The sequence below is a fragment of the Gossypium arboreum genome, chromosome 11, assembly GCF_025698485.1.
Source record: "Gossypium arboreum isolate Shixiya-1 chromosome 11, ASM2569848v2, whole genome shotgun sequence".
Taxonomy (NCBI): Eukaryota; Viridiplantae; Streptophyta; class Magnoliopsida; order Malvales; family Malvaceae; genus Gossypium; species Gossypium arboreum.
The window spans coordinates 18,052,569-18,111,550 of NC_069080.1; the positions used below are offsets into that span (position 1 = coordinate 18,052,569).

Consider the following 58,982-nt stretch of genomic DNA (forward strand, 5'->3'; position numbering starts at 1 on the left):
ATTAGGATCAAATTGATAGAATAAATAAGTATTGGGGACTAAATGTGTTATCAGACAAGATAGAAAAAGGCTTTCTCGTTATCAATTGAATAGTGGGTGACCAAAATAGAAATGAATTCAAACGTTAGTATCTAAATTAAGAATTGTTAAAGTTAAATGACCAAAACAAAAATGCGGTCATAATTAAATGACTATTTATATAGTTTAGCCTTAAATAATTCACCTTTTAACTCTCCTTAAAAAATAAACTATAATAAAAAATCAAACAAACAAAATTTAAAATAACATTAGTATCGAATTAAACTATGTTTGATCATAAAATATTAATTCTTAGACGAAATATGATGCCTACATGACATTAGTGTTTTTATTATTAATTAATATAGATCTTACTACGCATCGTATTTTAGTGAGCATGACCTTTCCAGTACTTTTGAATGCAATGGTGGAATTAGAATGTTAATTTTGGGGGTTAAGTTAAAATTAAACGTGCTATGTAACAATCAATTTAAATATATAAACAATCGATTTAAAATAAAAAGAAGAGCCACTTATAAACATATAAACAACCTGATTAAACACACAAAGGGGAAAATTGTAAAATTTTTAAAATTTAAGGAGCCTACTTATATTTTTGAAAAAATCATAATATATCTATAAAGGAATAAATTGCTAAAACTTTAAATCTTGGGGGGTCATGACCCCCTAGCCTCTATTAGGCTCCGTCATTGCTCGAATGGAAACCATATCCTTCCGGTAATCATTTTTTTCCCTAATTTTTTTCATAAATAATTACCGCATGAATGAAGGAAAGTTCACCCGATTGACAAGTTTGATGCAGAATAAACGGAAGTAACTTTGGGATCATTTGACGAGAGAGATTAAATTAGGAACAAAACTGGAATCCTATTCCCAGGAAAAAAGATGTAAATCAAAAAAGGAAAAGGTAAATATGTTCCTCAATTTTCCATCAAACGAAACAGAATTAGCGCGTTTGTGGAGCCAAAACGAACAATTCGTTAAAGCCAAAATACAAGTCCTTGCTTTGCTTTGGGTATGCTTAATGTTTTCTTCATTATACAGTCTTAGCACAAATTTGCATAACCTGTGGAGCTTGATGAACAAAGGGTCAAATAGAAGACAGATGTAGCCCCATCATTTATGACACTCTAAAACTAGATGCTGGGGGCCTAATTCATGTGCCGATTTTAATGCTTGGACTGCTGCATTTGAATATGATTCAGAAAAAAACACAGATTGGTGGGGTTGGGGGGAGCTTTTGCAATATTCATGGGGGGATCACTATGCCAACTTCTCCCATTCTTTTTGCACTATTAACTGCCCCATCACAGTTTAATAAACTCCTTGAGCTGCCGCTTTCCAGCTCACTGCCTTTGTCTTGTACTAGGTGATTATGCTACTACAAATCTTGTTGTTTTGAGTAATAAAATGTTTTAAGGTCTCAGGTCTTGATTTCGAATATTATAAATATTGAGAGAATTTGTTACTTATATGAGATTTAATTTTATTCAGGTTTAAATTTAATTGAAAAATTTTAAGGTTTTGTATATCAATAGATGATCATTACTCTCTAAAGTTATTTAAACCATATTATATTAACTAGTTAAACTAATTGGATGGAGAACTGGTCGAAGTATTGGTCGGAAAAAAGATCTAAGAACTAATACGGATAGATTGAATCGAGAGGTTGAACTAAATATTTAATATTTAATATTTGATAATTTATTTAATTGAATGGATTATATTAATAAATTGATGATTTCACCAATTCACCTCCATAAAGGAAAGTGATTGTGCTGCCTTGTATCTAGTTACAGAGAAATGATTAAAGATTGCAGGAAAGGTTAATAATTTAATATTTTTATATGTTTGTTTAGGAAAAATAATTTGATAGATTTTCACTTTTGAAAAACATAATTTATTTTTCAAAAAAGATAAAAATTTACTTAAATAAAGTTAAATATTATTATTTTTGAAATGAATTTTATTTTAAAATATTTAAATATTAATATCAAATATTATAATTTTTATATTATTAAACATACATATTTATTTTAAATATAATAATTATTAATATAATTAATGTATTCTGTTATTATTATTATTATTATTTTAACAAGGCTTGATACATTATTTGACACTTGAATTTGACATTTTTTAATGTGATACTTGTGTTTTTTATCTAATGCGGTACATGTATTTAGTGAAAATTATATATTATTTGAGTTTGAGGGTCGATTTGATGAAAATTATCATTAAATTATATTAGCAATTAACATTCATTAAATCAACCCTAAAACTAGACAAAAGTCACAACCAAGTTAAATACAAATTAAATAAATTCATAATTAACACAAATTTATTCTATTAATAAAATCATGAAATTTAAAATCTAATAATATTATCAATTATTTTCATAAAATCAATCTTAAAATCTGAATTAAAAACTAAAAAATTAATATTATTATCTTTTGGTATCAAAATGTATCATTGTTGCCAAATACAAGTACCGCATTAAAAAACACAAATATCATATTAAAAATGTCAAACTCAATACCGAATGACATATTAAGTTTTTAATATTACAATTTTATTGTAACAATAAATTTTAACATTAATAATAATTTTAAAATTTAAGTAATATTCTTGAAAAATTTTACATTAATATTTCAATAATAAATATGTATTACTATATATAAATAAAATATGAATACTTTAATAATATAAATATGTATTTTTCTAAAATCATGTTTATTTTTATTTATCAATTTTAGTTCTAATGTTTCATTATCCTCCCACGTATGTATAATATATATAATTTTAAATTAAATTTTAAATAGGTATTGATTATTATTAAATTTATATAAAATATTTTTAAATTATAAATTATCATCTTATTATAAAATAAAAATTGGTTCGAAAGGAAAAATGACTTCGTAATATTTTGAAACAAACATAATTTATGTTGTGTTTATTTCATTAACAATAAATTTAAAAAATGATTTTAGGAAAATTTTTAAACAACGGAAAATCATTAAAACACTGCAAAATTAACATTTTTAGAAAATAATCCGTCTCCAAAAATCATTTCCAAGTAACTTTTTCAGTGAAACAAACATAACTTGTTATATTTTATTTGAACTATAAAAGTCTAATATTTGATGTAACTAAAGGTTATCAGTAATCACCTAAAATTTTTAATCAAATTTTATTTCTGAAAATTTGGAATTTAGGTGGAAGGTTCTTTTATGAAAATCAGGCGATGTCTGAGATTTGCGAATTTTAAAGGGGTAAAATCACGAATGTTTAAAATTTTGTGGGTTCTTATAGAAATATCCGAACTTTCAAGGCTTCTAAGGTAAAGCCAAAATAAAAGAAAATTTGCAAAAGCACGAACCGGTCTGGGAATCGGGCAGAGACAGAGTGGGAAGACGAAGGGAAGGAAAGTGCAAAATAAAATAAAACATAAAAAAAACGAAGCTAAAAGTAGCCGAAAACACAATTTCTTGTATTCCTTCCTTTAAGCTCTCTATTTTTCTTGTTTCAAAGTCCCGAATAATAATAATTGTGTATTATTCTCTGTATTTTTGCTAAAAATTATTTGAGAATTGACTCCTTAACCTCCACTTGTTTGTGTCTTGTTACTTTTATTTTTCCTTTATGTCTCCTCAGATCTGAACTTTTTCAGAAATATTTTTAAGGGCGAAATCGATTTGGCAAAACCAGCGACGAAAATTGGAAATAAGCGGCTGGTCGGATCCAAGAATCAGGATTGAAAATGGATGATTTACCAGGTTTATTTGCGAAAGATTTTGGGATCAAACCCCAAGGTAAAGCAGCCCCTATGGCACCTCCTCGAAACTCTTCTTCGGGTCCGAATTACGGGTACCGATCTGATTTTACCCGATCTTCATCCGCCAACGTTAAATCGTCATCCAATTCCATTTTCGATGATCAAGATCGCGACGGCGTATTTGTGTTTGACGACGTCTACGGTGGACCCCCGAAGTACTCATCCGAGTCTCGAGCCACAACCGCGCAAACCTCGTCTTTTGATTATGATTCCTTTTTTAAGGACCCGAAGCCGCCGGTTTATGACAAGCCTGTTTACGATGACGATATTTTCGATGGATTGCCTGGGATCAAGAGCTCTTCGACGACATCGGCCGCTAAGTACGATGACGTATTCTCGATCTCGGGGTCTCCGCCTCGTCCCAAGAATAAGTCGCCAAACAACTCTCCGTTTGATGACCTGCTTGGGAATCTCGGGGGGAAAGAACCGGAGATGAAGGTTAAGAGTGAGAGAGTGAAATCGGAGAAAGATGCGCCTCTGTTTGATGATTTGCTTTCTGGTTTTGGCCGGAGTAGCTCTCCTACACCCGCGAGGTATTTCCGGTTTTTAAGTCTCATTTAGAAATGAATGAACATTACAACACTTTGTTTTTTGCTGTGGTGTTGTACTTGCATTCTTTGGCGGACAGCTTAATTTTGGTATTTGTGCTGGTTTTTCATATAGAAAGGTATTGACAAACAAATGCTTCTGAGGTTCTGAGATTTGGTTGCCGTTTTGGCAGCTTAGTTTTTGGCATACATAGGGGGCAATGTATTAATGAAATGGGCATGTACAATTAAAGAATTTTTTTAGTTTCAGTTGGTTAGGATTAGTGCTTGTTTTCTGTTACTTAAACTTCAATCGAGGTTATGTTTACTGGTTTGATGTGTTCTAAATATTGGCAAGTTAATAAATTGCACGTTGGTGTGATTAAGTTGTGTGGTGTTTGATAATTGACTAAAGAAGGGAACTTTTTTTGCAAATATTGACTTAAACGAGTTGGCTAGTCAATTGTTTGTTTAAAATATGTTCTATACTAGATACTTTCCTGTGATCTAGTAGTGGGATTTTCTGTAGAATGACTGAAGAAGGCTATTTTCTCTCAAATATTGACTTAGACGAGCTGGAGATTCTAGGTTTATTTATCAATTAATGTCTCTTATTTGTCTGGCTTCTAAACTGCATAGCCTTAGCTTTTCCCTGAATTATTTAGTTCCATGTAACCAACACTGCTGGCGTTGATCAAGACTGAATTATCTGATGTAAATGTTGATCTCATGGAATTTGCGTTGCTGTAAAATGTTGCTACACTGTGAATATGTAATGAATACAAAAGAAATAATATGTGGATTTTTCTCAGCTGGGGAAGATATGTACTTTGGTTCAGTTGCATATTCAAGGGAGCATTACATTTGGGGTAGCAACTACTGTAGAAATCTTCATCTAGGATGAGGAGGGCTAGCCAAAAGCTGTTTTTGGGATTCCAAATTGCCTTACATTGAACATGCATATTGAATAGGGCATATTGAGCTCATCACTCTCACTCATCACTTTTATCCACCGTAGAAATCTACATCTAGGATGAGGAGGGCTAGCCAAAAGCTGTTTTTGGATTTCAAATTACATTACATTAAACATGCATATGTAATGGGACGTGTTGAGCTCATCACTCTCAGCCATTTCCACCAAAGAAAAGCTGTACCCTCCTTACTATGTATCAGCTGTGAAATGAATATATATGCAATCCTTCAATTCCTATATGCTAATGTTGTAGACAGAGTCAAGAGGGCAATTAACATATAAAAGTCATCGACCCATAGCTTCTTCGGATGACTGAGTCTAGTCAATTGTGATGCTTACTAATACCTGAGTCTTGATATTGGCAATTAACATATAAAAAGTGATCAATGCATATTCATACTTTCCTGATGTATTGTAACTAATCAGATTCAAAGATTTTTTTTTTTTTTTGAAGCAACTTGAGTTGTTTCAGTGTGTGATACCAGGTTCATACTTGCATGAATATGACATCTTATGAGAGGTATAACATGAATGCAAATGTAGCTCTATTAATCCTCGTTTGGTCATCTACCTCTGCGAATATCTTTTGTTGGTTGAGGAATGCTTGTCATCCTCTGTTTATTTCTATTTTCTCTTTTAAAGTGGAAAAATTCCTAGATTCAATTCAATGGTTAGGTAACCTTCTTTTGGTTATTGAATGTTGTTGTAAATAAGCTAGGACAATATGTACTGCTAGAAACTCTGAGATTGGCTTATGGGTATGATAACCTCTCTCTCTCTCTTGGATTTGAACACCGTAGTTAGAAACATGGCCATATCTTTTCCTATAAACTTCAGTACATATCAATATTGTCATTCATGGTGTTTTTACTTGTAAATATTTTATCTGTATCCAGACTTGGAAGAGGTAAAGAGACCAAAGATACAAAACCTTATTGTCCTTACACTTGTGGTTCTGGGCTAGATATGTTTATGGTACATTTGGACTCTAAACACTTTGTTTGAAGCTTGAGATCATGTTTCTTTCTTCACAGTTCTATATTTGTCCAATGCATTCTTATTAGTCTCTTCTTCTTATGGTACTTGGCTTTACCATGCAAAAGTTAGCTGATATCATGCTACATCCTTTGGACAGATCAACTTCAGATGCTGGTCAGTCCCAGAATCCACCTTCAAATTCAAGTAAGACTGGGTCCAATTTGATGGAAGACCCTTTTGTTGTCTTAGGATCAACATCAGACCCTGCAGCTGCATCCTCAGGGTTGTTTATGGACCCCTCAGAAGTAATAAGTAAACCTAACGGGTCTGGGAAGTCAAGAGTGGAGAGTTCATCTGGTAGTGGGGGAGTGTTTGATGATATAGATCCTCTTGATGGTATTGGAAAATATGTACCTCCAATGTCATCCGAGGTCAATAAGAGGGGGAAGGATAGGAGCCCTTTAAGAACTGCAAGTGGACCACAATCTGCTGCTAGTAAAGAGCCAAACGATGAAGATTTGGGGAGCTATACAAAGAAGAAGATGCCTTCTATGGAGGAGTTTCCAGGATCTCATGAACCTGTGTTTGACATGCCCAGTATGCCAACTAATTTTCATAGCTCTGTTGGTCGAGCTACTAGCCCTCCTGCTTACTCGAATGTTGGTTCTAATGATACTAGTTCCCAGGTAAATTCAACTCCAAGATCTGAGAACTTCGACACATTTGATGATGTGTGGCTCACTGTATCAGAGATTCCCCTCTTTACACAACCTACTAGTGCCCCACCCCCTTCAAGACCACCACCTCCAAGGCCACCACGGGTTTCAAAGCCAATGCCAGGCTCATTTTCTTCCACTAATGCAAAAAAGGTCAATGAGTTTTCTTCTTTCCCAAATTCAACTCAGTACTCACACAGCTCTCAATCAGCTTATGCTGCAGCAAGTAGCTCTGTTACCTCTCAAATTGATGAACTTGAAGATTTTGCAATGGGTAAGGCCCAGAATAACTTTGAACGGGCTGAAGGTTTTCCCAGTGATGATTTTGAGACCAGTTCTGCTGCTGCTGCTTCTGCTGCAGCCATGAAAGAGGCAATGGATAGGGCTGAGGCTAAATTTAGGCATGCTAAGGAAATGAGGGAGAGAGAGAATCTGAAGGCTGCTAGAAATAAAGAAGCTGGTCATATGGATAGAGATGAGAGAGCTATGCAAGATGCTTTGAATAGAGAAGTTAGAGAAAAGCAAGAGAGGCTGGAGCGTGAGAGGCAACAAAGGGAAAGAGAAGAGGAAGAGAGAGAGCAAAGGAGGCGTGAAGTAGAGAGGGAAAGGGAGGAGAAGGAGAGAGAACAAAGAAGGCTTGAGAAAGAGAGGGAGCGAATTAGGCAGATGGAGAGGGAAAGGGAAAGGGCCAGACAAGCTGTTGAAAGGGCTACTAGAGAAGCACGGGAAAGAGCAGCAGTTGAAGCTCGTGCAAGAGCTGAAAGGGCAGCTGTTGAAAAGGCAGCCACTGAAGCCCGAGAACGTGCAGAAAGGGCTGCAGTGCAGAGAGCACAGGCTGAAGCCCGCGAAAGGGCAGCAGCTGAGGCAAGAGAAAGAGCAGAACGAGCTGCTGCAGAAGCAAGAGAGAGGACTGCTGCAACAAAAGCTGAAGCTGAAGCAAGGCTTAGAGCTGAAAGAGCTGCTGCCGAGAGGGCTGCTGCTGAGGCTCGAGAAAGAGCAGCTGCTTCTGCAAGGGCGAGCCAGCAAAAGAATGACGATGATCTTGAATCATTCTTTATGGGTTCTCGAGCAAGCAGTGCACCAAGGCCAAGAGCTAACTCATCAGTGAGAATCTAAGGCTGCCATGCTGTGTTCATCTTCTGATTCATGCTATAGTGTCAGATTGTCTGATTTCTAACCTGAGCTGTTGCTCATGCAGGATCCCCTGTTTGATGGACAAAACAAGGGAGGGCCTGAAGTATCATCTTGCATGAGGAAAGCTTCTTCAACTGCAAACATTGTTGATGACCTCAGTTCTATTTTTGGAGGTACTTGTGAATTATAGATATAATGATCTTTGCAATTTGTAATATATGGTCTTCTCCATAGTTGCATTTGACTAAGCTGCTTTGCTGCTAAAGCTGCTGCATCTTCGTCTGGAGTGTTCCAAGAGGTTGATGGTGAAACTGAAGAAAGGAGAAGAGCCAGGTTGGAACGCCACCAAAGAACTCAGGAGCGTGCGGTATGTGCTCCATTGCTCCATGTTACATGTTTAATTTATCTTTTCTCTCCTTTACATTTTCTACTGCTTGCTGGCCTTGGTTTACCATTGAGTTTGAATTCCAGGCGAAAGCATTGGCTGAGAAAAATCAGCGTGACCTTCAAGTTCAAAGGGAACAAGCTGAGAGACATGTAAGTGGTTTAGGTTTTTTTTTTTTTTTTAATTGAAATCCAACAGTAAAGGACTCTTGCTTTGGCCCTAGCCTTTTATCATACACACATTGCATGATGGCATAACATTTTATGAGTTGCAAGTGTTGTTTAGGTCTGAGGTTGCTTGTGCTTTACTCTAGTCTATGTTCAGTTAGTGTTAAAGTTAACTTGTATAATTGACTCTGGAATAGTTTACTCAGTTTTTTTACTAATACTAATGTATAAAACTTCATCAATACTTTTTGTCTCAACTTTGTAATTCTGGTATCGTCAGTGAGATGAGTTAGGCTGGGGATTTAATATCTTATATGAACATAAAATTGTGCTGACTTGCCCAACAAGCATTGCACTCAAATGATATGTTAATTTGGGTTTGGTTGGCTTAAGTGATTGAATGTGTTATTGCACATAATGTGTTGAAAGAAATAGTTACTGTCTGGAAAGCATTATGCTGCTTTAATATGTTATGTTTAAATGAGTGGGTTTATATTTGTGTGTGCATTTTCCTAGTAAGGTCCTTTATTAATCACTGTCTAATATTGATCTGTGTTGGTATTTCAGAGAATTGCTGAAACACTAGATGTTGAAATCAAAAGATGGGCTGCTGGGAAAGAGGGAAATTTGCGTGCTCTGCTGTCAACTCTGCAATATGTGTGTTATTACTACCATTCATCTTGTTTGTGCTTTCTTGCATAATATTTTATGTAGGAACAAACTATTTGATTTTCTGTGCTTATTTTTTATTTTATAGGGTGCTTGTTGGTTGTTCTCATTTTATTGCTTAAATACTCAGTCTGATATTTTACTTTTGAGATCTTTTGTGCATGTGGTGGATGACTTAAAAGGCAAATTATGATATATGTGTTGGAGGAAGACTGAGTAAGATGAATTCAAACATAAGAAAGAACTTGTGGTCGAACTCTAAGCCTCCCCTGATGACCTACTTTTTAAGCTGCCAAACTCTTTACTTACTGTGTACTGCTGTTACATTAAATGGATACACTGTACATGTGATGCTGATTTTAAGTAGAACTCAAAACTGAAAAGGAGATTGGACTGGCAATTTCAAGTGTCCAGATGCAATTTTTGTTATCTTTACTGTCTGATTTAGCTGTGGATGTTTAGAATTAAGGTAGTGAAGCATAAGAGTATGTTTTCGAAGCTTCTTCCCTTCATGATGCTTACTGTCTGACTTTTGCAGTTCTGTTCTTCTAGTCAAGAAACTATTCTTGTGCCTGGCATGCAACTCTCTTTTGAGCATTAAACTTTCTCAAACCCCTTTAGAAAGATTTAGTGTAGGTGGATCTCAAACTTGTTTTGAGCATCTAATACTCAAACTTGCAGAATGCATGGGCATCCTTTGCAAAACTATTCATCGTGCTGCTTACCTTTTGGTTAGATTTTGGTATCCTAGAAGTTGGATAAACATCTTGTTAAATCTTTCATCTCACAATTGATGGTCTTTTCGGATAATAATGCAGACTATACATGTAATAGTATTTAAGAAGGCAATGTGGATTCCAGCATACCATCTTTAGTTCTTTCATTTTCTTCTCGTCTTGCTAGCAGTTGCATAACAATTTGAATTCACAAGTTCTTGGACATGCAAATAATTATTTTGAGGATATGTTTAGTGTTTGTAGCAATTGAATTGCTTGAGAATGAGATTTATTTTCTTGCATTTATTTGCCTATTTGTCCATTCATCTTAAGCTTTAATTGTGCTCCAACTTCTAAATTATTGTGATGTGGGCAGTGCTTTAATTTTGAAAATGTATGGTGGTGGGATCTTTTAAAAAGTTCAGGGAAAATGTGATGTTATTGTTTTAACTAATTCGTCTTGTGAACCTGTTCTTTTGTGATTAGGTTCTTTGGCCTGAATGTGGCTGGCAGCCTGTTTCTTTGACAGATTTAATCACCGCTGCCGCAGTTAAAAAGGTTTACAGAAAGGCAACTCTTTGCATCCATCCTGATAAAGTCCAGCAAAAAGGTGCCAATCTTCAGCAGAAATATGTTGCAGAGAAGGTGTTTGACTTGCTCAAGGTACTTTATAAATGTTTTGCCTCAAGTTCTTTATGGTTGATGTGCTATTTTGCTATTAGAGCCTCAATTGTACCCATTTCTATATTTATTTCACTTTTTCTTAGATGGGAAAATTTGCTGTTTGTGTATCACTATATCAATGCCCTACTACCGCATTTCTTTCCATCTTGCTTTCAGTCTCATTCTATTTTGTTTCTCTATGGTAAATAGGAAGCATGGAATAAGTTCAATTCAGAGGAGCTTTTCTGAGTTCAAATCGTTGATTATATAGCTAAAGAAATTCGTCGTTTGACAAACTAGGCATTGGAGTTGAATGAAAACACGACTGTCCAGCAACTATAATTCGCTTAGCTGCTGCTGTTGCCTGCTTTGGTTTGATGATTCATTAAGTCAGCTGTTAAAGAGTGGCACATGATGCTAGCTCTCGCTTCAAAGGCTTGTGAGGTACGTATGTGAAGAGTGAAGTACACTCTTCTTTTGTTCTGATGTATGTACATTAAAAAATCTTCATCCAGCTAATGCGCGTGGAAATTTGGAATCACCGGGTTAGTGTAGATTAATATTCATCAAATTGGTCAGAATGATATGCACAAGTTGAGGGGATTTTTGTGTTAATTCTTTTTTATAATATTGTTTTGTTTGTGTTTCCGTTTCCCCCATTTCCCCACCTTTTGTGGCAAATACAGTATGTCCTTTTCATATAAAAAGAATAGTACAAGATATGTATGATTGTTGAGAGATGGATACTCCGAGGTGGATGATTCAATATAATTTCATTTGTTTCTTCTATGACACGGTACTTATTTCTTTTCTTGCTAATAAAATTGATCGTATTTACCTCTTTTCTTTTTTTTCTATACAAGTAGAATGTGACTGAAACTATTTGCATTTAGTGTAGAGGATTATTCCATAGTGTCATGATTGATGGGTTTCAGGTTTTCAGCATTTGTAACTATATTTCCGAAGTTTTTGTTTTGTTGTTTTTGGATGTGGAATTGTTTCATTTGTAGCCAGCTAGGATCAGAATATTCATTCATTGATATTCCAGTTTGTCATTTCATCACTACCCAGTCTGGGTATTAATGATTGAAAAGGAAAAGACCATCCAGATAAAACAGAAGCGCGACAAAAGCAATATAATATTAAATGAAACGTTTTAGACAAAACATGCTTGATGCTTCTATGATATAAGCTCTGCTGCGTCAAATTCATATTGAATGAATATAAACACGAAAACGTAAGTTTTTAGGCATTATAACTATATGGAGCAGATAGAAGGTTGAAAGCTGAAATTTTTTTTATTAAACTTAGGGTACCTTAAGTTACGAAACTAATAGTTTATTAAATTAAAAAATTTAAAGTAAACTCTCCCAATAAATATATTTTTCAAGGAACTTTGTTTTCGGAGAACAGAAAAACTGAATATAAATGAAAGGCCTAGACGGTGGGCCTAAAAGGCCTTAAGTGTTTGCGTTTTTTGGGCTTGGGACTGAACATCTACGGATCCAGATAGATAGTTGGAGAGAGAGCAAAAGGAGTTTTTTTTTAATGAAAGCTTACGGTAAAAATAAATAATTTACCCCCCAAAAGATGGTAAAACCCTGCAGTCTCTCAGCTCTGAGCTCTCAGCCCAACCTTCTTGCTTCTTTTTCAATTCATCTCTATCGCATTCCCTGAATTAAAAGTAAGTCTTTTCTCCTCCATATATTCCTTAATGTCAGCTTTAATGAATGCAATTTTATGTTTATTATCTACAATTCTACTGGATAACCAACTTGGAAGTTGGAAGTGTCGGCATGGATTTTCTTTGAAGTCCTTTATTTAGAAAAGACTCCATGCACGTCTACTTCAATAACATGTTGGATGAGTGTCTGAAAAGGGTACATACCTAAGATGAAGGTTTGAAGTAAAATAGCTTGTTACCATTTGAATTTTACTATTCACGTTAAACTTCGATATGGATAAGCTTACTCATTATTACTATATTTATGTTCTAAAGAGTCTCGTCTTGCTGATCAAGAGACAAGAGTGCGAAAGAGGAGCAGCCAAAAGGAGAAAGGTATCGAGAATCCTTTCTAGATGATCATCTCCAGTTCCTACCTCTTTTATTTTGTTATTTGTTGTGTATAGGGTTCTTTGTTCTCTACACATACCTTTAGTCAATTCTAAGAAACAGCTTAAGTTTTCAGTCATTACTGAAAGTGATTTATTTTATGCTTGATATGTGCCTCTTCCAAAAACCAAATAGATCAAGAGGTTGTTAAAAATAGTTTTTTTTTTTTTCAAATTACTCTAACTATCTTCTAATTTTTTTCCCATTAAATAAATTTTTATTTCCATGTTTTTCTTTTTGTAGGATAAAGAACTTGTTGATGAGGATAGAGAGTCTTGCACAGTTGAATTAAGTGATCATATTGTGGTGATGATTTCCTTAATGATAAAGTTGAAGGTGACACAGCGGTTTCCTTGATGATGATACGTGCCTCTTCCAAGGAAAAAGATCAAGTAGATGAAGTGGCTGCCAAAATTTCTATTTCCCAGTCTTCTTATCATTCCAAGAAGAAAGGTGATGATGATGATGAAGTTGAAGCTGACACAGTTGTTTCTGTGGAGAAAAAAGTTGATTTTCTTGGCTTTTCCATTCTTTCTAAACATGCGAACTACTTGAAAATTATTTACCAGAAAGAAGGTGATTTTTGGGAGACCTTTGCATCTTTCAGAGTTCAGAAATAATTTCTTTTATGTTGGATGCATTAGGAAGAGCTTTGGTGATAGCTGATGGTCTAGCATTTCTTCAGAAAAGCAACGTTCATGGATGATGGCATGAAAGCTGGATTTAGACTTGATTGTATCGATTTCTGCACATCTAAAGCTCCAACTTTTCTTTTTATGGAAGCAAACAAAACCCAATTGAAAACAGAGATGAAAGAAGTTACCCAGAAGATTGCCTCTTCGCAAAAAGAGTTGGAGCTGAAGGAGGATGGTGAAACAGAGTTAAAGAAGCAGTTTGAAGCTATTTCTGAATTCAGCAGTAATAGTTCTTCTCCATTAAGCTGTATAGTTGATTAAAAGTATTTATATTTGTTTCTCTCTCTTTTCTAATTATATGAATGCATTTCTTCATTCAATAAGGAATAATCATGTTTTCATTAGTAAAAGAAATTCTCAAGGACCTCCAACTGCAACAGATAGACCTCTATTTGTTTAATTTTAAAGTTGTTCGTGTTTGGTCATTAAAATTTTTAATTTATCTTTATTAGATTTAAATAATTAAAGGTAAAAATTTCTTTTAGTTAAAATAGTAAAAAAGTTTTATATTCATGATGTTGTTGGTTTAAATCTTTTATATTTATAAAAAAATTAATTAAAGGTATTTAAGATAAAATCCTATCAATGAATTGTATGTTACGAAATCTTAAAAATTATGATTATTTGAATCGAATTCACTAGATGAATTAAATTGAGAATTGATTATAATATTGATTAAAAATTTAAAATCAATTAAATCATAAATAGATTTAACTAAATTAAAAATTAATTAAATTATTTTTTAAATATTTAATAATTTATTTAATTGAATCCTCTAAACTGATTTTGGGATGGGTAGGGATCCAGATCTGAAAACGTTTATAAATGGAAGGCGTAGGAGGTGGGCTTTGGTACGGGCCTAAGAGGCCTCAGCTGTTGGTGGTAGTTGAGCTTGGAACTGAACAATCCACGGAGCCAGATAGTTGGAGAGAGAGTGCGAAAGGAAAAGATATTTTTTTTAATGAGCGTAAAAAAAAAAAAATCAACCCCAAAACATATGAGCAAAATTAATATTATCTTTTTAAAAGAGAAAAAGATGATAAAACCCAAAACCCTACTGGCTTATTCTAAAATCTCTGGCAGTCTCTCAGCTGAGCTCTCAACGCAACCTTCACTATTTATTGCTTCTTCTTCTTCAATTCATCTCTATCTCTCTCTCTATCGCATTTCCTGCACACTAAGTAAGTCTTTCCTTCTTATGTTCCCTAATGTCAACTTTAAGGAATGTAATTTTATGTTCAGTATCTACAATTCTACCCACTTGGGCTGTTGCACTTCACTGTTTTCTCTTCTATCTTTGGTTCTTTTGAGAGGAACTCAAATACTGGGGAGTTTCTTTGCTATATTCAATAATTGGAAAGCTAATTTTTTTCCCGGGAAATTGGTACTTCTTTTTTTTCCTAAATTTTTTCTGATGATGGTGACATCGAAAATCTTCTGTTTGTTCTTTTACATGGTTTTTTTTTTATGGTGGTAATACTCATTTTCTGTCACGGCTGGTGGAGTCCTTTAATCCTTTTCTACTCTTATTTTGGTCTTTTTTTTTTCTGTTTTTGAATGATTATTCTTTCAATTTTCTTTTTGGATTTAGCAGTATGTTTACCTCGACTCCAGTGTTCTGCTTTTTGGAATTTGAATTGAGTTAGGAGAATCAGTTTGAAGGCTAGGAGACGGTAGAATAAAATGAAGAGGAAGTCGCAATTTCAACTTATAGAACTTGAGTACATCTATAAAGGTATTTGTGGCTCTGGAGGTTTTCTCTTTTACCATTAAAGATTAAAAATTATGTTCATCGGATTATTGTTTACTTAGGTTTTTCCAATCTAGAAATTTCAGATTGTTTATTAAAAGTATATTGGGATTTAAGCTAAACCTTTTAGTAATGTCTGACTTGGCTTTTAATTTAAATTTTCATCCATGATTTTAGCTGACTGATATTATTACTCATCCCTATGCCTTTTTTTTATTTTATTTTATTTTAATGTGGAGCAGATAATAAATATCCTACGCAGAAGGAGATAGAAGGTTATGCTGCTTCTTTAGGACTAACTCTCAAACAGGTTCAGCAATGGTTTGCCTCTAAGAGGAAAAGGGATAAAGGAACTATATTACCTATCCATTCTATGACAAGCCTCTCTGCTTCTACAAAAAGGAACGCTGCTGCCATTTCTGTTGCTAGAAAGAATCAGAAAAGCACCTCTTCAGTCGGAGCAAATGGGTTTGGCAAGAAAAAGAAGAAGATGCTTCTTCCTCAGGATTTTTTATCTCCACAGTACATTCTAAGCAAGGTATTCCGCAAGGATGGTCCTCCACTTGGTGTGGAATTTGACTCTCTTCCTTCCCAAGCTTTCCACTGCAAAGGTACACTACTGGAAGCTTGTAACCTTTTCGCTGTAGTGGTTATTTGATGCTATTTAAAGGTGGTTGTTATTCATTTGGTGCCTTAATTTTGTGGTTTTGCTGAGTCAAAATTATGCTGGAAACCTCATTCTGTTTCTGGTGCTTTTCTATTGAGAATTTTCAAGGTTGCCATTTTGCTAAGATAGAAAATGTAATTTTCCTTGCTAATGTCATACATTAACCGGTGAAATACAGCCCTAACTAGTTAATATTTTAAATTGATTCTTTCTTATTGTTTCTGTTATAATCTTAATCTATATATTTTAGACTTGGGAGTAAGTGTGAGGCATTGGTTTTTTTTAATCCAACATGGGTGTGTTTTTAAATTTTTTTGAAGTCCTTTATTTAAAAGGTAAAGACTCCATACACATGTCTAATTCAGTAACATGTTGGCGAGTGTCTAACAAGGGCACTTGACCTAAAATGAAGGTTTGAAATAACATAGCTGGTTACCATTCGAATTTTACTTTTCCAGTACTCATGGCTATTCAAACTGTACTTTGACACAAATAAGCTTATTCATTATTGCTATATTTAGGTTCTACAGAGTCTTACCCTGCTGATGAAGAGTGCCAAAGAGCAGCAGCCAAAAAGAGGAAGGTATCAAGAATGTTTTCATGGTGTTCATCTCCAGTTCCTACCTCTTCTATTTTCTTATTTGTTTTACTTTGTTTCTTGTATTTAAGGTTTTTGAGCTTGCCAGCATAGACCATCAGAACAATAGTACTGAGAGTGCTTCAGTGAAGAAACACGGTATGGGAAAAGGTTTGATGACAGTTTGGAGGGTTGTGAACCCTGAGGGTGGAGATATTCCTACTGGCATTGATATTTCTAATCGACAAATTGTTGCTCCTTCTCAAACTAGTCCTGTAGTGCGAAGGCAACCGCCTCGGAACAAAAGACGGCAGCCATTAGTATCTCAAATGGTCAGTTATTAATTTTTTCAATCCCAAGGTTTTATGTTGACTTCTTTCTTTTAATCTTCTTTGGAAGCCTTTTGTTTTTACATTATTCCCTGAAAACCCAGGCGTTATGCTTGTTGATTGATCATTTTCTTGATTTTTCTTAATGGTTTTATGTTGGAAATTTGCTGACTACAACTTGCCATTCAGAAGCAGAGAAGTTTGGAAAAGAAGTTACAGGAAAAGAAAAGGGCCTCCATTAAAAGGAGAGAGGTACTTATAGTCATTTCTATCACTTTTTTTGTGTTTCATTCTCAACTTCTCTGTAACTTCTGTGTTAATGTTGACTTGCCTTTTTTGTGCTAGGTGCAATCTAACAAAAATGACAATCAGAGGCAGCCACGCAATGAAAAATGTGAACTTGCTTTGGATGGAACTATTTCTAATGAACGTCTTGATCAACTTGCAATGTTAGTTGATGATGAAGAATTGGAGTTGAGGGAGTTACAAGCTGGACCAAATCCATTACAATGTGCGGATCATCTTGGTACAAGCGGATTGCTTGGTTGTTCCCTTTGCAAAGGTTGGGTGGCTTAGTATTTTTTGATTTTAAGAATGCGTGAGCAATTTTTTAAATCTTTTTTGTGGCATTTATATGATGTGCGTATAGAAGGTAATTTTCTTTCTGGAGTTCTATTAAAGAATCTCTATATGGTTTCCCAGATTTGCTGGCTAAGTTTCCACCAGGTTCAGTTAAGATGAAGCAACCATTCAGTATGCAACCCTGGGATTCATCTCCAGAAACTGTCAAAAAACTGTTTAAGGTGCCTGCCACGCCTTATGTTCATTAATGATGTTCATTTAGTATTATGGAAAAAAGCCCTTTTATCATGCATGGTATTTGCTCTGCATCATCTTTTTCCCTTTGTTCTCATCCTCTAAATCTTGCTGAAGAAATTTTAATCTTAAAGCATGCTTCCAGTGGCTGTTGTCTTGCCCTTTTTGTGGACTTCTAGTGGTGGCAGTATGTTATGAGTCATCTGTTCCTTTATTTTTCTGAAGTATCTTGCTTAACTATTGTTTGAAATTCTTTTGCAGGTTTTCCATTTCTTGTATACCTATTCGGTAACACTTGACACATGCTCATTTACACTTGATGAGTTTGCTCAAGCATTCCATGATAAGGTTATCTCTCATCTAAGATTGTACCATATACATTGAAATGCTTGGCTTATATTTATTCCCTTTTTTTGTCCTTCTATACATGTATCCATCTCAGGATTCCTTGTTACTTGGGAAAATTCATGTGGCCCTTCTCAAGCTTCTTTTGTCTGATGTTGAAGTGGAGTTGAGTGGTGCAGTTTTACCTCATTTTAGCTTGTCTTGCAAGTTCCTTGCTCTACTTCACTCGGTGAGTAATGACCATGCAGGTTTATGTAAATGCATGCTTGAATATGCGTCTGTTTGCTTGCAATGGTTGTGCTGTGGGGGATATTATCCTCTGTTTTGTTTTACTAACATGTCATATTACTTTGGTGGTCTTGCTGGTTGCTCAGGTATGAATAGGATAAGCAAACCTTCTTGAACATTATAGATTTTTTCTTGTTGACGTATATAATGTTATTTAGAATGCTTTTGAAAAGAATTTCAAATTGGTAGACCAAAAAAGAAGGCCAGATTTGATTATTTTATTACTACAAAATAGATCCACTGAAAACGAAGCACTTGTCAGACAAGATCCATTTTTCAAGATTTTGTTGCTTGAGTTATATTTCGCTTAAATAGGACTTTCTGGTATTGATCAAGATTGAGATGACGACACATTGCTTCCATTTCTCTGTTTATTAAAAGATAATCTGCTAAAATGACGTGTATTCAATGACTTGGCTGGGGCCTGGTATTCTGATCTTGTTCCTTCATATGTGATAGGCTGATAGCTTTAACCTTAACACAGCTTAAATGAATCATCGAACGAGTTCCTGAGCATGTTTAAGTGGAAATGTTTGTATTAGCAAATTACATGCATGTGCAATAGGAAGAAAAAAAATTAATAAATAAGGGAAGAGGCATGTGCACCATGGTCTTGAAATGCTTCCTAAAGTAGTATATTGATATATCAGTTGGGTCTTTTTAAAGCTTTTTTGGAAAGTTGATAACCTTTCTGGAAAAACCCTTGGATGTTGAGGTATTGAATTGTCAGAGGATATTGGAGCTCTATGTCCTTGCTAAAGAAATGGATGTTATTTCTTTCCTTTTTAACTTATAAGGTGGAGAACCAAGAATTTGTGGTTGAGTTCTGGAAGACATCCTTGAACCCTCTGACATGGACAGAAATACTGCGCCAAGTTTTAGTTGCAGCTGGCTTTGGTTCGAAACAAGGTCTATTACGCAGGGAAGCCCTTAATAAGGTATGAGCACATTGTTTTTATGAATTATCAAACTCCTTTGAAGTTCCTCTACGATCCAAAGATCCACGGTTATATTTGAAATATGTCATTTTATATTTAATCTTCTTTCCTAAAATACAGGAAATGAGCCTCATGGTGAGATTTGGCCTGCGCCCCGGCAGTTTAAAGAGTGAGCTGTTTAAAATTTTGTCAGAAAGAGGAAATAATGGGCTAAAAGTTTCGGACTTGGCGCTGTCTTTGCCGGTGAGATTAGGACCTATATGTGTACATTTTATAAAATGAAAAGGTTCTGTTGCAGAAGCCAACTAAGTTGAAACCCTCATTTTAGTCATTATTATGACCTTGTTTCAGCTATCAATATTTTATTTTATTTTTTCTCTTTTGAAGGTTACTGAATTGAATCTCACTAGCACGACTGAGGAACTCGAAGAATTAATATGTTCAACTCTTTCAAGTGATATTACTTTATTTGAAAAGATATCACCATCTGCATATCGTCTGCGCTGTAGTTCTGTTGCAAAGGACGGCAACAATTGTCATTCTGATACTGAGGATTCTGGAAGTGTTGATGATGACTCTGATGACAGCAGTGATGATTCTGACCATGACTCAGGAAATTACTATCAAAGGAAATTCAAACATAATAACCACCATAAAGGTAGAAATAACATGCTGACTGTCCACACTGAAATTGATGAAAGCCATCCAGGAGAGGTGTGGTTGCTAGGACTTATGGAAGGTGAATATTCTGATTTGAGCATTGAAGAGAAGTTGAATGCATTAGTGGCTTTGATTGATCTTCTTAGCGATGGTTCCAGTATCAGAATGGAGGTAAACAATTTTCACCTGTCCAAATTGACTCCCGCTCCTCCTTTGTCACCTCTTCACCCACTTAAAATTGAAATAAATAAATAACAATAATAAAAGAAAGAAAGTTTGAAGAATATCCTCTCCTGCTGTTTTGTTTGGTATGTTGCTTTGATGGCCACTCAATTTTTTTAATGGATCTCTTTTTCTCTTTTTCTTGAGGACCATGATCTGTACAATGATTATTTTGGATATTTTATGTCAAGTATAAACTACTGACTATTTAGAGTGTTGTAGGTATTTAAATAAAATCATGAAGAGTCTTTTATATTTTAGTCTTTGCCTTGCCATGTTCCATCCTTGTGTAGCTGAAATGTTTCTTATCCTGCTATGAAGTTATGAATCTTCAGTAGTTCCATATCTGGTAGTTTCTCATTTTACTCTTTTTCCAGAATCCTGGTAAAGCCATTGTTGAATATGTTCCCAGCATCCCTCACTATGGTTCTGGAGCAAAAATTAAGAGGTCATCATCAAACCGACAGAATTTTCCTAGGCCATCTTGGGTCTATGGTGGACAAAGGAATGGTGTACAAGTATCACACACATCATCAGACTCTCGCCCAGTTGATTCATCAGCAATTACAAAGTCTTTTGAAAAAGAGAGATGTTCCAGCAGTGGACAGGATGCAAAACAAACTGAAGTAGGAGTGTATATACACCCAATGCAATCTATCTTTTTGGGCTCTGATCGCAGGTACAATAGATATTGGCTTTTCTTGGGCCCTTGTAATGCATATGACCCTGGACATAGGAGGATTTACTTTGAATCTTCGGAAGATGGTCATTGGGAAGTTATAGACACCGAAGAGGTAACCCTATTAGGTTGCTATAATGCATGTCCCTTTCTTCATTTGCATTAATATTGGTTAAAAATTGTCTTCTCATTTCTTTATTGAGATATCTTCTCATCATAGAGTGCGGATTACTCTTTACCTAAATGTCGATACTTAACCTGAAAGAAAATTTGGAGTTCTTTTCAGTTTTCCTTCAGACGGTAAGTGATTGTTCTTGTGTGAACAAAACTTTTTACTGTTATTATTTGTTTGTCCTTATCGTGGTGCAGGCATTGCGGGCCTTATTGGCAGTTTTGGATGACAGGGGTAAACGTGAAGCTCTTCTTATTGAATCGTTAGAGAAGCGGGAAACTTCACTATGTCAAGAAATGTCAAGTAGACATTTACATGATGCAGAAATCAGGAACACACCATCTTATTCACCTGAAATGGATGCAGTCAGAGAAGATAGTTGTTCTCCAGTTTCTGATGTTGACAACCTCAGCTTGACGGTGGCCATGAATGAATCTTTAACCTCATGCTGTGCTATAGTTCTTCAGGCTGGAAAGAAGGGAGAGGAACAAAATCGAATGTGGAGACGTCTTCAAGAATTTGATGTGTGGATATGGGATTACTTTTACTTGAACCTTAATGCTGTAAAGCACAACAAGCGTTCTTATCTTGATTCTCTTACCAGATGTGAAAGTTGTCATGATTTGTACTGGAGAGATGAGAAGCACTGTAGGATTTGCCATACCACATTTGAGATTGATTTTGATCTAGAAGAAAGATACGCCATCCATGTGGCTACATGCAGAGAGAAAGGAGACAATAGTACTTTTCCTAAATTCAAAGTCCTTCCATCACAGTTGCAATCATTGAAAGCTGCAGTCCATGCAATTGAGGTGCACTTTGTTTCTTTATTGCCTTTTGGATTGCTACCTTACTTTCTGTATATAAAAAAATTATATCGTATATTACATTTTCATATGAAAACAAAGAACATAGGCAGGATCCCGTACATCCGTACTAGCGGACATAGCATGCATATGCTTCATTTTTCTTTTACCATCTCTTTTTGCCAAGGACTGTTGGTCAGGCACAGGCCTTTTGTGTCAAGGTTTTATCTTTTATTTGAAAGGCAATGGGCACATAAAACTCATACCTCAGTATCTCATTGGTTTTTTTAGTCTCTATATATTTTATTAGTTGTGCTTCAAATATTCAAAAAATGACAATGCTAACTCTCTTCACAAGAGATAAAATGGGCAATGAAGTCCCTGCACAACTTTTTGTGGAAGATGGAGGGTTAAGGAAACATAGCTTGTAGAGGATTATGATTTATAGTGCATTATGATGATACTTGATCTTTGAATCACATTCAAGCTATGTAAGGAGCAAATTGTTCAATGTTTATTAATAGATTATGCATTTTACATGTGGCTTTGCGGGAAATCTGTTGTATCTTTTCCTTCTTTAGCAGTACTTCGGTATTGTGTATAATTCATTTATATATGTAAAATATTTAGAAAGAGAACAAACTTCATGCAATTATTTTTATTTAATCATTGTTTATATTTTCTTTCTTTCCTTTTGTGCAGTCATTTATGCCTAAAGATGCTTTAGTTGGCGCTTGGACAAAGTCTGCTCACAGGTTGTGGGTCAAACGGTTACGACGGACATCGTCTTTGTCTGAGCTTTTGCAGGTAGTCCTTTGTTGTTACATGGTTCGAGTTCTTGAAGTATGGTGATAAAATTTTTGTGATGAGGCTAATTGTAAATCATTGTCATTTTTGGAACTGGACTATTTGCAGGTTATTGCTGATTTTGTTGCAGCAATTAATGAGAATTGGTTGAATCAATGCCATATTGAGCAAGGGGGTTGTACTGTTATTGAAGAAATCATAGTATTCTTTCCAACTATGCCCCAAACATCATCTGCACTTGCACTCTGGTTGGTGAAGTTGGATGAGTTTATTGCATCATATTTGAAGAAGATTCATTCTGGAACGGAACTGGAAAATGGGACCAGATCAGGTATATTCCTTTATCTACAAGTTTTCTTTACATGTGCAGTCTTCTGGTTATCAAAGTTGAGCATCCTGTTTCTTTCTCTTCACTATATGAATTGTTCTGTTTACAGGATGAAGATTCATTTATGATATGTAGAAGGTGATTGTTGTGCATTTTAATTTCTTAACTATGAGTAGTTGATATTTAAGTTTGTGATAATCACGCTAGATCTTTCTTTATACTAGTTTTGTTGGTGATGGCATTTCTTAGTAAGCAGAGAATATTTCTAAAGTTTAGGTTTTAGCTTCAGTGACATTTTCAAGAATTAACCTTGAAGCTTCGTTCTAGCTGCTAGTTAGTTCTCCTGCAATTTCTTCGAGTTTTCTTGATGATGGATTGAAAAAGATACAAAACATTGCAAAATTTGTTTGTTCTCAAATGTTCGTATTTATTCCGTTCTTTGCAAGTGATGACTGCTGCGTTGTGTTTAATTTTTGTATCTTAAGACTGATTATCAGGATAGCATGGCTCTGAATGGAATTGAGGCTGGTTATTTTGAGCTATATAGATCTAGTTGCCTTATTTACTCTTCTTTTCAACAGTGTGCGGAGAGGTTACCTGCTAGGATGACTAGTTAGATCAGGTAGCTTTGTTGATTTTTAGGTAGCTTTGTTGATTTTTACTTGAACAACATTGTGAAGTTGATTGTTCGGGCAATTATCATCTTCGAAATCGACGGCAAGGATTTACATTAGTTAAAAAAACAAACCTATTTGTCATTCACCATTTGAGCTTTGCATCATTTTTTTTTCCAGTTGTCCATTTGGGTAAGTGGAAAAATACAGTAGTGCTTTTTTCGTAGTTATCCTCGGATATCCACAAGCTAAGATAGGGAAGTAGAAAAGAAACATGCATAGGTTGGACATGCAGAATTTTTGTGATTTCCATTGCTTGTACTTGCCCTTTCATTCCAGATCAATTTGCTGATCCTCGTTTGTATTATATTCTAGAGTTAATATGTTTTTATCTCTCTTTGGCATATTTCAGATAGAAGAGCAGCAAAAGAATAAAAACCCAGCTATTTTCAGGGCTCATACAAATGGGGAGCACATTTGATTATACAAAGCATTTGACTTTCTTATTTTCTCTTTGCTCTTCTAATTACTTAACCAGCCCGACTATTCATCATTGGGAGCTTTCTTTGATGCGTTAGGAGTTTAATTTCAAAGGACGAGAGCAGAATAGCGTATGAGACTGTACAGAACCAAGTTTTGACAAGATTTTGAATGTTCCTCAATCAGGCAATCTGAACCTATTTAGATGTTGTACAGAGTTAGCTTCATACATATGCAGGAAAATCAAGTGTTTTTTATACAATGGATACCCAAGTTAGTGAAATATGATTACCATTTTCTACCTTTCTTAATTGTAGAAAATGGAATGTTGCATATCCTTGTCTTAAGTGTGGACCGTAAACATGTCATTTTTAGTTTTGCAATTAAGGAATAAAATGAGATCAGCATATGTGGCTGAAGTTGATGTGTTAATTTCCAATTTCTTTTTCTTATAATTTGTTGAAAGGTCTTCAATAATATAGTTTTATCTTACTGGCATTTTGTATTTGGATTCCCTTGAAGCGGAATTCAACAAATGTCTATGCTGACGAAGGGAAAACAGAACTTGAAGGGATCGTTTCTTAAAACATAATAGTATCAATTTTCAAAATAGTAGGAACTAGAAAATGGATATATAAAAATCCAGGTTCAAACCAACACTGAATATGGCTTCATAAGCCTAACAATATGAAAGGTAGTGTATGGTATCAAGATGAATGTTTAAGAAGCTTCACAGTCTCGAAAACAGCTGAAAAATCAAGGTCTCCCAGCCCCATGCTTCTGGCCTTCTTGAAAGCCTACCAAACACAATTCCAAATAGGAGAAATAGGGGTTTCAGTTTAGTCTTCATTTATGTGTTTTTCTCCACATGCCCTAGTAACTTCCATATCCAACGTCAGTAATCTAAGTGCACCTTTATATTACGCGTATGTATTAGGGTATTTTAGCTCATGCAGGATATCTCTCTTTCGGCTTAAGCATATATGCTATGCATGGAGAGGGGCAAGCAAAGATTGGGAAAAAAAAAAAAAAGAAAAAACCTCATTAGCTGCAGCGGCTACTGGCATTGATACTGCATTTTGATCCCCAAGGGCAAGAGCCAACCTCATATCTTTCTGCTGATGTTTCAAAGGAAATGCAGGGGAATAATTGTCTTTAAGCATTTCTGGTCCCTTTCCTCTAAACATTGGGTTGGCAATCCCACCCAAGTCCTGCCACAAAACTTGGATCAGCCACCGCACCTTTCATTGTGGCCACAACTTGTTAGATTATTTAGTTGTTGCAATCTTACCAACACTTCGAGAAGGCTATGTGGATTCAATCTGCTTCTTTCGGCCAGTATAAGTCCTTCCGAAAATGCATTCATCACACTATGGAGGACAAAATGAACGTCCCAATCAAGTACCCAGATTTGTCAACTCAAATGAAAGGGGTATGTTGACATATTTACAGCATAGTAGAATTCCAAAATGCATGAATAGTTGAAATAAGTATTACCTGCCCATTATCATGTTGATGACAAGTTTCATTTTTGCTCCATTACCAACTGGTCCCAAGAAGAAAGGTTTCTTTCCTAATACATCAAAAGCTGGAACAGCTTCTTCATACAATGCCTACATATACAGTGATGACATATTGCAGTTAACATCAAAGTGAAGGTAAATTTGCAGGCTATAGAGATGAGATGTGTTAGTAGAAATGATTAGAGGAAAAAGGATGAATGGATTCCATTGTCTTCCACTATTATTTTTCTGCTTTTTTTTACCATAGTAGTGAAAAGAGCATTTGAACATTTAAGTTTAGCCTACAATTTCACTTGACAGAGGTTAAATTTAATCAAAATATGAAATCAAATGTATAACACATTAGTTAATTATGATTCTCTAATTAAGGCTTAGCTTTCTATATTATTTTAGTTGGTTTTCCTTATTTAATATGATATGAACCCTAGAGTTCTCGTCTCCCTTCGACGAGTTGAACAATCATTCAAAATAGATCGTCCCTAGAATCATGATAGAGGAAACGCAATCCATTTTGACTTTCTTGTCAAATTTCTCTTATTCTTAACATATCCATATCTGCCACTCACATAAAGATACGGCGGTATGGTTTACCAAATACATGAAAAAAAACTTTAAAAAAAGCATTAAACATACCCATATCCGATACTTATTCCATTTTTACCTGGTCTGTGTGAGCTTAGAGTAAATAAAAAAATAGTATTGCCAATTGACCTTATCTCCAGCTGCAAGAATCACAAGTTGACCAGTTTCTGCGGGCTGTTTGCTACCAGAAACAGGTGCCTCAAGGAAGTGGCCGCCTTTTAATGCAATTGCCTGTACATATCCCATGGAAGTAAGAAATCAGTATATTCATTTCATTGATAAAGTATCTTGACAGTTCCACAAAATTACCATTTTAGACGGTATATTACCGTATACCCGTATTTTACGCTCACCCAACACTCTTACTTTCTAAGTTTGAGACATTAAAGAAAGAAACACCATGTATCAAGAAAGTATCAGCTAACCTCACTGATTTTGCAAGAAGTCTCGGGATCAACAGTTGACATGTCAATATAACCTTTCCCACTGCCAATTTGGTCTAGAACTCCATCTTTGTCAAATACAACCTAAAGCAATCATCAAATACATAGTTTATGATGACGAGATTTTAATCAGGACGGCAATGGCTGAACTGAAAACTGTACGTGCACCCAATGTTTGTAAATTAAGTACCGAAAGAGCAGCAGCAGGGTCAGACAAAATGGCAATGGTGATGTTGCATTTCTTTACTACTTCAGCAGGGGTTTCTCCAACTGAGGCACCATGAGCCACCAGTTCATCACACTGCCATTACAAAATTTTAGTGTCAAAAATAAGGCTGATATCAGGCTGCAGATACTCCAATATACATATACAAGGCTGTCAACCCAATACATAAAACTAAAAACAAATTAAAACCCATCAATCAGATACAGAAATGCATCAATCAGATACAGAAATGGAAACAATGGCTGTGATATTACTTTGGTACCAGAGTAATGAAAACTTTTGAAAAGGTACCTTAGAAAGAGTTCTGTTCCAAACAGTGACTTTGAATCCATTCTTCAGCAAATTCATGGACATAGCTTTTCCCATTATTCCCAGTCCCAAAAATCCAATCTCCATTTTCTTCTTCTTCTTCTTCTTCTTCTTTCACTAATGAACTTTTTCTTTGATAGTTCTATGTGCTATTTTCTTACCAGGCTCCAATCTTTATAAATACCCAAAGGAAAACATAAAGAATATCTTCTTAACGTTAATGATGACAAAAATATGATAAAATCAATATCATCCTTGTCATCCCCACTAACATTTTTAATTTAAATAAATTGCCATCATTATGAAGATTTCTAACTTCGATAGTGTATGATATACTAAATATTTCAATATTTTTGTATTCATCGTGTTTGTCGTTTAATAGATAAACAGATGCATAACACGTAAGCCTATATTCTAATGGTAGGGGAGATGGTGCTTCAGTCCACTATTCTTGGAATTCTCGAAGGCTCTGTTGGGCTAAGTTCCGGGGTGGTGGTTCACGGTTGTTTGCTGGCGGCCTAGATTTCAAACCGTCGCAGGCAGCGGCTGGGCTTACTTAATTAACACTAAAACAACCCGCCAAAATTTTCACTCATTGATAATGAAGGCAATAAGTGATCAGAAAAGAAGAACAATAACTCATAGGAGAAGAACAACAGCAACAAGATCAGAAAATGGCAAAAAAAAAAAGGATATTAAACAAGAAGAAGAAAAGAGCGTTTATGGTGTATGGGATCAGAGGTGATGCAGCAAAAACAAAAGGGTTCAGACTGTGCAATCCTTGGATTCAACTAATGGTTCACCCATCAACACCTTGCTCAGGCTTCTCTCGAGGTCTTCAGGGCATTTAATTTCTGTATATTTATACTATTAATAATATTATTACTATTTGTTTGTTTTCCATGTTCTTTTGCTTCTGTAGTTCTCTGTTTTTGTCTTCGTTAATAACAGACCCTTTGTGAATTCCATGTTGCAGCCAGCTGCTTATATGCAAACAGCTATGAGAAGAAGGAGAGAGCCAGAGGAGAAAGTGGGTATACTTGTTTTGGAAAAGAAGCAAAAATTATCTTTACTTCCCATTTGTCAAAATGGCATAGATTTGATAATTTTACAAACCATACGAAATATTATACTAATAGTTTAAGAAACAGATAATACAAATACTAAATTTGTATTTTAATTGTTTTATGCATTTTGAGACATTATGGACCACTAATGGGCTGCTTTTTTCTTTTTTTTCTTTTTTCTTTCACTTATTTATGAAATAATATTCTACGTTGAGACAAAAATGAAATTGAAGAAACCAGTGGCATATATTCTCCTAAACTTCTTGTGGATCAGAAGACTCTCTTCTACTGATCAGTTCTCTTCTTCTATTGTATGCTCAGCAATGGTTTCCGCCTCTACCCCCAATTAAGCTTAATATCACCCAGAAATGTTTAATAACAGAAAGTAGCAGAATAAAAATTCAAGTACGAAAATGGCTATGCTGGGAGCAAGTCCAATTAGGTTCTCAAGCTTTCCACCGTCTTCTTCATATCTCACTTCCACCTTCAAACCCACCTCCTCTTCCACACTATCATTAGTAAGTTTAATACTATAGTTTACAATTTTGTATTATTTATACCTTACTCTAAAAGTAAGTTCGGAGTTGGAATCTTTTATCCGCAGGTTGTGGTGGGGAAATCAATTATCTATCGTCGATGTGTCGCCTGCTCCGCTGTTCAGGAATCTTCTACTCCTACAGGTAGCTTTTTCCCTTCTTATCAGTGTGTAAAAATCCTTTTAAAGCTCATCTTCTAAACTCGGGGTTGCTTAAAAATGTGTTGGCTTTTTGCCATTAGCCACTACCGAAACCAAGGGAACCACTCCACCATCAGCCGGCGTTGCTGGTGGTGAGGAGGAAGTGAAGGCTGCCCCAAAAGCAGCTGCAGCAAAGCCTAAACCTGCTGCAAAGGCTCCTGCCAAATCTTTGCCGGAGTTGATGTCGGAGGATGTCATCCCTTCATTGAAAACAATACTTGAAGCTCAAGATGATATATCTGAAATTGAACTCACTTTCCAAGACAACAAGGTTTGTTCTAATCCATCTTTTTCCCCAAGATTTGGCATTTTAAATTTGCTCTATATGATGAGATATATGAATGTTCATCCCATTCAAACTCGACAGTTGGAAGGTTCACTCCTGAAGGAGGGCTGTCCCTACTCTTTCTGGGCCTTCTTCCCTGATGGAGGCCTAACAGGTATTGTATACTTTGGGCAAATTGGAAACTATGTATCATTTCCATTTCTGCAGTAATTATGTGACTAATTTTCTCCCATTTGCTTGCGTAGGTCCCAAAGGTTTTTCATTGTCTTCATATGGCTCAGGAGCAAGCACAGTGGAGCCTTTCCTCGTTGATGAGAAGAAAATTACTGCAAGGCATGTAGTTTTCTGGGTCGAAAAGCGTTTGGCCGCCCAAGGAATTATTCCTGTCTGGAAAGAATGATTTATAGTATAACAAGAAATGCTGCCATGTAATTATTCATGTCTGAATATAATTGCTCTCATACAAATTTTTCCAATTCATAATTGTTCTACAATTTGAAAAAATGAATCTTTTTAGATGCTTAATTCATGGCGATGTTAGAAAAGCAAATAACAATTCCCATCATTATGTCAAACCTCTAGATTGAATAAAAGAAGAGTAAAAAGGGCACTGCAGCTTTAAGTTTTGAATTAACAATACAACTCTGATTCAGTTTAGCAGTCATTCCTCCCTAAAAACACAGATATGAATGATCAGTCTTAAAAAGAACAACAGCTCAAATTTACTAGAGAGAGATTCGCATTCATCAAAATCCATACAGGTCCGGCAACAAAATACCCCTCCCCTACTACTGTCTCATAAAAGGAAAGAGAATAAAAACACCACCTTAGAGTTCCAGAGTAATAATATAACATTGTATAGCTGACAGATTTCATAACGTTTTCATCTTAAATTACATGTCCAAGGACCAGGACATAAACAAATGCCTGGACCATGCTTTACACTGAATAACACGATCGCCCAAATAAGTAGCATTTGATTTGAGTAACTAATGAACACATACAACAGGTACTTTGAGTGCAAAGTTCATGAAGTTCATAAGTCCACATCTGCCATTATCACACTATGTCATTAGTTAGTTGTTGGTATTGGCATTTCGAATTGCACGACGAAGCTCAGCTAAGAAATCCATCTGTGAGCCAGATGAAGGCCCGGTATTGTTTGCTGGGGACATCATCTGAGGAAAAGCAAGTCAAATGCATAAGGAATGGGGGCCGCGAGAAGAAGAAGAAGAAGGGGTGAAGGATGAAATGAATACCTGATGGGGAAGTCTGAAATTCCTCCAGGCTGAATCACTAATTCCAGAGTACAGAACTGGTCTTTCTGAAAGAAGGAAAAACCACAGCAAAAGGAAACAACCATTATGGAAGAAAATATCCATCAGTAAACAAGAATGGAAACAAGGTCAGACATAAGGAGAAACAGGGGAAACAAAAAATAAAAATAAAAAACGACATGACAAAGGATGCCCAATATGACACTCCTAAGAGCCCCTAAACAACAAGCAGCAAACACAGAACTGCTTGCAACCACAAATCTAAAAGAAAGAGCAACACTCAGCACATAAGTAGCTTTCTTTAACATAATATTAGCAGCGACACCGAGTGGTATAGAGGCTGGTGGAATTATTTTAAGAAGATTCATAACCCATGCTTGGGATGAGGAACCTTGGAATATATTAACAACAGAGTTCTTAGAAAACCAATGATATATCCACTAGCATAATTCAGACTGGTTTGTGGTAGTCATGAATTAACTTGGCCCAAACTGATCCTAAATATCTCATATGGATTGGATATCTTCGATGATGCTGACAACCTTGTAATTCACTCCTTCCAATCCCTTCAACTAAACTTATGCATACATCAGTTATCAAAGTACGGCATCAATCTTCGTGGGAATGGTTGTCCCATCCCCCAGCAAGGAAATTATCTCATAGTTAGCAGTTAGAGGCCACTATTCTACTTAGCCAGATCAACCAACTTCAACCACCTAGTAAAAACGAAACTGATAATAGTTACTACATTGAAGCTGCCTTAGTTTTCAAAAAATTGGTTGCCAAGAGCCCAAAGAAAACATCCCCAGACTTCCTCCATTCCTTTTGCCTAAATTAGGTTGTCCTTAATTTCGGTTTTGGAAATAAATAACTAACAACCAGCATTTTTTCCTTGCCATCAACTAATGCAGAACTTTTGATGCAAAGATACGTTTGGATCAGTGCAAAGTAAATAAAACTAATGCAGACTTTTACAAGCCAGCCAGCTATTTGACCCATCAGTCCATAAATCTCCAGAGATGAATTAGATCAAAAAGTCAGCCAAAATGTGAGTAAAACAAGATAGAACATATCATGAATCTAATATCATATGGAACAAGAAAAGGCCCAACCAACTAATCCCCTTCCCCCCTTTTCTTTTTAGGCCAGGAGTTTTACAAAGATGTATAGACCTAGAGTAGAATGTCTCTTGCAATAAAAACCTTTATTAATTTTCTCAAAGTGTTATCCTGTAGTTGATAAGGAGACCTTTGTTGCTAATCACAGAAGTCTATCCAATTGCTCATATTATTTCCATTCGCCAACCATCTTCCATACATCATCCAATCACTAAAACTTTGTGTACCACTACGAGATTTGGTCCACATAAAGGACCAACAAGCCAATCAAATCATATTCAAAAAGGGAACTTTTTTAAGTTTTCTATTCTTCCACTCACCAGACAAGTCAATGGATGTATCATGGTAGCGATGTAAGACAGCTGCCCAACCTGCATTTGTAGAGATAAACAATGACAGTATATCAGCCATATGATTGCATGTTTGCAAGCATGGATTCTTAAAAACATTTAAATTTCATCCAACAAGGGTAATACTTGTCAAACAAGAATAGAAGGGAGGAAGGAAGTAGCATTGGAACCGAAGCCCCACCCAAACCACTTCCTACCCTTCATCACTTAACCAACCAGGAAAAGCCTTCCACAAAACTAATTAAGCTTCAGCAAAATACTCCAATATCTGAATCAATCGTAGAGCCAACCTCTTAATCTCTTTCCACTACCCTCACCCCAAAACCAAAGAAAAACAAGATCTTTCCAACTATAAGTGGAATAGCTCACCTAAATGTAATGCTGCATTTAAGCAGAATAATACAAGATAAGAAAAATCAATAACTCTAAATTCAAAGAGGTAACAGAAACAGCGGCTGTTTTCTTAACTAAAAGTACAAGAAACCAATCAAAGTGTGCAGAGATTCCATACGATTGCTTAAAAGCCTAGAGGCATCACTTCTAGAACAGCCTTCTAAAGGTATCAAAGCATGACGAGGGTTGTCTTCATTCAGGATAGCGCTGCTCCCAGCATCCGCGACTGGATTAATGTTTCTCGATGTGGCACCTTGATTCTTCTCTGAATCATTCCCATAAACATTGTTAGTCCAATCAAACCGATCTGCAAGATTTTATTACAACTCAGTCTACCAAATGAATTGAAAATTAAAATCACTCCTTTTTTAAGGGGGGAAAACATTCATCTATAAATCATCGGAAGAAAAAAGACCAAGAAATAATCAATGAAGAAACCGACCTCCAGATTTGCGGCGTCCGAGAGAACGATTTCTGCAATTTTGAGGCATAATTTTAGGTAGGACGAGGAAAATAAGAAAGCGAGAACGAAATTTAGGGTTGTGAAGGTACCGTTGATTGGGAGGAGCATAGCGTTTGATGGCAGGAGCGGCATCAGCTGCGGTGGGTGTAGGGTTTTCCAACATCCTCCTCTCCTCACCTCTCTTTTCCTTTACACCGCCGCGTACGAATGGCGGATTACAAATTCCGGAGTTGATTCGCGATTGCGTCGCGGCTTGTAAGCTGACTTTCTGGTCCAAAAGCGTTTCTTTACCTTTATTCAATCAACTCCTCACTAAAACGCACCGTTTCTTACAGTTTACTAATACCTTAGAATTACAACCGTGACGGCCCACCAAATACCACCCAACCCTAACACCAAATATACATTTTAATTTTAAGATGTTTCACCTATAAAATATTACTCATAAAATTACAAAATTATTTTAATTTTTTGGTGAAAATAATTATTTTAATTTTGAAATAATATTAAAAATAATTTATTAAAAATATTTTTAATTTAAATAAATATTATTTTATACACCAGCCACAAGATTTTTAATTCCACAGTCACAATTAAAAGATATTCATGTGTCTCATTTATGTATTATTTATTTTTAATTATCAATTAAGGATACATTGTGTCTTCTTAATTTTATTTACGAAGTTAAAAAACTCCCACACTAATGTACTAAATAGTTATTTTTAAAATTTATTCAAATAATAATTATCCTTTAAATAATATAAAATTTTAGTTATCGATTCAATATGCCCATTTTATTAGTTTTAAGATTTTTAAATTTTTAACAATTAATATTTTTGTTAAATATCCCCCAGCCACGTCAGATAACCATCAAACCAAGCATTCGATCATTTTTATTAACTAAAGGGATCATTGTTTTTTTTCTTTTTCTATTACTCAAAACTCAATTAGAACCACTTTTTCTTAAAGATTAAAATAACATTTTGTCAAGTTTTTTAATCCTTTCACCAAAACATTGTAATTTTTAAATATATGAAAAATTAAAAGAAATCAAATAATTCATATTCGAAGTATCATCTCCAAATATATGAAATAAAATTATACATGTATTAATCTATTAGATAGATTCGCAGACTCAACACTCACTCGAATAATAGATCATACCAGCTAAGTAAGCTCAATTAATTCATCAGAAACCTAGCCATTAGAAAAGTACAGCAAATAAACTTGACTCTAGACCTTAGACTCAAGCAGACGAACTTGGGATTTAACAATTGAGATCATGAAACTCTGACGTCGGAAATTCATCGAGATTATTATTTCACCATTACCTGTTTTGTTCTAACAATGTAATCATTCATCCATCAAAACCAGGTTATGATCAAAACCTGACACTGCTTGTAGAACTTTGAAATCTTCCAAACAATCAAGCAAGGTTGGCTCGGCTTCATCGCTGGAGCTTCCTAACCCAAGACGGCCACTCTTACCACAGCCCCAAACCCATAACTCGCCATGAGATGTCAGAGCAGTAGAATGCACCCGCCCTCCTGACACTGATACAGGTGTTTCCCCTTCCCATCCCTCAATCATTGATGGGAAATTCTCCGGTCCTTCTCTACCTAATTGTGAGCATTGGTTCCATCCCCATGAGAAAATGCTCATTCCACCACCTTCAACATCCGAAGATGGCACCTCACAGATTGCCAAGGAATGACCAAGACCTGATGCAATAGACACAGGATGGGCGGTTAGATCAACAGGTAACAATCTGAGGTCCAGTTTGGTTCTCCCCAGCTGACCATATACATTGCTTCCAGAGCTCAATAAAGTACCATTACCTGAAATTTGATACTCAAGATTAACAAAGATGCATATGCCAGCAACCCCACATGCTCAATCATAGAATCTACACAAATTGTAACTTACAGCAAAGAACCAAAGAATGATCAAGCCCGCAAGCAATGTCTCTGACTTCAACTCCTTGCAGTTCTTCGACCAATCGAGGTTCCCAAATGATTGGCATGTCTTTCTCTTTCTCCATTCCTTCTAAAACCATCAGCTTGGCAGCATCCAATCCTGAACCTGAAAACCGTTTGTCATTCATCGATATATTCGCATTTGAGTCCAGAGGAGATGCCTCTAAAGCTTCCCCCACATTTCCGATCCTACCATCGGCTGAATAACCCCAACCTAACAACTTCCCATCCTCTGTCTGTGCAAGAGCATGCCCCCAACCAAATGAAACCTGTCAAAGAAAATGCAACCATGGAATTTCCTTCTAATTGGATGATATACATTAGCTCAAGCTCAAGCATACTAGCAAAAATTGCAAGGAAGTTAGGAGCTAGATTAATCTACCTTAAGAATTTAGAAAGCCCACCTTGACTATCTTTTCTCCTGCAAGTGCTTCAACTCTGCGAGGTACTACGGTCTCGATGATACCCTTTCCAAGACCAAGCTGTCCCCGCTTAGACTTCCCCCATACCCACACAGAACCATCACTGTCAATGGCAGCAGAAATAACACCAGAAGCAAAAGCAGCACAAACGTTCACATAATCCAACCCTTCCACTCTCTTTGGATCATTCCAAGAATCTCTGCTCACATTCAACAGTTACCCATTTCGCATTAGGGTAAGTCATTAGATTCAATGTTCACCAATAATAACACTTCCACATATGACTAACTATGCCAAAACAACTAGGTTTTATTCATAAGAAAATCCAGGACCAGCAATAATTGGGTGAAGTTATTCAATGTATCACAACATCGCTCAACTAATAACAAAGTAAATCAACATTCTATAGAACTGACCTCGGGGCAAGTGGATCACGACCCAGCTGGGATTCCTGGTTGCGGCCCCAAGCCCAGAGTCCACCACGGGAATCAATAGCGAGTGAGTGATAATGGCCAGCGCTGATGCTGGTGATATCGGAAGGGAGACCGAGGACCCGGGTGGGCTCGTAAGCATCGCCTCTGGGACCGGTCACTGAATCGGGTAGACCCAACGCCCCCTGGCTTCCGTCCCCAAAGCTCATTACCGTACTCATCCATCTCGGTCTATTAGTAGTAACCTGAGCGAATAAGGCTTTAGATGAAACTGCAACTACCGTTTTATTCCATTGATGATGCTTCCATAACAATCGGTTTACCAGCATCTTAGCTTCGAGAGTGCGTCGGCAGTGGCCAATCCGCTACTGTAAATTTAGGAAGAAATGAGTTGATGGGTTGACCCAAACAAGTTAGGGGCGGTTCGGCATTGGCAGGTTGGTTCTAAAACCACTTCTAAACTTCATAATCAATCCCAAACAAGTTGATTTTGCTACCAAAAGCACTTTCAAGAAGTGTTTATCCAGCCAAATGGGATAGAGAGGATTTGTTCGAAAATGCATTTAAAAGATATGGAAAGGATTTGTTTAGTATTACTTTTTTTGAGGGTTAAAAGCTTTTTGGAAGCCAGAAATAATACTAAAGTAATTCAAAAGTAAAAGTAATTTTTTTAGGTTTTGTTTTTATAAAAGTGTTTTTAAGGAAGAAATGATAATTTTAGCTCATTTTATATAATATTTATATGGTATATGTAATTATTTTTTATTAAAATTTATTTTATATATAATATTATTACATGTTTAAAATTTTATTGATCATATTTTATTATTTAAAATATAATTATATATTCAATTAAATTTTATAAATAATTAATATTAATTACTTAAAAATATTTAAAATTAATATTTTATATATTAAAATATTAACAATAAATTATTTTTATATTCTTATTAAGATATTATAATATTAATTAATTTTAATATTATTTAAATATATATTTATTATTTTATAATATAATATCTAAAATAAACATTTTATTTATCAAAATACTTTTTAACAGCAATACTAAATATTTTAAAATTATTTTTTACAACACTTTTTAAAAACAATTTTTAAAAATGCTAAATTCGCACTAAGTATTTTTAGACTGTTGAAGCAATCCCAAATAGATTGCTTTTTCAGCTAAAAGCATTTTTATTAACTCAAAGAAGCTAATATCAAGTGCACTGGCGGTTGACTTTGATTATTTGAGGTGAGAAAATTACAATTTTACTTTTATCTACTCAAGTATAAAGTAAAGTAGTCTAAGCCTTTATTTAAGTATAGCTTTATTCAATATAGGTCACACAATAAACATCACAAGTTAATAAATCTATAAATAGATTCAAGATTTATTCTAGTTGGATATTATCCGATGTGCTGTAATCCAGTCGGTCATATTTATATCTCTATCTTTTGGGAGTCATTCGCTCTGATGCCCAAGACAAAGTATTTCATTAATTAGACTTGATAGACGACATATTAATCTTTCAATCGATTTGCTCATTTTCGGTTAAACTAAGGACATGTTTAGGTTCGCCTTCTAATAGAAGTTGTCTACTAATATAAGTTGACGTTCTGTATTACGATCTGATTACGTAATACTGTTTAGTATTAGTTAATATTAAATAATCAGTAAGCTAATATTTGCTTCCATTTTGTTTTACATACAAAAATCATTGAGAACAGTATACAAAGGGTATTAATGTAATTCATGAATAATTTTATTAAACCAATCTATTCAAAAAAATATAAGTATATATAGACGAAAATACTATACTTAGAATACTAAATCCAATATTAAGTGTCACCTATCTTTGATGATATTTAATAATGGTTGCATGTTTGCTTACTTTTGTTCGACAAGGGTTGTATATTTGCTTCCTTTGTTTACTTTTGTACAATGATTCATATTTATCATTTCTATCTTTTTAAAATTTTGTGACCTTAGAATGTATTTTCATAAGGAATGAGTATGAATAGTAGGGACAATAATTCCAATGGTAATAGAAATGATGATGAAAGGAGTGAGATTTTACAACGTCTGGAAAGTTTTAATAGGTTATTTAGTGTTGCAACATCTATTGCTCAATGATATTGTGAAAAATATTTATTGAAACAATCATGCATGAATTCAAAGCATTCAGATGATGCATGGGTTCGAGAGGTCCTTAATGGTCATGAATCTCATTGCATGATTAATTTTAGAATGCCCTCAATCGTATTTAGAAGCTTGTTGAGAGTTTTAGAAACACTATATGATTTGCAAAGTTCAAGAAATATTTCTTCTCTTGAAATATTGGATATCTTTTTGCATATGTTGGGTGTTGGTGCAAAAATTTCTCAATGTCAAGAGATTTCAAAGGTTTAGATCCACTATAAGTCAATACTTTGCAATTATCATTAGGAAAGTTTCAAAGTTAACTATTGATAAAATTATACCAAATGATTACACTTTTAGCACAATACTTGAACAAATACGCAATGATTCAAGATACATGCCGCATTTTAAGGTAACATATTAAGAGTATCATTTTATATTTTAATATACTTATTATTGAATATGTGTGTACTAAATATGATTATTTATTTAGGATTGCATAGGTGCAATTGATGGTACGCGTGTTGTAACGACCCCTAACCCCATACCGTCGCTGGAACAGAGTTATAAGACATTACCAATCAGTACAGTACAATATAAACATTAATTAAATATAAACGTTCAAACTCATCATAATTTTAAGATGACGTCCCTTTAATGGGCTCTCGCGGTCCAATATGAACAGTAAAATCAATTCGGGACTAAATGAGAATTACTACGAATTTTTCTTTCAAATTTCAAATTCATACTATATACCATTGCCAATCATAATTTACTTATTTTATCAATACTTTCACAACCTAAATGACTCTCATAAGACATCCTAGGTACATGTCATTACCAATACTCAACATGCTTTACCTCATCGAATTCGGGATCGACCTGGGATGCTGATTCAATGATCTAGCCTTAACTTAATCTGCATGACGAAACAAACCGTCTGTTGAGTATACACTCGATGGTATTTCTATAATCGAACACTTAAACAATTATAAAACATATTAATTTATATATATTGAACTATTCAAACTCAACGAGTATTCAAACATTCACTTTCCAACCAATGTTTTGGTCTACTTTAAATTCAAAATCATTTATTATTTTTCAATAGCAATTAATCAATCAGTAATATTCATTAACGATCAGTCAATCAGAACAATTATTTATTTAGTAATAGTCAGTTATTCAGTATCAATCAATTGATCGGTTATCCAGTAACAGTCAATTATTCAGTAAAAATCAAATATACAGTAACAATTAAATTATTCAGTAAAAGTCGATCTTTCCAATTCCTTTATTTACCCCTATTAACATGACTCAGACCTAGACGAATACACGGATCCAACCAACACACTAGTACTGCACATAGTGCCTCATCGGCCAAATCCGGAATAGTAACAGTAACAATACGGTACACAGAGTACCTCATCGGAACAAATCGAACAAGAACGCACGGTAATCGAGTACGCCATCGAACAAATTGAAATAATAATGAATTGAATGAGAACAATATCGACACATAAAGTGCCGAATCGATAATGATAATGAAGAATAAGATAAGATGAGTCGGCACATAAGTGCTCGATCGAGAAGCCAACAAAACCCGTTCTCTTCCATATCCTATGGCATGCCAACTATATCCGACTAGCCCGACTAGTTAATAGGTATTTAATTCACTTTCCGTTTTCAATTAATTCATATTTTAATTAATTAACTATATTTTTCAATTCAATATAATTCCATTCACTTTTTACTAATAAATATTCAATTTCACAATAATCACAATTTTCTATCAATTTCATCACACTTCCAACTACATATATTTTCCAATATAACAAATATTTATTATTCAATTTTCACATCGATATTCATTTCAATTCAAACATTCACATGTATTCATAAATTAATTCAATATAATTAATATCCAATCCAATTCAAATAATCATCTCAAAACACCTATTATAAATATATATTAAATAATAAATCAAACAATTTAAGTATTAAGTTCAGATTATAAAAATACAAACCGTATTTTCTCGAGCTAACTCCCGTTGCCTTTGCCATTTTTCCTTGCTTAGCCAAGATTTCCCGAGACAACGTTAGCAATTTAACTTCCAAGCCTTGAAATCTCAATTTTCCCCTTTTTCCTTCCTTCTTTCTTTTCCCTGCTCTCTATTTCGTTTCATTCATTCTTTCTTTTCTATTCTTTTCTTTTTATTCCTTTTAATTTATATATATATATATATTATAATAACTTAATAATAGCTATAATAAAATATCTATTTAATATCCAATCTCTATTTTACATTTGTATACACATATATTATTACATTTGTCTTTCTTTAATCTATTCATTATATAAATATCTTTTACTTAATACTAATATATAATTTAATAATATACTTATATAATAAGTAAATATACATGTATTTTACAATTGTATGTATATTAGTATTACACATGTCACCATATGCACCATACATTTGTCAACTTTTATTTATTTTTCACATAAAATCTTATAATATAAGTATTTAATTAATAAATAACTTTTATAAATAATAGATATCTATTAATACTTTTTTTTGAATCAAATCCTGACTGATATTTATTAAAACGTGACTCAAGGCATAAAAATGAAAAGTCACAATCAAAACAGAACATCAAACAACAAAACAAAACCAACCCAGCTGTAGAGTAATAATCACATCTAAAAACTACCAAAACCAAACAGAAAAAGAAAACCACCTTAAGCTAGAGGAAAAGCCCCTAAACGCAGAGCCAAATATCAGCCACCAAACGTTTCACTTCTCCAAAAGAAAATCCCAAGCTTAGAAAGAGAAGAAAACGAAGCTTTGAATCCATACCTGGAGAAACGGTGAACTTGCACCAAATTCAAAGCAAAATCAAAAGGAACCATGGTGCCTCTGACGATCCATCATCGCCATTTCCTCCACAGAACCTGGTACTCCATCTGCCCAGACACTAAAAACCTGTCTTCGCCTTCCTTCCATCGCCAACGTGTGAGCCGTCCTATTTCCAAATCGGGGTACAAAAGTGTAAGTTACATGATCAAAATTTGCTTCCAGAAAATTAATTTGAGATGTTATTGGCCGAAGAATTGATTTGTCTTTCTCCTTTTTCTGAATGCTCTTAATGACTGTTAAAGAGTCCCCTTCAATGATTAAACGCCGAAAACCCCTTATATCCGTAAACAATAGTGCCCTCATGCATGCTCTTGCTTGAGCCAAACAAGCATCACCCACATCCGTCAACAGGTAAGTTTCTGCCCCCGACTATTTCTCCTTCCGAGTCTTTAGATATAACTGCTGTTACAACGAGACGAGATGCATGTTGAAAGGCCGCGTCGAAATTTAGTTTGATGACTCCAAAATCTGGGGGTCTCCAATTCTCTTTAACTGTAGATCTAAGAGAAGAACGAATATTCTCTTGAAAAAGGCTAATATCTTGACCATAACCCCGGATGAAACCCAACAATTCCTGGAATAATAGTTTAATCCCTTCATGCACTAGTTTATTCCTTCGAAACCAAAGACTCCATATAGAAATTGCCATGACTTGCTTCTGTTGATCATTCGCAGTAGAAAAAGTATTAATAAAACGTTGCTTGTAACACGATAGCTCTCCAAAATCTTGCAGTTTGACTTGAAAAGAAGTCCAAACTGATTGTAGAATATCACAAGACCACATCAAATGCCCAGAATCTTCCTGATCTACCTTACACAACGGACAGACAACATCAACTCTTAAAGATCTCCGCGCTAGATTACAGAAATGAGGCAATAGATTGTTAATAAGCCTCCATATGTGAATTTTAATTTTCGCAGGAATGTTCAAACTCCATAAAGATTTGTAAAAATCCCTATAACCATCAGTATTAGGGGATGTAGATGAATGATTCTATAACACCTCTATAGATAAGACTGGATACGCACTTTTTACAGTGTATTCCCCAGAACCTTCATATTTCCACACCAACATGTCATTTGTATTTGCTCCAGAAATGGGAATGGATAGAATACGTTTTCCCGTGTCTTCATTAACTATTTTATGTATTAACTCCTTATCTCAGGTATTGGTCTCACTCTCAATTAACTGATTCACATTCATCTAATTAGGCATAATCTTCTGAATTGATATTCTATTATTCTCATATCCAAGCAACCAAGAGTTGTTCCATATGTTAATTCGAGCACCACTACCAACACGCCACACCAACCCTTCTGCAATCAGCTCTCTGGCACTGCAAATACTTTTCCAGGTAAATGAAGGGTAAGACCCAATTTTTGCTGACAATAAGTCTGAAGATGGAAAATAGCGAGCTTTTAAAACTTTGGCTAAAAGACAATTAGGCTGAGAAAAAATGCACCAAACCTGCTTATCTAACAACGCCTTATTAAACAAAAACAGATTTTTAAAACCCATCCCACCAACACATTTCGGTCTACATAAAAAATCCCAAGGACTCCAATGAATACCCTTCGCGAATTTGTTATTTGTCCACCAAAACTTGTTCATTATGCCTTCCAGCTTCCGACATAACGATTTCGGCATAAGAAAGCATTGCATTACATAAAGCGGAATGGCTTGTAATACTGATTTGATGAAAACCTCCTTCCCCCCAATTGAGAGATAGCGCAAACTCCACATTTCCACATGTTTTCTGAACCTGTCAACAAAATTGGAGAAAGCCCACTTTTTATTCCGACCAACTATCATAGGTAAGCCTAAGTACTTTTCTGGGCTTGCAGCCAACCTAACCCCTAAAAGATTGATAATGTTTCCCCTGATAGTTGAATCCACATTAGCCCAAAAATAAATGAGGGACTTATCAAAATTCACACGCTGCCCTGAAATCATTTCATACTCATGAATGACATCTCGAATCGCACAAGCTCCTTCGCAAGAAGCATCTCCAAAGAGTATACAATCATCTGCAAAAAACAGGTGATTGATTGACAATCTTTCCCTCCCAATCGACGCACCCCTCATCAGTCCTTTGTGCTTTGCTTCCCTAATGAGAGTAGAAAAACCCTCAGCACAAATGAGAAAAAGATAAGGGCTGAGCGAATCACCCTGTTTTAGGCCTCTAGAAGGCAAAAACCACTCACCATTAGACCCGTTAAGGCTCATCAAATATGAGACAGAACATACACATCTCATTATCAAAATAATCCAATTAGCATGAAAACCTAGGTGAGTCATCATTCCTGTCAAAAAATCCCATTCTACACGATCATACGCTTTACTTATATCGAGTTTAAGCGCAAAATTCCTTTTTTTTTTTTCCATATTTCTTTATTTTGAGAGAATGAAGGAGCTCATAAGCAATTAACACATTATCCGATATAAGCCTTCTTGGGATAAAAGCCCCTTGAGCTTCATCAATGCAATCTCCCAAAACACTACTCATACGATTCACCAAGACCTTCACGATAATTTTGTAAATTACATTACAAAGGCTTATGGGTCTAAATTGTGACAATTTTTTTGGTTTTTCGACCTTGGGATCAGCACAATACGGGTCTTATTAATATCAGCTATTTCAGTTTCTCCATTCAGAATAAATAAATAATAAGAGGAAATATCAGACCCAATTAAATTCCAGTACATTTGAAACAATATTGTGGGAAACCCATCCATACCAGTGCTTTCAAGGGTGCCATCATCTTGACTGTCACACCAATATCCTCTTTAGTAAACTGTTTGAAAAGTGTATCATTCATGCTCTCAGTAACTCTTTTCTCCACTAGTCCAAATACATGCTCGTCTGAGCCCACCTCAAAAGTCGAAAAAAGATTCTTAAAATAATCGGAAGCAAGATTTAACAACTCCTCAGTCGACGAAGTCCTTCTACCATTCCCATCTTCCAACTCTAAAATACGACCATAGAACTGGCGTTGAATAGCTATTTTATGAAAATAGCTAGTATTGCGATCTCCATTCTGTAGCCAATTAACACGAGCTCTTTGCTCCTAAAATAGTTCTTCCTTATCAGCCTCCACATTAAGCCCCAATTGGACCTCTGTAATTTCCGCTAGATTCTTTTATGAGGGTTTTTGATTAAAAAGGAATTCCAATCTGTCTTCCAATTCCACACGATTTCTTCTATCCTCTTTAAATCTGGATGTACTCCAACGTTGAAGCTGATGACCAAGTCTCTTCAGCTTTTTCGGAATGCTGCCTGAAGTATCATTCCACAATCTTTTAACCAGTCCTTCGAAAGAACTATCCAAGCACCACTTGGCCTCAAACCGAAACATTTTATCTGAGATACATAGACAATTCCCACTCTTTTTCATTGTATCCAACAGAATAGGGCAATGATCAGAGAAGGAATGACTAAAGTGTTCTACTTGAAAACTGGGGAAATTATTAATCCAACTCAGTGTAGCAACCCCATGATCCAAACGCTCCCGTATGTTTATGTTAGAGAAATTCCCTCTCTCTCATGTATACCACCGACCAACATAGCCCAAATCATTAAGACTGCAGTCTTCCAGCGCCATTCGGAAAGCATTCTTCTGACGTTCTGATCTAAGACGACCACCTTTCTTCTCAAAAGAATTTGTAATCTCATTGAAGTCCCCTAAAACAACCCATGGAGTGTCTTGGTCATGGCTTAATTGTCTAAACAAGTCCCAAGATGTACCTCTATACCTTCCATCCAGATTCCCAAAAAAACCCAGTTAATCGCCAAGTGTCGCCACATTTATTATTATGAATCTCAACATCTATATGAAAAGAAGAAAAACTTTTAAGACTAACCAAAGCGTTTCCTTTCCATCCCAATGAAATTCCTCCTCGAGACCCTACTGCCCTAATATCAATCCCATTCTCAAAACCGCAATTCATCCTAACCATCTCCATCCTTTTAAAGTTTAATTTTGTTTCCATAAGAAACAAAATCCGAGGATTAACGGCTCTCAACTTATTCTTGAGCCTTTTAACAGTTCGGGACCTCCCCAAGTCACGGACATTCCAGCTTAGGATTTTCATTGTGATCGGCTGCTCTGTTCACCAGAGCTAGCCGTTAAATCAAGAGAACCACCTTCCATAGTATTGCCCAAAAGAGCAAACGAACTTGCCACAATCCTCTGTCGTTTCTTTCCTTCTGTAGCTGCTATTGGGTCATTTTCCTCCTCCACAATTATTTCTATAGGCCCATTTACCAGCCCATCAATAGCCAAAGTACTTTTTCCCAAATTGCGCCTATTTTTATTTCCATTTGTGAGATACTGTTGATTAGATCCTAATAGGATTAGATTGGGATTTGACATATGTTTCCCAAAATCTCTCCCTATATCCCGTCCAGAATCAATCTCCCAATTAAAATTATTTCTTTGATTGGGACTTCCCATATTCTCAACATGACATTGTGATCCATCAGCTTCGCGCAACCACCTGCTCACCACCGTTGTCTGCCGCCGTGGCACCACACGTAAAGATAAATCCCATCCATACACAATTTTTAATGGCTTAATTTTCAACCGGAATGGACAGTAGCTCTCACCATGCCCCAACTTGCCACAAATAAAGCAAAACAAACTTAACTTTTCATATTTAAAACGAGCATAAATAGTAATATTTCCCCCCACTTGAATCTTCTTTTTGCATTTCAACAGGGCTGCAACATTCAAACTAACACGAATACGCATATAAGTCTTAGGACCTAAAACTAGAATGGAAGTATCATAGTCAAGAAACTTCCCCAAAAAATCCCCAAATTGCTGAGCCAAAGATTCAGACATTAGCCCTGCAGGCAATTCGTGAATTTGAACCCAGAACTCAGAAGAGTTTAACACAAAAACTGACGGGTTTTCTCCTTTTTAAATTTGATGCAGAATTAGCAAATAACTGTTGAAGAACCACGGTGTACCAGAGATTACCCTTTGGACGTCAACCTCGTTAAAAAATTGGAAGAGATAACGTTTATTACCAAGGTCTGTAATGCAAATCCCTCCAATGGGGTGCCAGAGATCTGCCATGGTATTACACAGGGAAGGAAAGTGAACAACACTGTCTGTTAAACATCATCCCACCAAACAGAACTGAAAGCTTTGATTGATCACTCATTCTTCCTCCTAAAACGCCACTTCTTCTTCATCCAATAAACTCAAACTAGCTAACTCCTCTTCCATAGTCTACTTCACAACACCCCGAACCAAACCAAAAACACCAAAAGAAGACTTAAATACAAACATCTAATAAATATCTATTAACACTTAAATACAAGCATTACAAGTGTATGTATTTTATTAATACACTTGTACCCAATCATTACCACACATTTGTCTTACTTTTATTTATTTATCATATAATATCAATTTAATAATAATAAATACATTAATATTTACTTAAATAATAAGTAAATACATACATGTATTACAAATGTGTGTATTATATTTATTACACTGTATTTATTTTTGTCATACACTTGGCACTCTTTTTGGCTTATTTACTTATTTAGCCCTTTCAATTTTCTTTATTCTATAATTAAACTTTCACACTTCATTCAATTTAATCCTTTTATCCAATTATCCTTAATTTAAGCTAATTCACTTAATTAAACTCTAATTAACCACTCGATTAACTTCGTAAATATTTTTAATAAATATTTACGAATCTATTTTTCAGAAACAGAGACCTGAAAATACATTTTTTCGGTAATGGTAAAATTCAGGTCATTACACATGTTGCTGCAATTGTTCCACCAAATGAACAAATTCTTTACATCGGAAGAAAAAGTGTCCCAACTTAGAACGTTATGGATGTATGTGATTTTAATATGTGCGTCACATTTGTAGTAACTGGATGTGAAGGATCGACGTGTGACACTAGAATATTCTTTGATGCAATTTGAGATCCAAGACTCAAACTTCCATACCTACCGGATGGTAAATTATTTCATTCATTCATTTATTTATAAAAAGCATGAGTTCTTTAATTGAATGATTATCATCTAACGACAAGTAGAAAATTATTTTATTGTTGATTCTAGATATCCCCAAATGAAGGGTTCCTTTTACCATATAGAGGAGAGCGTTATCATTTACACGATTTTCATATAGATAAACCTATATCTGGTAAAGAAGAAGTATTCAATCATACACATTCATCATTATGTAGTGGGGTCAAGAGAGGTAGAGATGATGATGGTGAACTGTGGTGATGTTGAATCGTGGGGGTGTAGATGGTAGCAATGAATATTGTGAGGCTTGGGAAAATGAGCTATTGGTGTTTAGAGAGGGTGAGTTGGAATAAAGTGTGTTGTGTGTGAGCTTGATGTTGCTGGTTCGAGTGGGTGAGTTGGAATGTTGATGTTGATGGTTTAAAGTGCTCAATGGCTCAGAGTTGGGTGCTAGTTTGCGTTAGTTGAAGACTCAACAAGAACTAGGAACAAGGATTAGGGAGAGACGAGAGAAGAAATAAAGTAAAAAGAAAAAAAAGGTTAAAAATATATATAATTATGTGGCATTGTCGTGGATGACACCCATGTAGAAGCTTCCGTAACATTTTTAATGTTGAGCAACAACACAATGATTAAAATGTTACAAATTGATAATATTGGTGACCAAAACATAATTTAAATCATATATAGTAACTATTTTTACTCTTAAGAAAATTAATGTTTCATTATTATTAAACTAATAATAGCAATATTTCTTGTTTTTAAAATGTCATTTTAAATTTTTTTTATAATTTATTGAAATACATCTTTAACAAATTTAGGTACTTTTCAAAATTAATTGAAAATTTATTTATGATATTATTAAGGTAAATATGGATATGTTATAATTATTCTTTTCAAAATCAATTAATTTTTAAATATTGTTAATGCTAAATTAAACAAAGTTATATATGATGATTTTTTTTCTTTTGAGTGAAATTCAAAGCAAAGATAATTATGAATTAATTTTATGTTTAAATATCAAATAAATAAAATTTTAAAAAGATGTTATGTGTTTTTTCACTAATTAATAATTATTTTTAATCCAATCATTTGGTTTATTGGTCTAGAGTTTTCATCATATCTTCAAAGTATGGAAATCACGCATGTGTTTAAAAATAACATATAATAAATAATAAAATGAAAGTTTTAAAAACTAATAATAATGCATATGTAATAGGTACAAATTTAAAATAAAAAATTTTAAATTGTGAGTAAAAGAAATTTAAATAAGTAAATATATCAGATTAAAAATATTAAATGCATTTTGATTCTTGTCATAATATTGTCATTTTTCTTGAGTTGATATTAAATTAACTTGTGACACTAACTCAATCAATGACATTATCAATCCTAAAATTTTATCATACACATATGTGTGTAGAAACTACCTACTTAGTACATAGAAAAGTGTTTAAAAAACATATAATAAATAATTAAAATATATAGTTTGAAGCTAATTAATAATACACATGAAATATGTATGATATTAAAATAAAATATATATTAAATTGTGAGTAAAACAAAATTTAAACACGTAAATACATCATATTAAGAATATTAAATATACTACAATTGTTTATCTTGGTGTTGTTATCAATCTTTAGTTTGTGTCGAGTTAACTTGTGACACCAACTCGATCAACAATTTTATCAATATATAAAATTGATGAAGGTAATAAAGTATGATAAAAATGAAATAAAGCTTTAGTTGAGTGGTAAAATTAAAGTTCTATCACTGCAAATGATATGAGTTCAAATCCCACCACATGTATGTGAGTGAAACAATTTGTGTAATAATCTTGATATGTATAAAAATTTTAAAAAAAGTATTGAAGTGGTAAAAAAATCATAAATATTGGTGACATGAGTTCAAATATTATTATATGTAAATTTTTTTCAGGTTTTATTAAAAATATAAAAAAACAAAAGTGAACAACAACATCGTTAAACATCATCCCACCAAAGCAATCGAAAGCTTTGATTGATCACTCATTCTTCCTCCTAAAACGCCACTTCTTCTTCATCCAATAAACTCAAACTAGCTAACTCCTCTTCCATAGTCTACTTCACAACACCGAACCAAACCAAAAACACCAAAAGAAGACTTAAATACAAACATCTAATAAATATCTATTAACACTTAAATACAAGCATTACAAGTGTATGTATTTTATTAATACACTTGTACCCAATCATTACCACACATTTGTCTTACTTTTATTTATTTATCATATAATATCAATTTAATAATAATAAATACATTAATATTTACTTAAATAATAAGTAAATACATACATGTATTACAAATGTGTGTATTATATTTATTACACTGTATTTATTTTTGTCATACACTTGGCACTCTTTTGGCTTATTTACTTATTTAGCCCTTTCAATTTTCTTTATTCTATAATTAAACTTTCACACTTCATTCAATTTAATCCTTTTATCCAATTATCCTTAATTTAAGCTAATTCACTTAATTAAACTCTAATTAACCACTCGATTAACTTCGTAAATATTTTTAATAAATATTTACGAATCTATTTTCGAAGCAGAGACCTGAAAATACATTTTTTCGGTAATGGTAAAATTCAGGTCATTACACATGTTCTTTGCAATTGTTCCACCAAATGAACAAATTCTTTACATCGGAAGAAAAAGTGTCCCAACTTAGAGCGTTATGGATGTATGTGATTTTAATATGTGCGTCACATTTGTAGTAACTGGATGTGAAGGATCGACGTGTGACACTAGAATATTCTTTGATGCAATTTGAGATCCAAGACTCAAACTTCCATACCTACCGGATGGTAAATTATTTCATTCATTCATTTATTTATAAAAAGCATGAGTTCTTTAATTGAATGATTATCATCTAACGACAAGTAGAAAATTATTTTATTGTTGATTCTAGATATCCCCAAATGAAGGGTTCCTTTTACCATATAGAGGAGAGCAGTATCATTTACCTGATTTTCATATAGATAAACCTATATCTGGTAAAGAAGAAGTATTCAATCATACACATTCATCATTATGTAGTGGGGTCAAGAGAGGTAGAGATGATGATGGTGAACTGTGGTGATGTTGAATCGTGGGGGGTGTAGATGGTAGCAATGAATATTGTGAGGCTTGGGGAAAATGAGCTATTGGTGTTTAGAGAGGGTGAGTTGGAATAAAGTGTGTTGTGTGTGAGCTTGATGTTGCTGGTTCGAGTGGGTGAGTTGGAATGTTGATGTTGATGGTTTAAAGTGCTCAATGGCTCAGAGTTGGGTGCTAGTTTGCGTTAGTTGAAGACTCAACAAGAACTAGGAACAAGGATTAGGGAGAGACGAGAGAAGAAATAAAGTAAAAAAGAAAAAAAAAGGTTAAAAATATATATAATTATGTGGCATTGTCGTGGATGACACCCATGTCAGGCTTCCGTAACATTTTTAATGTTGAGCAACAACACAATGATTAAAATGTTACAAATTGATAATATTGGTGACCAAAACATAATTTAAATCATATATAGTAACTATTTTTACTCTTAAGAAAATTAATGTTTCATTATTATTAAACTAATAATAGCAATATTTCTTGTTTTTAAAATGTCATTTTAAATTTTTTTTATAATTTATTGAAATACATCTTTAACAAATTTAGGTACTTTTCAAAATTAATTGAAAATTTATTTATGATATTATTAAGGTAAATATGGATATGTTATAATTATTCTTTTCAAAATCAATTAATTTTTAAATATTGTTAATGCTAAATTAAACAAAGTTATATATGATGATTTTTTTTCTTTTGAGTGAAATTCAAAGCAAAGATAATTATGAATTAATTTTATGTTTAAATATCAAATAAATAAAATTTTAAAAAGATGTTATGTGTTTTTTCACTAATTAATAATTATTTTTAATCCAATCATTTGGTTTATTGGTCTAGAGTTTTCATCATATCTTCAAAGTATGGAAATCACGCATGTGTTTAAAAATAACATATAATAAATAATAAAATGAAAGTTTTAAAAACTAATAATAATGCATATGTAATAGGTACAAATTTAAAATAAAAAAATTTTAAATTGTGAGTAAAAGAAATTTAAATAAGTAAATATATCAGATTAAAAATATTAAATGCATTTTGATTCTTGTCATAATATTGTCATTTTTCTTGAGTTGATATTAAATTAACTTGTGACACTAACTCAATCAATGACATTATCAATCCTAAAATTTTATCATACACATATGTGTGTAGAAACTACCTACTTAGTACATAGAAAAGTGTTTAAAAAAACATATAATAAATAATTAAAATATATAGTTTGAAGCTAATTAATAATACACATGAAATATGTATGATATTAAAATAAAATATATATTAAATTGTGAGTAAAACAAAATTTAAACACGTAAATACATCATATTAAGAATATTAAATATACTACAATTGTTTATCTTGGTGTTGTTATCAATCTTTAGTTTGTGTCGAGTTAACTTGTGACACTAACTCGATCAACAATTTTATCAATATATAAAATTGATGAAGGTAATAAAGTATGATAAAAATGAAATAAAGCTTTAGTTGAGTGGTAAAATTAAAGTTCTATCACTGCAAATGATATGAGTTCAAATCCCACCACATGTATGTGAGTGAAACAATTTGTGTAATAATCTTGATATGTATAAAAATTTTAAAAAAAGTATTGAAGTGGTAAAAAAATCATAAATATTGGTGACATGAGTTCAAATATTATTATATGTAAATTTTTTTCAGGTTTTATTAAAATATAAAAAAACAAAAGTGTTGTAACAATTTTAATTTATTTATAATAGAAAGGTATTTTTGTAATTCCCTTAACCGAGTTGGGACCCGATTAAGGGTGACAACAACTTAGTCAGGGTTTAAATAATACTATAGATATTAATTTATTCATATATGAAAAAGTACTTATGTAATTCTTTTAACCAAGTTGGGGCCCAATTGAGGGTGACACCAATTCTATTAAGGGTTTAACTATTGAGGGTGAAGTAATGTGTAATAACATTAATTTTTATTAAAAAATCAAAATAATAAAGTGGTGAAAAAAAATTACAGACGTTAGTGGCTTGGTTCAAAGCTTATCATATGCAATTTTTTTTCATAGGTTTTATTAAAAATATAAAAAATTATAAAAGTACCCTCAACAATATAATTTATTTATACATAGAAGAGTATTTTATAATTTCATTAACCAAGTTGGACCTGGTTAAAAGTGACATCAACTCATTTAAGGGTTTACATAATAGTATAGATATACATGAAAGAGTATTTTTGTGATTTCATTGACAAAGTTGGGAATTAGTTAAAGGTGACACCAATTCAGCTAAAAGTTCAAATAATAGTATATATAGATATATACAAACAATGTGAGCGAAAAAAATTGTCTGATAACATTAAAATGTATAAAAAATTAAAGTAAAACTTTGGTTCAATCAATAGCTAAAAGATCTTATAAATGTTGGGGACATGAGTTTAAATCTCAACATTTGCAATTTTTTATTGGCTTTTTAAATAAGGAAAATATAGAAGTATGCACATAGTAATATTATAACCTCATGGGATGGCCTGATAATCAAGGGTGTTCATCGCCTCAAGTGTAGCTTGGGTTCGAGTCGCGCTAATCGCATTTGTCGTTCTAGCTTTAACCCTGTTATTGTAATTCACTAATTCACCAAAAAAATGTAAAACTGTTTTAATAATTTTTTTAATTGGGTTAATATCTAATTGACTCATGACATTAACTAAATCACACATTTAAATAATAATATTAATTATAGAAAGAAATAGCGACTATAGATATGAAGAATAACAATTAAAAAGACAAATGGAGGCTATGGACACAAAGAACAACAATAGAAGTGGAGTCTGAGTGTTAGCAATGACAAGGAAGTCAGAGATTTACTCTCTTATTGAAAAAATTATTTATCTCGTGTTAATTCTTCTGATGTCTATTGTAATGCCAAAATTCACATTTTTAATAATGACAAAATTAATTTTCGTAGCATATATGTAGATTGCCACATGAATTACACATTAGCATTTAATTAATTTTTAAAATTTTAAAAATTTAAATATATCTTTTTATAACTTTATATTTTTAATAAATTTAATGATTTATAATTTTAAAAAATTGTTATAAATTTTTTTTAATTTTAAAAATTTTAAACAATAAATAAAATATTGACGTATCATCTTGATACGAGTCGCAAAGCCCAAAATCAAGCTCATGAACGTGATGGGCTCAAATTCCTCAATGCCCAATAACGAGGTCGAAAGCTAAGCAAATCCAAGCAAGATTGAACGAGATCATCCAAGACTTCGTTACCAAGGCCCTAGATGCACACACGACCGAAAAAGAAAATCAAGATTCACTTTCTTATTTTCAAGAAAATCAAGAAATCGAATCTTGGTCCAATTTTGTTGTTTCAGACAATTTCAAGAATCAAGAAAATTAAGATTTCAAATCTTGGAAATCTTGGCCCAAGAAACCAAATCTTGCAACCAAGCCAATTTGTGTTTTTTCAGAAAATGTTTGGAGATTGTAAAGAATGATTTATGTGGTTTGATGTAGGAGTTTTTTTCAACCGGGAAGCTGGAGAAGAGTATAAACTCATCTTTTATTACTTTAATCCTGAAGGTGGAGAATCCTATTAAAATTACAGACTTTAGGCCAATTTGCTTGGTGAGCTCATTGTACAAGATTGTGTCAAAAGTGCTGTCCTGAAGATTAAGAGAGATAGTCGGGGAGGTGGTTAGTGATACTCAATGTGCTTTCATTAGGGGAAGACATATTTTTAACGGGGTTTTAATAGCGAATGAACTAATCCATCCAATAAATAAGAAATGTGGTGATAGGGGGTATCTGATTTTTAAATTAGATTTTTTTAAAGCATATGACTGTGTTAGGTGCGATTTTTTGGAGTTGGTAATGTTCAAAATAAGGTTCGAGGACAAATAAAGGGGTTGGATGATGGAATGTATTTCCACAGCTCGAGCGGTAGTGATCATAAATGGTTCCTCATCCAAGGAGTTTGGTTTTCGTAGAGGGCTCCGACAGGGTGACCCATTATCTCCATTCCTTTTCATTTTAGTCACGGAGGTGCTTCATTTGGCGTTGGATAGTGCAATGGAGATGGGGTTAATCGAAGGTTTTAAAAATATTATCACCGGGCTAAGTTTTTCTCATCTTCAATTTGCAGACGATACGGTTCTCTTTTTAACAGCAGACGACAATAAGGTGAGCAATGTGAAGTATATTCTTAGGTGTTTTGAGATATTCTCGAGTTTGAGCATTAATTTTAAAAAATCATGCTTGGTGGGTTTTAATGTGAATGAAGAATTACTATTTAGGTTGGCTGCAATTTGTAAATAAAAAATTGGCTCGGGCCCTTTGACTATTTGGGGATTCCTTTGAGTGCGAATTCGAGAAAAATAGCTACATGGGTCCTGATCATTGATAGGGTAAGGAAAAAACTGTCTGGGTGGAAATGTCGTATGTTGTCTTGGGCAGGAAAAGTGGTTCTCATTAATGTTGTATTGTCGTCATTGCTGATCTATTTTATGTCTTTATTTTGAGCTCCGGTGACAGTAATAAAAAGGATCGACAGGATTAGAAGGAATTTCCTCTGGGGAAGTTTAGATGGGAAGAAAAAAATGGCGAAAATTAGATGGAATATTATTTGTAAACCTAAGGTTAAGGGGGGAGCGGAAATGGTTAATTTAGGTGTTAAAAACAAAGCTTTACTGGCTAAATGGAGCTGGAGATTTGTAGTTGAAAAAGAGACGTTGTGGTGAAAGGTTATTTTAGCAAAATATGGAGCGAATGTACAAAGGTGGCATTTCAAGACAAATTTTCAAAAAGATATGTCTTCTATATGGAAAGGAATAATTAAAAATTCTATAGATGATGTTGTTTCTAAATGTGTAGGGGTGGATTCATTCCATTGGAAGATTGGGAACGAAAAGTCGACTTTATTTTAGTGGGATAATTGGTGTAGGGATCGGCCACTAAAATTGATTTATCCAACACTCTTCCGTCTTGCCAAAAGTAAGGATTTTACAGTAGCTGAAGTGGTATGTCTGTTTGGGAATGGTAGTGCTAGTTGGAACAAATATTTTACTATACCGTTGTTGGGTAGGGAGGAGGGGTTGTGCAAAGGGCTGGCTGAAAGGGTGAGTGGTACCATGTTGAATTTGAACATTGAGGACAGGTTGTGTTGGGCAAAAGATAAAGATGGGGATTTTTCGGATAAAAAATGCACTGAATTATTGATGTTGGACGATGGGGAGAACAATACTTTTTACTGTGGTAAATTATGGAAAATTAAGGTGCCTCCTAGAGTGAATTGTTTTCTCTGGATGCTCGCGATTGACATATTACCAACAAAGGAGTTTCTGGTTAAAAGAGGGGCGAGCTTTCAAAATTTAACGATAAACTGTCCGTGGTGCGATGGTATTCCGGAGTGTGATTCTTATTTGTTCTTTAAGTGTAATTTTATTGAAAGTTTTTGAGTGAGAATTTTCAAGTGGTGGGAGGTGGCGTGGAAGCAGGTGGAAGGCTTTTCAAACTTCTTTGTTTTATCTAACAATGCGCGTATGGTCGAATTTTGGAAACAATTATGGTTGATTGTTATTGCAGCAGCTTGCTAAACAATTTGGTTAGCAAGAAATGGATTGATTTTTTATAAAAAGAGAGTTTATATAGAAAATTTGGTATTCCAATCAAAGATGAGAGCATTGCTATGGATTAGATCTATCCATGAATAAATTTTGTTGCAGGAGAATCTTTGGTGAATATCTCCACTCAGGTGTCGGGTGGATTCTATTAATCCAAACCTGCTGTATTCTGTTGGAGGCCCCATCCAGTTGGATGGTTAAAATTCAACGTGTATGGGATTGAGCTAAAAGATAAAGCAGGATGTGGAGGAGTTTTGAGAGATATGGAGGGTGTGGCAAGAGCGATATTTTCAGGTGCGCTGAGATTGGTGCAGTAAAGATTCTTCTAAAAGTTTTTCTAGCAATGAATTGGAAGCCAAAATAGTCTTTATTTATCGAAATTGGTTTTTTGGTGGCCTTTTTGTGGTGTGTCAACAACCTTTTGCAGAAATTGAGATCGCTATGTTGAAGGTGGGAAATGTTGTCTTCTCATTGGAGGATAGGAAAGGTAATGGTATAGCCATTTCTTTGGTGTTGGCAGGTGTTAATCAAACGCAAATGTTTAAAACTTGGTGGTGATGCTTAGTTTTGAAGAATTAGCAGGTTTTTATTTTGTGATTGGACTGTGTTTTTGTTCTATTTTTGCTGTAAGTTTTTTCTGTTTTTGGATGTTGCTCTGTTTTCTTTTGACGGTGCAGTTTGAATGAAGCAAAAAAAACAAAAGATGTCTACAAGCCTGTCCTAAAGTTTAGAAAGTAATTTAATTGAATATTAGACCAAATTATCAAAGTCGCCCAAATTGTAAAAAATTTAAATTATAGGTCCAATTTTATTTTAATAGGTGGATCATCATGTAAGATTTCAGCCCAATGAGGCCATTTAATTCATTTGGCTGAATTCTCATTAAAAGTCCACACTTAGAATTATTATTTTTTATTTGATGAGTTGTCATGTTAGTTATTCCATTAGGCTTAGAAAAACTTATTTTGGGGCCTATAAGTAGCATTGGCGTCCACCCTTATACACAGACAATGGATTTATATTTTTTCAAGTTAATAATAATTCTCTTTGAGTTTTTCTTCAAGAATTGCTCTTAAGTTTCTTTTAGAAGTTGTTTTAACAATATTTCAGGTTGTGGGAATCATCTTCAAGCTTTTTCTTGCCGAGATCTTTTTCTTGGAGGGAGAATTATAGCCATTAAAAGGAGTTGTGGATTCTTAACGTTTCCAAGGCTTCATAGGATGTCATCTTCTCTTTTCTATCCTTAACTTATCGTTTCTTACTTATTTAAGTTAGTTCTTATTGTTTTGGCTTGCTGGTTTTTATTAAGTTTTGTTCTAGGTTAAATTTGCTTCAAGAAAGATTTTCTCCTATCTTGTTCCATTAAGAAACACATCAAAAATAGGAATTTTAATATTTTCTTGTTGTTTCAAACATTCTTGTACAAAACAGTTTGTTTTTGTCTTTAAAATTACTTCTAACAAATCTATTTGTGTTTTGTTTTCCAGATTTGGTTAAGGCATTTTCTTAAGGTCTAATCACAGTTTCTTTCCATCCAAGAAACCCTAATTCGTTCTTTTTGGACTCTTTACCAGCTGGTTCATTTTTCTTTTGTTTTAATTTCGTTTGACTCTCCTTTGTGACAACTAATCTGTTTTCATTATTTTTCATTTCAATTTACGTTCGTCTAGAGATCTAAGATAAATTCGTAACTTTGACAGACTTTACGATCTGCTTCCGCATCCATCCACATCATTCTTTATCACATCCACATAGTAATCTACGTATATGCCACATCAACAAAGTTAAAAAAAGTTAACTTTTTCATCCATTTTGGGATGATTTGATAAAAATAAAAACAAGTTTAAAGGCTAAAAAATGCATAAAAATAAATGGAGAACTAAAATAACTTTTTTTTTATAAAATTGAAAGATCAAATAAATTATTATACCAATAAATAATTGGGTAACCTAAAATGAGATATAAGTATAAATAGGTACTTGACTTGATAATATTCATATTCACTCTTTCATATAATTTATTAAACAACATTTTTAATCGAATGTAGACAATTAATTATATCCTCGAAAAATCATTTTCATATAAACTCTTGACATTTGTTAGTTTAGCCAAGGTTGTGTTACGTGGCGAAATCTAGTAACTTCTCTTAAAATTATTTAAAAAATCATAAAAAATATTATAATTTTTTTAAAAAAGGTTTTAAAATTATAAAAATGAAAAGTATAAAATAATATAATTTTATTTAACATTGAAATTTAGAAAAATTTAGAAATTTCCAAAATTATAAAATGTATAAAAATGGAAAAAATTATAAATTTATTAAAATATTATAAAATTGAAAGAAAATATTAAAATTAAAAATATATAAAGTTGCAAATAAAAATAAAAATCATATAAAATTATGATAAAGAGTTTGCATAAGTTGCTAATGTGCCACATAAAGAGTTAATAATCAAGAAAAAACCAGAATTGGATTAAGGTAGAAGGAGAGGTTCATGCTCCTGGTGAAGTCACTGTGTTCCCATGCAACATTGATGCTTATATTGACGATATCGACAAGTTGATTAATCTCAAAGACGGGTCCATAAAAATATAATTTGTTATATATGTATATATATTGCAAATTTTATAACTCTTGAAATTTTTTTCAATTTTCTAATTTTTAATATTTTTGTCAATTTTTATAATTTTCAAAATTCTAATTTTTTATAATTTTCCTTTTAATAATGTTCTTTTCTAAAAATATTTTTAATATTTTTGCAATTTTATACTTTTGAAAATTCTATTTTTAAATTTTTAAATTTCTAAATTTTTTACATTTTATAATTTATATAAAAAATTTAGAATTTGTTATGGTTTTAAACAATTTTAAGAGAAATTATCAAATTTTGCCATGTGGTACAAACTTAGTGTGCCATGTGACAAAATTAACAAACTTCAAGGGCTTACACCAAAAATAAATTTTCAAGATTAAGTTTTGTTTTTGATTGAAGGATCAATTAATTATTAAATTATTTTAGACGGGATATTTTATATTAACAAATTATTCAGCAATTTCAACGCATTAGAATAAATTATGAAACTCATTATTTCATTACTTTAGAGTAGGATTTTATCTGTTAGGTTAAAAATATGGGCTAAGTTAGGTAAAATGTTGAATTTTAAAGTTAATTGAGTGATAAGGTCGATTTGGAGCATATTTATCGGAATAGGTAGGTTTTGGAAAGAGAGCTGGATCTGTTTTTTCCCAACTATCGAATTGCCAACTACCATAGAAAACGGTTAGTTATTTTTTCTATATGAACCCAAATCTTTTCCTCATTTTTTCATTCAAATCCATTTTTATCAATTCTCTAAATTCTATAAATTCTCTCAAATGTCTCAAGAATTTAGTTCTAAAATTTTAATTAAAGTTCTTTCAAGTTTGTCTTGATTTAATTCTTTTTTCTTTCATTTTCATTCGTTTTAAT

General features: G+C 33.8%; 6 protein-coding genes and 1 long non-coding RNA gene across 13 annotated transcripts; 4 read left to right on the plus strand and 3 right to left on the minus strand.

The window, feature by feature from the left end:
* Positions 1 to 3,183: 3,183 nt before the first annotated feature.
* Positions 3,184 to 11,591, plus strand: LOC108473536 (auxilin-related protein 2-like). Its single transcript, XM_017775164.2, has 8 exons — positions 3,184 to 4,407; positions 6,510 to 8,172; positions 8,267 to 8,375; positions 8,469 to 8,569; positions 8,674 to 8,739; positions 9,322 to 9,411; positions 10,626 to 10,802; positions 11,013 to 11,591. Exons 1-8 carry the CDS (start codon positions 3,800 to 3,802, stop codon positions 11,049 to 11,051), a joined length of 2,853 nt encoding a protein of 950 aa, XP_017630653.1. The 5' UTR covers positions 3,184 to 3,799; the 3' UTR covers positions 11,052 to 11,591.
* A 1,070-nt stretch (positions 11,592 to 12,661) lies between these two features.
* Positions 12,662 to 14,072, plus strand: LOC128284254 (uncharacterized). Its single transcript, XR_008274644.1, has 2 exons — positions 12,662 to 12,861; positions 13,159 to 14,072. It is a non-coding gene; the product is annotated as an uncharacterized LOC128284254 (long non-coding RNA).
* Positions 14,073 to 14,568: 496 nt separating this feature from the next.
* On the plus strand, positions 14,569 to 24,520 carry LOC108473610 (homeobox-DDT domain protein RLT3). Of its 5 annotated transcripts, XM_017775279.2 has the most exons (19): positions 14,573 to 14,791; positions 15,205 to 15,345; positions 15,603 to 15,971; positions 16,549 to 16,610; positions 16,697 to 16,936; positions 17,123 to 17,185; positions 17,279 to 17,495; positions 17,636 to 17,736; positions 18,011 to 18,097; positions 18,192 to 18,323; positions 19,180 to 19,320; positions 19,441 to 19,563; positions 19,708 to 20,151; positions 20,580 to 20,996; positions 21,251 to 21,865; positions 22,562 to 22,666; positions 22,775 to 22,997; positions 23,104 to 23,132; positions 24,021 to 24,520. In XM_017775279.2, the coding sequence occupies exons 2-18, from the start codon at positions 15,294 to 15,296 to the stop codon at positions 23,106 to 23,108; spliced, it is 3,396 nt and encodes a 1,131-aa protein (XP_017630768.1). In that variant the 5' UTR covers positions 14,573 to 14,791; positions 15,205 to 15,293; the 3' UTR covers positions 23,109 to 23,132; positions 24,021 to 24,520. The 5 variants fall into 5 exon arrangements, with proteins under 5 accessions (XP_052877880.1, XP_017630768.1, XP_017630764.1 ...); XM_017775275.2 differs by lacking the exon at positions 23,104 to 23,132 and having other exon boundaries at positions 14,574 to 14,791; positions 15,202 to 15,345; XM_017775274.2 differs by lacking the exon at positions 23,104 to 23,132 and having other exon boundaries at positions 14,574 to 14,791.
* A 145-nt stretch (positions 24,521 to 24,665) lies between these two features.
* On the minus strand, positions 24,666 to 27,497 carry LOC108473611 (glyoxylate/succinic semialdehyde reductase 1-like). Its single transcript, XM_017775280.2, has 8 exons — positions 27,154 to 27,497; positions 26,827 to 26,937; positions 26,619 to 26,720; positions 26,323 to 26,424; positions 25,586 to 25,701; positions 25,380 to 25,458; positions 25,129 to 25,299; positions 24,666 to 24,885 (listed from the first exon to the last, which is right to left on the minus strand). Exons 1-8 carry the CDS (start codon positions 27,256 to 27,258, stop codon positions 24,796 to 24,798), a joined length of 876 nt encoding a protein of 291 aa, XP_017630769.1. The 5' UTR covers positions 27,259 to 27,497; the 3' UTR covers positions 24,666 to 24,795.
* Positions 27,498 to 28,363: 866 nt separating this feature from the next.
* On the plus strand, positions 28,364 to 30,396 carry LOC108474068 (uncharacterized). Its single transcript, XM_017775957.2, has 5 exons — positions 28,364 to 28,756; positions 28,843 to 28,918; positions 29,016 to 29,245; positions 29,342 to 29,414; positions 29,506 to 30,396. Exons 1-5 carry the CDS (start codon positions 28,652 to 28,654, stop codon positions 29,658 to 29,660), a joined length of 639 nt encoding a protein of 212 aa, XP_017631446.1. The 5' UTR covers positions 28,364 to 28,651; the 3' UTR covers positions 29,661 to 30,396.
* On the minus strand, positions 29,982 to 33,226 carry LOC108474069 (uncharacterized). Of its 2 annotated transcripts, none has more exons than XM_017775959.2 (6): positions 32,951 to 33,226; positions 32,841 to 32,872; positions 32,517 to 32,663; positions 31,976 to 32,026; positions 30,520 to 30,584; positions 29,982 to 30,438 (listed from the first exon to the last, which is right to left on the minus strand). In XM_017775959.2, the coding sequence occupies exons 1-6, from the start codon at positions 33,022 to 33,024 to the stop codon at positions 30,337 to 30,339; spliced, it is 471 nt and encodes a 156-aa protein (XP_017631448.1). In that variant the 5' UTR covers positions 33,025 to 33,226; the 3' UTR covers positions 29,982 to 30,336. The 2 variants fall into 2 exon arrangements, with proteins under 2 accessions (XP_017631448.1, XP_017631447.1); XM_017775958.2 differs by having other exon boundaries at positions 32,517 to 32,705; positions 32,951 to 33,204.
* A 656-nt stretch (positions 33,227 to 33,882) lies between these two features.
* LOC108470740 (ultraviolet-B receptor UVR8) lies at positions 33,883 to 36,298 on the minus strand. Of its 2 annotated transcripts, none has more exons than XM_017772184.2 (4): positions 35,676 to 36,298; positions 35,242 to 35,458; positions 34,788 to 35,106; positions 33,883 to 34,699 (listed from the first exon to the last, which is right to left on the minus strand). In XM_017772184.2, the coding sequence occupies exons 1-4, from the start codon at positions 36,017 to 36,019 to the stop codon at positions 34,215 to 34,217; spliced, it is 1,365 nt and encodes a 454-aa protein (XP_017627673.1). In that variant the 5' UTR covers positions 36,020 to 36,298; the 3' UTR covers positions 33,883 to 34,214. The 2 variants fall into 2 exon arrangements, with proteins under 2 accessions (XP_017627673.1, XP_052876779.1); XM_053020819.1 differs by having other exon boundaries at positions 33,883 to 34,582; positions 35,676 to 36,297.
* Between the last annotated feature and the right edge of the window lie 22,684 nt (positions 36,299 to 58,982).

Excerpts from the sequence above, each read along its gene's own strand:
- LOC108473536 (XM_017775164.2), top strand. The coding sequence starts at position 3,800 with ATGGATGATTTACCAGGTTTATTTGCGAAAGATTTTGGGATCAAACCC. Across the intron at positions 8,570-8,673 it reads AAAGAACTCAGGAGCGTGCG|GCGAAAGCATTGGCTGAGAA; the intron begins GTATGTGCTCCA and ends TTTGAATTCCAG. Across the intron at positions 10,803-11,012 it reads AGGTGTTTGACTTGCTCAAG|GAAGCATGGAATAAGTTCAA; the intron begins GTACTTTATAAA and ends TATGGTAAATAG.
- LOC108473610 (XM_017775275.2), top strand. The coding sequence starts at position 15,294 with ATGAAGAGGAAGTCGCAATTTCAACTTATAGAACTTGAGTACATCTAT. Across the intron at positions 19,321-19,440 it reads GCAGGGAAGCCCTTAATAAG|GAAATGAGCCTCATGGTGAG; the intron begins GTATGAGCACAT and ends CCTAAAATACAG. Across the intron at positions 22,667-22,774 it reads CTTTGTCTGAGCTTTTGCAG|GTTATTGCTGATTTTGTTGC; the intron begins GTAGTCCTTTGT and ends GACTATTTGCAG.
- LOC108473611 (XM_017775280.2), bottom strand. The coding sequence starts at position 27,258 with ATGGAGATTGGATTTTTGGGACTGGGAATAATGGGAAAAGCTATGTCC. Across the intron at positions 26,721-26,826 it reads ACCCTGCTGCTGCTCTTTCG|GTTGTATTTGACAAAGATGG; the intron begins GTACTTAATTTA and ends TGATTGCTTTAG. Across the intron at positions 25,702-26,322 it reads TTCTTGCAGCTGGAGATAAG|GCATTGTATGAAGAAGCTGT; the intron begins GTCAATTGGCAA and ends CTGTATATGTAG.
- LOC108474068 (XM_017775957.2), top strand. The coding sequence starts at position 28,652 with ATGGCTATGCTGGGAGCAAGTCCAATTAGGTTCTCAAGCTTTCCACCG. Across the intron at positions 28,919-29,015 it reads GGAATCTTCTACTCCTACAG|CCACTACCGAAACCAAGGGA; the intron begins GTAGCTTTTTCC and ends TTTTGCCATTAG. Across the intron at positions 29,415-29,505 it reads CCCTGATGGAGGCCTAACAG|GTCCCAAAGGTTTTTCATTG; the intron begins GTATTGTATACT and ends TTGCTTGCGTAG.
- LOC108474069 (XM_017775958.2), bottom strand. The coding sequence starts at position 33,024 with ATGTTGGAAAACCCTACACCCACCGCAGCTGATGCCGCTCCTGCCATC. Across the intron at positions 30,585-31,975 it reads TACATCCATTGACTTGTCTG|AAAGACCAGTTCTGTACTCT; the intron begins GTGAGTGGAAGA and ends TCCTTCTTTCAG. Across the intron at positions 30,439-30,519 it reads ATTTCAGACTTCCCCATCAG|ATGATGTCCCCAGCAAACAA; the intron begins GTATTCATTTCA and ends GCTTTTCCTCAG.
- LOC108470740 (XM_017772184.2), bottom strand. The coding sequence starts at position 36,019 with ATGCTGGTAAACCGATTGTTATGGAAGCATCATCAATGGAATAAAACG. Across the intron at positions 35,459-35,675 it reads CGTGATCCACTTGCCCCGAG|AGATTCTTGGAATGATCCAA; the intron begins GTCAGTTCTATA and ends GAATGTGAGCAG. Across the intron at positions 34,700-34,787 it reads TCATTCTTTGGTTCTTTGCT|GTAATGGTACTTTATTGAGC; the intron begins GTAAGTTACAAT and ends ATCAAATTTCAG.